We start from the raw sequence: 70,020 nt of genomic DNA on the forward strand, positions 1-70,020 counted from the left end.
ATATTTTTAAGAGAGAAAAGGGAATGGAACTTTGATCACCAAGGAATTCATTTGTTTATACCCGCTTATTTAAAATGAAGTGTTTTCGGTGAGTATAATTCTTTTTTGTTAAATAGGGATCGAAAATTGAGAGAGTAAAAAAAATACTTTATCGTTCATTCTAACACTTATTGATTTAAATTTTTTTTAATTTTAATTATTATTTTCTCTACTATTAATTATATATGGAAATAAATAAAATTAGTTTTATTAAACGCATTCACTCCATACATAATTAATATTTCATCTGTCTTATAAATTTTTTTTTTATATTTTATTTTTTTATATATATTTAAAAATATAATTTTTTTATTTTTTAATTATAATTATTTTAAATATATTAAATTTTATTAAATAATAAAAGATATTTTAAAATATTTATTAGAAATAAAATAAAATTAAATAGAATTATAATATTCAATTCATATGTTATTATAGTCTAAAAAATTATAAACAATAATTTTAAAATAATAAAAAAAATAGACAAAAATTATGAAATTAGAGGAAGTAATTAAAAAGTTATTATTTAAATATATTTTCTTTAACCTCACTATAAAATAAATTTATAATTCTTTTTTATTTGTGATATTATTTTTTAATAGAGTTTTAAATCATTCTATGTCTAATTTTTTCTATAAAAATATTAAATACTATTTCTATTCTATAATTTTTATCTATTTTTTTTATTATATTAAAATTATTATTCATGTTTTTTAAAATATAACATATAAATCCGCTATAATTTTATTTTATTTTATTTTTAAAAGATTTCTTAAAATATCTCTTAATATTTAATAAAATTTATTGTGTTTAAGATTGAATATAATTAGAAAGTTAATAAAAAAATTGTACTATTTCTTAATAGGTATGAAAAAGTAAAATGGAAAACAATTATGAGAGGGAGAGAGTAATATTAATTTTTTATTATTTATGAATAGATATAGGAAGATTTATTATTTAATCCCTGAATATTGACATTATTAATAAGTCAGTCCCTACATTTTTAGAAACCTATTAAAATATTTTTATCTTTTATTTTTGTTAATAAAATAGTTTTTTTGTCCTATTTTTCATTAAAAATATATGAAAAATAAGAGAGAAAATTTTTAAAATCTAATTTTACTCTCAAATAAACCCTTTATTTAGTTATTGGTATTGCCATTATTGACAAGTTCCTGCATTTTTAGAAATTGATTAAAAAAAACAGAAGAACTGCTTTCTCCTCTTCCTCTTCCTTAAAAAATCAAAAGAAAAAGAAGAATCGAAAAAAAAAATTCATCTTCCACCTTTTTAAAAAAAAACAAAGAAAAATCGAAGAAAAAAAAAAGAAAAAGAATTATCTTCTCCCCTTAAAGAATAAGAGAAGAAGAAAAAGAAATAAAGGAGGTAATTTGGTGTTATGCTATACGTTTAAAAGAATAAACGAAAATATTATTTTATTATAAAAAAATATTTTAATAAATTTTTCAGAGAGAATAATAATAAACGATAATATTTAATCTCTCATAATTGGCAATATTTAGCAATTAAAATATATTGTATAGATTTAGGATGTAGTTGCATAATATTTTTTCAATAAACTATCAATAATATAATTGATTTATATTTAATTATTATAATTTTATAAATTTAATTAAGTCTCTAATAGATTATATATTTTTTAATTTAGATGTTTAATAAATTAATTTTAATTCAGATAAAAATATAAGTATATATTTAACCCATGACTAAGTAAAATTTGAAAATTATTAAATACACTTAAATATTAAATATTATTATTTTTTATATGACTTATAGTACTGCTATAATTTTTGTTGATTTTATTTTTTTATATATTAAAAGACATAATTTTTTAATTATATTCATATTAAATATATCAAATTTTATTAAATATAATAGATAATTTAATTTTTTTTTTAAAATAAAATTATAATAATTAATTTTTATATTATTATAATTAAAAAATAATAATTTTAGGATAATTAAAAAAATAAATAAAAATTATAGAAAAAAAGGGAGTATGATTTTTCTAATTAACATTCCTCTTTTATACGTTATAAAGTGAATCAATCATATAATATTCCAAGTTTATTATATATTTTAGCAGCAAAAATTACTTAAATACTCTCAGACTACCTATCTCTATTTTCTAATTTTGTGTTATTACAACCTTAAAATTAAATGCAGAACAGTATTAAATTATTAAATTTAAATTCCCTAGAAATAGAAACAAAACCCTTCAATGCCTCCCAGTCATCACTTTCTTCTCCAAATTCCACGGCGGCTCCACCCATTTTTGTTGCTCGTTGATCTTACCAGTCCTCCTTCAGCGGCACCCTTTTCCCGATTTTTTTTTTAGTGAATTTCTCTTAATCATCTGTTTAAAATACTTGATTATCATTTTAACTTCTTAGGTTTTTGGGTTAGGCCTGGCGTTTGTTAACCCAGCTGTTCCTAAAACCTCATCCTCCTCTTCTTCTTCTTTTCAGATTTCATAGAATTTTATTTATGGCATTCTTACGATGCTTCTCTAAAATGCCAAAAAAAAATTCAATAGCTATATGTTCTGTCGTTGAAAGTATCAAGCCTTTTTTCCTTTGATTTTTCTTGGGTTTAGCCTATTGGATGGGTTAGTGTTTCACGGAAAAGAAAAGGAAAGGAAAGAAAAGAAAAGAAAAGAAAAAAAGAGTGATTGAGAAAGGTATAAGAAAATCAAGACGTATTCTCGAAAAATGAGTTGTTGTTCTTGCTTCTCTTCTCCTGAAAAAAGGGTCTCTAAAAGATCAAGTTTTAGCAAAGGATCGCCACAGCCAACTATGTCTCCTCGTAATAAAGAAACCTATAGTGCAGCACCGGCACGGTCTGCCGGTAAGCATCTTCTTTGACTCATCATAACTCGTAATCTCACGATTCCAATCGCCAAAAGTCGTCCTTATATTCATTTATTTTCTTAAGAAAATGGGGTTGGAGCATTGAATCCATAGGCCTGTTAGTAAGCCAGATTATGAAGTTGATAATTTGTTTGTGCAGAGAATCCGAAAGCAAAGACCAAAGGAGGCAACTCTAGTATTCCGGCACAGACTTTTACATTCCGAGAACTGGCGACGGCTACAAAGAATTTCCGACAAGAATGTCTCATTGGTGAAGGAGGTTTCGGAAGAGTTTACAAGGGAAAACTCGACAAGACCAACCAGGTAATCATTAAACTTTTTGTCCTGATGGTTTCCAACTAAACTTATATGCCTGTTATTGATTGGACATATATAACTCAGGTGGTGGCTGTGAAGCAACTTGACAGAAATGGGTTGCAAGGAAACCGAGAATTTCTTGTAGAAGTGTTGATGTTGAGTCTCTTACATCATCAGAATCTCGTAAATCTTATTGGATATTGTGCTGATGGAGACCAAAGACTTCTGGTTTACGAGTACATGGCTTCTGGATCTCTTGATGGTCATCTATTAGGTACATAATCTTGACCTATCTATTCATAACAACACCTTATTAACCCAAAATCAATATAAATCACGAACCGGTTCATTTGATTTTCAGAACACCCACCAGAGCAAAAGCCATTAAAATGGTTCTCAAGAATGAAAATAGCATTAGGTGCTGCTCAAGGACTAGAGTATTTGCATGACAAAGCTAGTCCTCCGGTGATATATCGAGACCTGAAATCATCAAACATTTTGCTGGACGAGGAGTTTAATGCAAAATTATCTGATTTCGGACTGGCCAAGCTAGGACCTGTCGGGGATAGATCACATGTTTCTTCCAGAATAATGGGAACCTATGGTTACTGTGCTCCAGAGTATCAAAGAACAGGGCGTTTGACAATTAAATCAGATGTGTACAGCTTTGGAGTTGTTTTGCTGGAGTTGATTACAGGAAGAAGAGTCATTGACAATACCAGACCAAACGAGGAACAAAATCTAGTCACTTGGGTAACTAAGCTAGCTCAGTTTTCGCCACCTTTCCTCTTTTTTTTTTTTTTTTTCCTTATATATTATAAACCATACATTGTTCTAAGTCTACCGATTTAACTAATACGAGGTTAGCCCTTCTAAAGGGCAAAGCGCTCCCTCCATAATTTTGTTGATGGTAGATGTGGACGTGGTGTTCGCCCTCTTAAGCTGTAGTCACCATGAGAAGTGTTATGTAATTTTATTTTCCTCAACAGGCACAACCAATGTTCAAGGAGTCAAAAAGATACCCAGAACTTGCTGATCCACTTCTACGTGGAGAATTCCCCATTAGAAGCCTAAATCAAGCAGTTGCAGTGGCTGCAATGTGTCTACAAGAGGATGCAGGAGTTCGACCATTGATGAGTGACGTTGTTAGTGCTTTGAGTTTCCTCGGAGCTTGTCCAGAAGTAGGCACTGTTACACCTTATTCTTTTTCTTCTTCGCCATCAGAATCAAAGGCTGCAGAAAGCACACGAGAACAAGAATTAGGAAACGCCATGGGATGGGGCTCATTTTCAAGGCTTGAAGCATCGCTATCACAACGTGGAAGTACTTCTTCATTGTAATTTGTCATCTTTTGCATGTATATGGATGGATTATATGAACCCACATGATGATGGTGAGTAGCTGAAAAGAAGATGATGAAGATGATGATGATGATGAGTTTCTGAGACAGAGCACAAGGGTTTTAAAAGAACTCATCAATGGCGTAAAAGGACAGAAGTTTTGGATAGTTTCAGTTGTTCTGCTGTAATTTGTCACTTGTGAGGCTTGATCTATCAAACAGATTATTGAGAACCACAAAATTTTTATTGAGAGCCAAACCAATCACAATTATTAATGAAATTATTGTATAAGATATATAGTAAATGTAAAATTATTCATTATAAAAGTTTTTAATATATTAAAAAATTAGAGAAATTTACCGTTTAGTTACGAGATAATTTATTAATCGGTAAAAAATATATTAAAATGTCTCTCATATCTTAAAATATTTATTAATTTTTTTATTAATTTTAACATAAATATTGTATAAAAAGTTTAAAATATTTCTATATGAAAGGGTTAATTATAATAAAATTTTTATAAACTTTAGAAATTAATTAATATATTTTTTAAAATTAAAAAAATTAAATAATAAAATATTTAACGATTAAATTAATAGAAAAATTAATTAATAAAATTTTAAAACAACATAAATATTTTAATATATTATTTAAAATTAAAAAAAACTAATTAATCAGTTTCCGCCGCTATAAAACTAACTAGTATAAAATTTCAATAATAAAAAAATATTATAGTGTAATTATCATATAATTTCATAATTTAAATTATATTATTTTTAAAAAATAAATATAAATCTCAAATAATTATATTATATGACATAATAATATAAGATTGAAAAGGCAATTATTGAAATTAAATAAATATAGAAAATAAAAATTAGTAAAACAATAAAGTAAATATATTATATCAAATATTTTTTTTAAGTTGAATACTCCAAAATTTAAATGAGAATTGAGATAATCAATTTTATATACTTGTATATGTATAAATAAAATATATATTTTTTAGTTTTTAATGAAATAATAGAGAGAAAGTAAAGTGAGAGAGAAAATAAAAGGAAAATTATATGTAGCTACAGAAAGAGGAGGTAAAAAAATAATTTTAATTTGTAAATATAAAGTTTTAAAATTATTTCTTTAATTAAGATTTGTACTTATTTAATAGTAAAAAGTAATTTTAAAATTTAAATTTAAATAATTAAATTATAAATTATTAGATACTAATAAAATTATTATATCTGTTTAATTTTTAGATATTAAATGAAATTTATGAAAGTATTTAAATATTAATTATAATAAAATTAGATTACGAATAATTTAGTAATGACTAATAATTAATAGTATTATATTGATATATTTTAGGTGTATAATAACTTATATTCAACAGTTACTTTTTTATTTTTTTGAAATGGAATTTAACAGTTACTTTTAATATATAAAATAACTAATAATAGTATATATTAATTTATTATATTAATGAAATAAATATAAAAATATTAATTTATTACACAATATATATAAAAATTAAAAATAAATTTTAAAATATAAATATTTTTTATGTACATATATAATTTTATTATATAATAATAAATATTATAACTAATTTAATTATTATTTGCAGTATTTTTAATTAATGTATTATGTATTATAATTTTAATAATTTATTGATGTCCATTTCAAAAAAAAATAATTTATTGATGTAAAAATTTTAATTTTAAAAAATTATAATTGATAAATTGTGAAAGGTAATAGAATTTAAATAAAAAATAAAATTAAAATAAATGAAACAACTTTAAAATTAAAATTAATCTAAAATATAGTTGATGGTATTATATCAATTATCTATAAACTATTTTTTATCTTTTTAAATTTTATTAAAGATTTAGCTGTTTAGATGTGTATCAATTATCAATTATATTTAATAGTTAAATTTATTTTTTAAAATGTAAGAATATTAGTTAGTTACATAATTACGAAATCCCTGTAATTTGAATAGATTAATTACTTAATCTTTCTTGAATTATACAGCAAAATTGATTTTGAATTTAATTCAAGTACCAAATCCTAGGTTAAAATTTTTGAAGGTTGTTATTGAAGAATAATTCAATGCGTTACCAATTCTAATTATTGGGCTGAAAAAGCGAGGCCCATGATGAAGAACAACCAGCCCTGCAGAGTGTAGACCAACAACGACAAAGATCCAAACATATTATGATCGGCCGACGTTGTCCTGTCGTAGAGAGAGCTCTGTTACTGTTTCTTCCTCTCTCTCTCTCCCTCCTCACAAACAACGACCTCTTAATTCTGAAGTTGATTTTTCGGGCAGGTAATTTATGCAAAGATCATTCTTTTTTTTTTTTTTTCAATTTCTTTGCGATGCATAATATCTTTATAGTTGCAAACATGATGCCATGATAATCTCATACGTTTATATTTGCGTGTTTGAATTTCCAACTCGATGAGGGTTCAATTTGATCGCTATTGTATCCGGTTATCTTTGTCTTTGTATTACTGGTTTTAAGAAATTCTGGATTTTCTTCTTTTGTTGCAGTCTTGCGCATCATTTTTTTTTACTTCTTTTGTTATTTTTAATTCAATTTTGTTCTTTTCTCCCATTTTTGGTAATGCTTGGCTGTAAACTATGAGATGGGTTATGCAGTATTTTCCTGTTGTGAGTTTTATTCATAGAAGTATATGCTATGCTTGCAGTTGTATGGATACCTGAAGCTTGCTTGGAAAATTTGAGGCGTGTTTGATTCAATATTGAGTTCTGAATAATGAAACCTAAGGTTTGGAGATGGATTTTAGGTTTGATATACATAGTTGCTGTTGCAACTATCTGGATAGCTGCTAGTTTTGTGGTTCAATCTGTTGTAGATTCTGGGGTTTCACCATTTCTCATTACATACATTTGCAATTCATTATTTGTGATTTACATTCCCTTAGTTGAAATTGGGCGCTATTTGGAGGATTCATATGAAAGCTTGTTTTTCTGGAGGAATAAAAAAGATAGCCCTATACAAGAATTGGCAGAATCAGAGCAGGTCATTCTTCTAGGAGACAGTGATATAGATGCAAAAGTTGGAGATTTGAATCCATCAGTTCCCTTGACAGAAGGAAAACATAATCCTCGTGGAGATGATGTTGATTTACCTGCAGAATTTACCCCATATTCGATTGGAAGGATCGTACCTTTTGAAGAGGATAATAAAGGAGTTGATGCCAAAGGACGATGGACACGCGCTAGAGTGGCAAAGGTCAGCTTGCTAATCTGCCCATTTTGGTTTTTGGCACAGCTGACTTTCAATCTGTCATTGAAGTATACTACTGTAACGGTAAGCATCTTTAAATTTAGTGTCATACCTGTGTTTTTTTCTATCGTATCGCTGTTATTTAGTTTCCCCATGGTTTTGTGCAGTCAAATACCATTTTGAGCACTGCTTCCAGCCTTTTTACTTTTTTGGTCTCTTTAGCATTCTTGGGTGAAAAGTTCACTTGGGTGAAGCTTGTTAGTGTTCTCCTCTGCATGGCTGGAACTATAATTGTCAGTTTGGGAGACTCGAAAAGTGGTTTAAGTGCAATTGCTTCAAACCCTCTTCTTGGAGACTTTCTAGCGCTCATCTCAGCCGGGTTATATGCCGTGTACATTACACTTATTCGCCTAAAATTGCCTGATGATGATGGAAAAAGTGGTCAGGCTAGTATGGCACAGTTCCTTGGATTCCTAGGGCTTTTCAACCTCTTCATTTTCCTACCTGTTGCCCTTATACTGGGTTTCACCATGTTGGAGCCGTTTGATATGCTTACCTGGAAGCAATTTGGTCTGATTATTGGCAAAGGTTTGTATTTTATTTGCTTCATGACATTTGAAAGTTTGCGTGCATTATTTCAGCTTTTTGCTATTGCCTATAAATTGCTAGATGATGCATCTTAGAGTCCAAAGACATGAATAAGCCCGTCAGCCGACTGGGAAAATTTATTGCACCCTCACTTTCTTTTTCCACTGAATGCCTATATGATCTTCCTTATGCAACCAATTGATAAGATTTCTCCAAATCATCGAAGAGTGATTACATGCCATACTTATGTGCTTGGAGAATGTAAAGCGGCTCACTCTCTCTCTCTCTCTCTCTCTCTCTCTCTCTCTCTCTCTTTTATATTAGAACAACAAATTAAGTAACAATAGTAGAATTGGTAGTAGTGATAATAATGATAATGACAGTTTGTTTTCAGACCAGAAACACAGTATACCATGACTAACCCCCAATCAATCCCTTTCTCTCCAATATAGCGTCTGGATTGTTAACTGTAAAGCAGGCAAGATTGGATTTTGGTGATCTGTTGCAATTTTTAAAATTTTTCTCCTCATAAAGAGAATTTATTAGGTAATTCTTGGGCTTTTATTTTTTAGAAATAGAGATGAAATTGAATGAAAATGAATATCTCTTACGTTCACCTTCGCAGTAATTAACAAGAAGAGGCAAGATCTGATTCCTGGCATCATTAAGGTTTTGTTTATCTTTATAGCTAGGGGCATCCCTGCTTGCATTAATTAAAACCATGTTATGTAATGTCTTCCACTATCTAACGCCAGCACATTTCTGAAATCACTTGATCTATGCCTTATCTCTTTTGTGTTCCTTACTAAGAAACCTCTTTTAAACTCAAATTTGCCAACCATTTTGGACAATTTATCTCTTTTATCTTTTCCCATATGCATAATCTGTTATGTGCATACCACAGGAATGATCAGATCTGGTGGATGTTGTTCTATACTCCGCACTTTTCTATTGATATTTATTGTTCTTTTATCATCAGGAGAAAGGAGTCTTTACTATTTGACATATCAGATTATCTTTCATTTCGGAGGTTTATTACATATAACACAATCAATAAACTATACGCTAGTTGTTTTTATACAACTAACAATAGTCTCCAGATATGTTCTTTAATGTTACTGATAGAAGAAGTGTGCGATCTCATTTTTTTTTCTCCTTTTTTCGGCCGATATATGATTTGAAGATATAGATAATATTGGATTAATGAACTCATGCATCTTCAGCAATAAGCATCTAACTTCCTTTTTTCAACTTAAACAGGTTTGTTAGATAATGTTTTGAGTGACTATCTATGGGCAAAGGCCGTTCTTTTGACAACCACCACTGTTGCAACAGCTGGTCTTACAATTCAGGTCCCATTAGCAGCCATTGTGGATTCGCTAACAGGCAACGCCCCTCGCCTCATGGACTACCTTGGAGCCATAGCAGTGATGATTGGGTTTGCTGGAATTAACATCCCTTCTGATGCTTGTAGCAAATCAATAGAAGCAAGTGTTGAATCAGAAAACCAAACTTCTAATTCAACTCATCAAGATCAGCTGTCACCCCTGCAAGAAGCAGTTGCGATTTCATAGCAAAACATCAGTATCTTTCGCAGTGATATACAAGTGCAGGTAGTGCAATTCTTTGTTACTGGAATTTTTGAAAAATACAACATGGAGCTGTCATTCTTTAGTTTAGCAATTGAACAGTGAGTCGAAAAGTATTAGAATTTAAGAATACTAACTGGGTATATATTAATACTTGTGTTTAAATTGAGCATGGTTAGAATTTGTATACACATTCAACAGGTTATAATGCATAATTTGCCTGGAGAAGCATTTGTCAAATTGTAGAGGACGTTTGCTCCGTTTTATTGGATTGCCGCATCTTGTTTGCCTTGTATTTGGACCACCGAGTTAACAACTTGGCAATGATTCTTTTTAAAGTAAATAAAAATATTGCATAAATTTATATAAAAAAAAAAATTATTTGAATTTTTTTTTTATGGATAATAAGTCGACAACATTTATTAGAAAACTGAAATTATATATATTTAAATTTAAGTCGATCAAAATGAGTGATATGTTTTTAGTTATTTTATTAAATTATAATAAATTAAAAAAGCAACTTTTACTTCAAAGTAATCATAAATCCCCAAAGGAGTTAATATTTAATAAAATAATTATTTTTCTTTCCCTTTAAATTTGAACAGAAAGGAAAGTAAATAAATAAAAAAAGGGGTTCGCTTTTCTGTGTTGTTCATAAGTGTAAGAACAACTCAAAATGTATGCTTTAGAAATAATTTTATTAATATAATTTTTTTTATCATTATCCCTTTTAGTCTCGAAATATCAACATGAAAAGTTAATATTTGTTTGAATATATAATTAAAAGGTATTATAATATAATTAAAATTTTTAATTTAGTTTAATTTAACCTAAACCGTAAAAAATAACTATTTAGTCTGATTTAGTAAAACATATTAATTAGTTCCTTTGTTTTCAAAATCACACTAAATTATCTTCCAAATTACAATTAATTAACTAAGAAAGTCCTTCCGTTAAATTAAGGCTCATTTGCTGTTAGTCGAGACGTTCAAAGCTAAGAGACAAATTTTTAATCCAAAAATACCCTTGATCCCTCAATCACTCCCTTCATTTTCACTGCAATGGAGTCCCTACTCCCTACATTATATCATTTAATTTAAAACTATATAGTCTCCCTGCAATTAAAACAAAAATCATTTAGTCCCTCCATTTACATTAACACACAACAATATACACCAATATATTTTGGTTTGAAATCAAATGAAAAACTCCAAGCACTAATTCTCTTTAAAATACCTTCTTCTATTTTGTTTTCTTTTTAAGACTTTTCACTTATTCTACCACCTCTCTCACTAATACAATAAATTTCTCTCTCTCTCTATACGCACTTTAAAGGGATACACACCCCAATACTAATAAGAGAAAAAAGGGAATGGACATATACAAAATTCCCACACCAAACTACTTTCACATTCACAACCTTCTGGATTTTTCCAATGAGGACCTTTTCTCCTCTCCCACTTCCACCTCTCCATCCGTTCAAGTTATTTATCTTTTCTTTTTTGAAATTTGATTATATAGAACGATGGAGAATTATTTTATAAAGAGGGAATCATTATCTAATGAAAAGGATTTTTATTCTGAGAGTTTACTTAAATTAGAAATTGTAAAAATAATCAAAAGCAATATCTTAATTTCACAACTCACTAATATTTAAAATTGATGGAGAAACTTCTTAATTAATTAGTTATAACTTGAGAGATGATTTAGTGTGATTTTAAAAATGTGGAGATTAACTAATAAATTTCACTATTAAGTAATTATTTTCCCTAAATTTAAAAATATTTGCAAGATGATCTATAAATCAATTGATCACAAATCCACAAATGCACTCATATCTTCTATCACTTCACTTGTACACCTCAGGCAATCTGCAAGAAGAACAGATTCGGAAGCTATCACAAGCCATGGAAAGAAGCTTATCGACCACAAGAATGCATTTTACTATTCCAATGCTTAGTACAAGGAAATATGCCACTATAGTTTAGTGTCTTATAACGGCCCCAATGTGAAGTGGATCCCACAATTTCCAGACTTGCAGAACATTGAAAGTTCACGAGTATCTTAATTTTTAACTCTGGTTTACTGCAACATTCAAATTCCCATATCTTTGCATCACTCTCCTAGTTGCAAGAGCTGCGGCTTCACTTGCACGCAGTGTGCCGGTAGCCATGATTGCAGCAAATTCTCGACCGATCTCATCCTGCACCTTGCTCCGAGCATTCCCAAGCGGGTCTGCCACCCCATTGACCGACTGCTCCTCTACTACGACTGAAGGTTTCACAACAGGAGGTACTGACTTCTCTGGCGCTGTTGGCTCCTCAGACTTGGTATCTTCAGATTTCACTTCTTCATTGACCGCTCTGACAGTGGCGTTTGTGGATTGAGTAGGACCGTTGACTGAGAATTGTTTAGCATTTGCTGCAGCTGGCGAAGGCTGAGGCCTGAACTGTGGAACTTGGGGGACGGCTCCTACTCTCAGTGTCGTCTCCAGATTTTGTATCATAGGCACTAAAATCATTAGAAGATCAACCAATAAAATGAATGGGTAGAGAAGCTTGTTTGTCAATCACTGCCATAGAAGTAACCAAACAAATGGACAATCCATCGAAACTCAAAATGACACATCCATAATGTAACATTTTGACTTCAAGAATGTATTGCAGTTCCCCAATTTACCTATTTTAAACAACAGAGGGAGCATATGAAGTCTGCCAAACAAAAATCATTTTCCCTTTGCGCTCTCAAAATAAGGTTTCCCTTGTCTTATTCCCAATAACTAAAAAAATGGATGTGGATAAAGCATTTGATTGCCTTTACTCGGCCATTGTTAGAAATTGCCGAATCAATGTTATTCAATTAAAATCATAGAAAAAATATAACAAATTAAAAGGCATTCAAAAAAGAAAAGAAATCTATATTCCCATGCTACAAATTTAAATAAAGCAACGTTGGCAAAGAATAAAGGTAGGTATCAACTCACTGATAAGAGCACCCATTGGACTGCTCAAAACTTCATTTGGGAGCTGAAGAATATATTCTGGAATGGTTGCACCCACCAAAAATTGGGCAACCTCATTGCTGAAGTTGTTGCAGTTGTGAGTAAGCAGACTGTATGTTTCAGCTGTATAGCGGGGGCTAATTTCCTGTAAATACAATTCAAATACATCTTGTGGTACATGTGTGATGCCCAAATCTACCACTTTAATTGGTGTTCCATATGGAGTTCTTCCAGCAGGCTCATGCTGTATGCCTCCCCCAAAGAAGTATTCATTACCATATACCACCACTCCTGTGTGCCTACAATGCACAAGAACAAATAAATCAGACAGCATATAAGCAAAACAAACAGAAAATAATTAAATGCTCTGGAACTTGTATGTTTTCATGGCATAAACAAAAAGGAAACATGTTAACAACCTAAGCAAGTAATGCCCTTCATGCCTTCACTAAATTAAGAGTTGGATTTAATCTGTATCCTTGAACTAAAATGTCGATCCTATCTACAAATCACCATGCTCGCCAACAATGAGAAGACCAAGTCCTTATTTTTGGCAACAGCTAAGGAGGTAACTCCTGCTAGGCAGTAGGAAGGCCTCAAGAGAAAGGTATTATGCCTGAAGCGGAGAAGCTAATTGATAGGGGTTATAGGGACATCCCTCAACATGGTTGCTGTAAACTTGGAACAAATGGTGCTTTTAAGGTTAATTTGGCAATGGCTACAGCTGGTGCCTCATCAGAGACTATATGTGACCTTGTGTTCATGAGTTCTCAATGAGAAGTGAGAATTGTAATCCAATCCAAGCTGAGTTGAGGGAGGTCTTGTAAGGCTCATGTCTTGTATTGCATGGGATGAAAAAAAAATGTAGGAAGAGTCATTTTGCAGATCAGATCATGTGTGGTGACTACGTTAAAGGCAGGCAACTACCACATGAATGATAATTATGGGTTTATATTAGAATTCGTCAGCCACTACTGTATAAAAATTGGAAGACTCATATTAACCATTGGTACAGAGAAGGTAATTGAGGAGCAAACAAGTTAGACATAAACAGTGCATTAAATACCAAGGCTTTGTGGACTTAAGCATGATATGTGCCTTGTAGCTTCTTTTAGTGGCAACAGCACCCATTGACATACATTAGCCTTTCCAATAGTCTATTTAGATAAAAGCTTGTCTAGCTAATAACAGAAAAGATTCGCCTCATTGACATCATAGCAGTGAGTGATGCATATGCTGATTTCTGCGTCAGGCATACACATGCAAGTCTACACATGCTAAAGTCAATTGCACATTGTGAACCTATACCACTAACCTCTCACTTAGACAAAACTTTTGATCTTGGATCCTTCAATCGAGTCTCAATTATTGTGTTTACTCATTTATTTGTTTAAGAAATCCTAAGATAGGGAAGGCATACATATATATAACAGTAATTACTAGTTGTGCATGTATTAAAGTGTTTACCTTACCTTAGAATTTTCTTTGCATTCTTATAACATTTAATCTAGGATACATTTTTAGTGATAAGAATAATGCAATTATTTCTTATATTTGAGTTTAAGCTTCTGGTTCTGAAACTTGTGACCATATAGTCAAGAGCTCCTTCTACTCCTATCTGCTTCGTCAAGTTTTCAACTCAAAATCACGATGTTTCAATGGGTGCAGAGTTATGAGCGCAATTGGCATAAGTTTGAATTTCCAGATCTCTAAATGCAGATACACCATATCCAGACACTATGCCTGTTTTCCGCCATATACTAAAAACTTACCAAATGCCTTCAATAGCTTTACCCAAAAAAGTTGTGGAAAGCTGACGTGCCAATCCTTGGCTGAGGTCATACACATTTAAGACAACTTTGTGACCCTCCTGCCACCATTCAAACCGATAAGCAATAATCAACGATAACTAAAATGCCACTTGGATAGAACTAGTAAAGCATGCAGACTTAAATTGTTAGGATATAACAGCATTTCATACCTCTGCCATCTCCTAATACAAAGTTCAGCAACCACAAGTCCTTAGCTCCTCGAAGATAATATTAACTGATAAAACTGACCTCACCAAGTCTAAATCAAACAGATCAAGCAACTTCAGCAGCACAATAAAGGAGATATTTAAGAGGCAAAAAAAACCTAAAAGTAAAATTAATATTTTCTTCTTGAGAATTTCTAAGGAATAAAAACCCCCCAAAATTGTGGAGTTAATTGAAATTTATAATGAAATTAGGTCGTCTCATTAAAGCAATATAAGCATACACAACCACATCAAACTGTGTAGATCTAATCAAATTTCCATTCCCATGAAAAAGAAACACAAAAACTAATCACCAGAAAATCTACACCATCAAAAATTGCAAAAATCAAACTTAACCTTGAGAATTGAATTGATTGAGAAAACTCAATATCACGTTTCTTCAGCATTCAATTGATTGAAAAACTCAAAATCGCAACAATGCAAATTATTAACGATCACTTCCTTTGAAAAAAAAAATTAAATTACGAAAAGAAAAAAGAATTTAAATTAATTCCCAAAGTATCATATTACTTCTAACAATATTCTTTTAATTAAAAATTTTTTAAATTTAATAACTAAATCATTTTAGTTATGTAATTTCAAGCATAATTAAAAAAAAAAAAAAAAAGAAGAATAAATCAATCTTATAGAATTCTAATTTTCTAAAGGCCTATAAGAGGCAGAACACGCACCTTAGACGATAAAAATATGGCCTTCGCCCGCCTTCAGAATTCTTTGCATAAACACAGACCACGGAATAGGCAACATTCGCCTTTTATAGTCGGGTCCCTGGAGATCGGGACCCAAAAAGTTCGATGACATTCCAGAACAATGTCTCCAATTGTGTTATGAAACGTGTCATCTCTGGTGGCCTTATTCTGTCTTCGCGGTCTTTTTTGAAAAAATAAACATGCTGTATTCAGTGAAAAGCAATTACGCCGTCTAATCAATGTGTTTTTAAATACCAAAAATTTATTTCCGGCTCAACTAAAATTTAATGCCGTTAATTAAATAAAACTATAAGTTAATTCACATATTTTAAAAGTTAATTATTTAATTTTTATAATTTAAAAAACATTAATAAATTATTGAATAATTTATTTATAATATAATCTCAAAGTCCACGCTGATCAGGACATTTGCCATCGAGAAGAAATAGGTGGTCGTTGCGTAAATGTGTGCTCTTTCATGCTTGACACGTGGTTGTCCGTAAATGGTGTTCGACATACAATTTGTACACCTGCTGCTTTTTTAGGTTGGATCGCACGCAAAATTAAATATAGACATTTAAAAAACAATAAATATAGACAGTTATTAAAATTTAAATATTATGTAACTATTATAAGTAACCATGGGCTTGACCCTATTTTAATAAATCTTTTTATATTCTGAAGAAAAAATTATATTTCTACCTCTCATAATTTTTTATTATTTTTTTAATTTTATTTTATTTTTAATTATTTCAAAATTATTATTTATTTTTTATTTATATTATAATAATATATAAACTAATTATTATAATCTTATTTAAATTTATATTATTTTTAAAAAATTCCTCGAATATGTTTTAATATTTAACTTTTTTAAAATTGATATAATTAAAATTTTAATAAAAAAATAGTTTTTTAATAAATATAAAAAATAAAATGAAGAATAACTATTAAAAATTATAAGTTACATTATATTAGATAGTTATATCTTTTATTAATTTTTAAATAATTAAAAAAATATAATATATTTCCAGTCAATAATCCCCCACTAAATATGACAAATAAATAAAAAGATGATATTTTTAGATGGTCAAATATATATTTATATTTATATATTATTTTATATCAATTTATTGATATTTAAATTAAAATTAAAAATTTTTAATTTAAATTAATAGTAATAATAATAAATAAATATAAATTAATTATATCATTAATAATTTATAAAAAAAATTAAAAATAATACAATTTATTATTAATTGTGTTTAAAATTTTACTGATTAGACGTTAAATTTTTATAAAATAATAAAATTACACTCATTTACTTTTATCAAATTATAAAAATTTATAATACAGTTAGCAAAATTTAGAATATATTAAAAAATATATATGATTAATTTTATTTAAAAAATAAATTTTTAATAATATAATTCATTTATATTTAATTTTTATAATTTTTATAAATTCAAATACTGTATAAATTATAATTTTAATTTAAACTTTTAATAAATTAATCTCAATTAATATTTAAATTGTCATATTCATTCTAACTTCATTATTTTATTAGATATTATTACTACTATTATTATAATAATAATATTTAACAGATTTTTTTTATTATTAATACAATTTATTATTAATTGTGTTTAAAATTTTACTGATTAGACGTTAAATTTTTATAAAATAATAAAATTACACTCATTTACTTTTATCAAATTATAAAAATTTATAATACAGTTAGCAAAATTTAGAATATATTAAAAAATATATATGATTAATTTTATTTAAAAAATAAATTTTTAATAATATAATTCATTTATATTTAATTTTTATAATTTTTATAAATTCAAATACTGTATAAATTATAATTTTAATTTAAACTTTTAATAAATTAATCTCAATTAATATTTAAATTGTCATATTCATTCTAACTTCATTATTTTATTAGATATTATTACTACTATTATTATAATAATAATATTTAACAGATTTTTTTTATAATAGTGGCTTATAATAATTAGTAATACTAACTTTTAATAATAGTAATATTTAATAAAACATTAAATTGAAAATTAATAATATTTGATATTTGTTTTATTTATTTTTATATTTAATTTATATAAAATAGATGGATATCAATAAGTAAAAATTGTTAAATTAATAACTTAAATTTTTAAGTCTACTTAAAGAACAAAAAGTATAATATATTTGATAGTAAAAAATAAAAATAATAAAAAGAAATTTATTTAAGAGATAGGGAAAGGGTGAAAAAAAAAATTTATTATTAATGTGAAACATCTTCTGCAGCTGTTATTAAGGATTTTTATGATATTCAAATTAAATTTAAGGAATGCAAATTATACTAGAACGATAAATTGAAAAGAAAATTCAAAATTAAGAAATTATAGATGAAAATTAACCTAAACGGCAAAGAGATAAGGGTCAAATACATTTTTACCTCTCTAATATTTGAGATCAACGCATTATATAACTGAATTAAAATTCTAATATGTTTTACACGTGAATTTACAAAAAGCAATTATGTTGGTGATATTTATAAATCCAGACTCATTTTATAATAAAATAATTTAAGTGAATTATTTATAAAATTGTGTACGAAGTTTATTATTTTTAAAATGAAAATTTTTTTAAATTAAAAAACAATTTAATTGAATTTTTTAAAATTTTTTATATTAAATTAAAAAATCATAAATAATAATATTTAGAAAGATTTACAATTTAATCCCTGATTGACATTATTAACAAGTCAGTTCCTGTATTTTTAGAAATTTATTAAAACGTCCTTATCTTTTATCTCTGTCAATAAAATAGTATTTCCGTCTATTTTTGCCTTTAAAAATATAGTAAAAGACCAAATTACCCTTATTTTCCTTCTCCTCCTTTTTCTTCATCAATTTTTCCTCCTTCTTTTGCTTTTGCTTCTTCTTCTTATGCTTCTTCTTTTGCTTCTGCTTCTTCTTCTTTTTCTCCTTCATCATCGTCATCTTCTTCTTCTTTTTTGAGGAGGAGGAGGATGATGGACTATTTCGTTGACGGAAAGAAACGATAAGAACGTTTTAATATACGTGAAAAAATATATGAACTATTTTATTGACAAAAAGAAACGATAAAGACGTTTTAATAGATATGAAAAAATATAAGGATATTTTAATAGATATGAGAAAAGATAAAAACGTTTTAATAGATTTCGTTCATGGAAAAAAACGATGAGGATGAACTATTTCGTTGACGAAAAAAAATGATAAAAACGTTTTAATAGGTATGAAAAAAGATAAGGAACTATTTAATTGACGAAAAAAATGATAAGAATGTTTTAATAGATATAAAAAAAGATAAAAATGTTTTAATAAATTTTTGAAAATACAGGGACTGATTTATTAATAATAGCAATATCCTATTGCTAAATAAGGAGTTTTATTTAAGGGTAAAATTGAATTTTAAAAAATTTCTCTATCCTCCTTTATTTAGTTTTAATGGAAAAGATGACGGAATGACTATTTTATTAATATAAATAAAAAATAAGGATGTTTTAATATATTTCTAAAAATATAGAAATTGACTTATTAATAATAGCAATACTCAATGACTAAATTATAAATTTTTTTAATATTTATTACTAATTGTATTATAAATTTCACTCATTACATTATTTTTATAAAATGGTAATATTATTTTTATTTACATTTATTAATTTATAAAAATTTAAAGTATAATCAATAATTTTAAATATTAATTAATTTTTACTTTTTTATATTCTCATAATTTTTATAACTTTAAATTATGATTTTAACTTAGATATTTAATAAATTAATTTCAATTACTGTGTAAATATATATCCAAATACGAATAAGTATTCAATTTAAAATTAAATTAAATAATTTAAAAATATAATTTTATAAATTTATAGAAATCAAACTAAACTGAATAGATAAAATAAATTAAATCGAATTATTTTAATTCGATTTGATTTGATTTTAATTTATTCAATCAGTTGAGTTTTTTTGATAAATTTTTAATTTTAAATATTATTTTTAATATTTTAATATTCAATTAAAAATATTTCAAGTGTCTATTTGCTAAACTGTAAAAATAAAAAACTTTAAATTCATATATTCATTTATAAGAAAAATTCATTCAAAATTAATTAACCAATTTGGTTTAGTTTTTATCACTTTTTAATTGAAATTGAACTAAAATGGAATAATCGAAATCTATTAGAATTAAAACTGAATTAAAAAAATAAAATTAAACTTAAATTCTAAATTTATTCCACCTTCTAGTTATTTTAGTTTGAATTGAGCACTGTTGGACCAAATGAGTAGTGAGCTAAAAGAAACAGGGTTCTATCCATAATTTTCCCATTGAAGTCGCAGCGGGCCTTGGCCTTGCTAATGCGTGAGCCAATTTATTATGTTCTTCTGACATGGCTTGCGTCCTACGTGAATTCACCTCATTGGTACACAAAAACTCCCGAAAGCGTCACGGACGTTACCTCACAACCTTTCTAATCCTTAAATGTCGAGCATCTACACTCCTCTTTCACTCCCACCCAATCATCAATCACCTATCTGCGATTCCCTAACTCGCGCGTGTACATGAGCTGTCTCCCTTAAGACTATAACTTGTTCGCTATTTAACCTCTCTACAGCGCTGTGACCGCTCGAACCCATTAAATATCCCATATTTTGTCTCCAAGCCTAACTCCGAACCACACGCGCATATATGTGTGTACACTGTTAAAGCAAAAAAAAAAAAGAGACTCCACGGCAGCACTATAATGATCTTTCCTCGAATGTCACTTCATGCTCCCGATTCTGTTCTGCTTTTTCTCTCCCACAGTTAAAGCTCGAGCTGTTCTACTTCAATTACACTCAAGCACAATCTTCAATCGCTATTTTTTTTTTCTTCAGCTCTTGCAATTCATGATTCTTGGCCCTCGAGAGTCCATACTGGTAAGAACTGTATGGAATTCTCAGTTTTTGAGCTAATTTATGTGTGGATATTTTTTTGCTAAGTTTTGTTTTTGTTTGCGCTGATACGCTTTGAATTTAGGGTTTTTCATGTGGAGATCTTGCGAGATTATGTTGTAGTTCGTCCATTGCAGTTGCAGAGCTTAAGTTTTATCTATTCAGACAATAGTAGAAGGCGTTAGCGACTAATTTGCTCTTTTAGGGAATTAATAAGATTTTATATGTTAAGCTTGGTTTATACTGTTTTTTTTTTTGTTTTTATGTTTTCCTCTTAATCTTGCACTTTTATTTTCTTTTGTTGGTTAAAATTCCTGTTACTACGTAGGGGATATCTAAAGTAGTGATGCTTCTTCTCGCAGTTAAGAGCAGTGATCAGTTGTAATCCTTTAATTCGTTGCAAAACAGAAATATGGGGCAGAATAATTGGGAAGCTGATAAGATGTACGTGTTGTGTGTATTTTAATTTTTTTTGTTAATATAAGTGTTAACCAGTTCGCGTCCAAGTTTTATCTGTGCCTTCTAGTGTCATTAGGTAAATCATTCTTGTGATATTTATTCTTTTCCTTGATCAGGCTTGATGTGTATATTCATGATTACCTGTTGAAGAGAAAATTGCATAATTCTGCAAAAGCTTTTATGACTGAAGGGAAGGTTGCCACAGATCCAGTAGGTAATGGTTTTATCTAGGTGGTCAACTTGTTTCTATTTTGTTCACATAATTGCTACCACTCTATGCAATGATGATTGATGAGAGTGTTAACACTTCTTTAATTAAAAAGTTTGTCTATAAAATAAAATGTGAACTTTATTAGGTGAGTGTGTAATTGACACCCTCTTCATTGTGATGCTTGGTTTGCATATTGAACTTTCAAGAAGTTTTAAGTTATAAACTGTTTGTACAGCCATTGATGCACCTGGAGGATTTCTATTTGAATGGTGGTCTGTATTTTGGGACATATTTATTGCAAGGACAAATGAGAAGCATTCTGAAGCTGCTGCAGCTTATATAGAGGTTTTTTTGATGTCTATTTTGATTCTATTGACGTGGTGTTTTCTGTGATTGAGAAATTAACAGATGTGCAATCACTTCAATTTGCATTGTCTAACTTTAATTTCCATGGAAAATAGGCACAGCAAATCAAGGCAAGGGAGCAGCAAATGCAAATGCAACAGTTACAATTAATGCAACATCGCAATGCTCAGATGCAACGCAGGGACCCTAATCATCCAGCTCTTGCTGGTTCTATAAGTGCTATTAACTCTGAAGGAATGATGGGGCAGCCATCAGCCAGTGTCTTGGCTATGAAAATGTATGAAGAGCGAATAAAACATCCACGTCCTATGGACTCAGAGTCGTCACCAGCTCTATTAGATGCTAATAGAGCAGCCCTCTTCAAATCAGCAACCAGTCATCAGACGTATATACCATTTACTTTTCAATTTTTTGTCATTAATAAATCCATATTTAGCCTTTAATTTGAAATTCATTCTACCTAGTTGGAATGGATAATGAATTTTTCTGGTTCTTGTAAATTCAGCCAGCTGGTACCTGGTAATTCTGGGAACATATCTGCAGCTTTGCAACAGATCCAGGCACAAACCCCATTGACAACTGTAACTACTTTTACCAGGCCCTCTGCTTTTACTTTGCTACTTCCTGTGATTGTTTTGTATTTCTATTCATCTAGAATGTCCATTCCACCAGTTGTGACCTGTTTCACACATGGAGTTTGTAGGACATCAAGAGTGAAGTTAACTTGGGCCCAACTCAAAAAAGTTTGCCTATGGAACCCTCATCAATCTATGGACAAGCAATTTTACAATCAAAGTCCGGACTCGGTGGTGCAGGTAATGATAGGAAGAGATTGTCTTGTGAACATTTTTTTCATCATTTTCACGAGTACACTTAAATTTTGCCCCCTCATATATAAAACATGGATTTGGAAATAAGTGTGAGCAATTATTGTTTCTGTCTAGACATAGTGGCTTAATTAATTGTTCAATACGGGAGAATTCTATAGAAACTTTTCCATTTAGGATTTTGGTTATGTGGATCTAAATTTAGGTATTTTTGACATGCACAATGTTATACTCCAAAATGTAAGTTTTAGTATTTGAAGAAACCTAGCTGGTCCTTTTTGATGTTATTATATTTACATAGATCTGTGTGGTTGCATTTAGATTCCATAAATATACTATGGTACAAACCCATTAAGGATGGATGCCATTCATTGAAAACCATCATAAACTTTAATTTTAATAATTAGGTTCAGATCCTGTCAAAGGCAAGCATGGAATATGGTGATTCTTTCAGATTGAGAAAGGTATAGAGCTGTCAAGTATTGGCACATTAGATCTAGCTGGACTGTCGTGGGTCTTTGCTGAATCTCACAATAATTTCATTACCCTTCTCAATCTCACAAGTTTAAGCCAGAGCTTTCAAAATGCCATGGGAATTTTTGAGACCTTTGCCAATTTGCTGCGCTTTGTTTTCTTGCTGGCCAAATAGGGCAAGCAGACCTTCCATATTTTTATAATCTCTTTCCCATCTCATTTGCCCATTGGACGGGTATTTCTGGTGTAGTAGTTTTGTCATTTTATGTGTGTTTGATATGCTAATTTCATGTTCTTTTTCAGATATGTGACTTTTCCCTTTGCCTGTACTTCACAAACGAATTCATGTATGCCATTTACTTCGTAACTGGTTAGGTTAAGTTGGGGGTGAGCATTCGGTTAACTGAACCGAAATTCGAAACAATTGAAATTTTATCACCTCTTAAAATATTAATCGAACTGAATTAAAATTGAGAGAAAACTGAATCTAGCTGAAACCAAAATATTAGGTTGGTTATCGATTATAGTTGAATTAATCGAAATAAAATAAAAAGTTATTTTTATTTTATTAATTAATTAAATATATAAAAAATATAATTATAACAATTACTATTTATAAAAATAATAAATATAACTTATTTTAGTAACGTAATCATTATAAAATTAATAATAGTAATAAAAGTATAGAAACAATCATTATAAACAATACTTTATTAGTAAAATTATAATTAAATATATTATTTAATAAAAATTTAGTTATTTCAATTGGTTTGCTTATCAAATTAAAGGTAACTGAACCGATAGATGAATTGAATATGCCTCTATTAAAATAATTGAATTTCATCGGTTTGGTTCGGTTATAACGAATAATGCACACCCCTAGGTTGAGTCACATTGTTTGGGAAGATTGCCATCTCTGAATTAGAGGGGAAAATGATTCTTTTACATTCTTCATTCAGGGTTGAACCAAGGTGTAACTGGTCTTCCACTGAAGGGTTGGCCATTAACTGTAAGTTTATTTGTGTTTCTTATGCTGGATGTTCTGTGCATCTTTTATTTGCATATTTCCATTCCCATGATCAAAGAGCAAACCTGATTCCTCAGGGAATTGACCAATTACGGCCAGCTTTGGGTGTACAAATGCAGAAACCTAATCTGCAGACCCAAAATCAGTTTCTTTTGGCTTCACAACAACAACAGGTCTTGGCACAGGCTCAAGCACCAAGCAGCCTTGGGAATTCAAGTAACTTTGGAGACATGGATCCACGAAGGCTAAATCAGTTGCCTAGGGGTAGCTTGAATACAAAAGATGGTCACTCCACAAGAAATGATGGATCAATATGCTCTCCTGTGCAATCAAGCTCGCCGAAGGTTTGAACTCTTAATTAATACTGTGCAATATAAGAACACACTTCTTTTGTCAAGCCGTAACCATTGGAATTTGTTTGACATTTAGAGTAAATTGTCCCTTTAAATTTGTATTAATTACGTATACTTTGATCACAAGAAGAAACTTTTTCTGAACTTCTGTGGCCAAATAATTTGACTAATCATGTCATTCAATTTTTACAGAAAGAAAAAGGAAATTATTGCAAAACGCAACAAGTATGGATAATCATCTGTGACTTTATTTGCTCCTCTCCCTCATCTAATCTACACAATTAAATAAGTGATATGATGTAATACAATATGTCTAGCAACCATACATAGTTGTATCCATTGACTTTTAGCCATCAACTATCAACTACTGCTAGTGAGCAGCCTCATTATGTTTGCTCTTCTTCTGATAGTTTTCTTCAGTCGACCAGTTCAAATATCTCTCAATTTTAGAAGATATGATTCTTTGGATGTATGTTACTGTTGTCTAGTAAATTACCTTTTGAGAAAATGAAAGCTTGGCTCTTGATGGTGTATGATCAGAAACATTGGTGAATTATTCAGTCTTATGTATAATGACTTGGTACATGTAGACTAATTGACATCATTTATTTTTGAAAGACTCTAGAAAAAGCGAAAGCAACTTCTTTGTAAGTGTGGAGTGGCATAAAGCATCATGTTTTTTGCTTCACTGACTTGTAAATATGAAAAGCTATCTCATTGGACTTTCTAATATATGTACATGATTGGATCTTTGTTTGCCAAGCAGGGTTTGCATTCTTGTGTTTGGACTTCTCCTGCCAATCTTTTAGGCATCTATTGATTTAGAACAACTTAATCATATGCTTTCATTCTAGGAGTGATAATAAAGTTATGATAATGTTAAGCTTTCTGCAAAATAGGAAGGTAAAGGGATTCAATCTTTTTCATTTTCCCTTTTCTAGTTTGGTTATGGTTTATGTAAACTATTGAAAGGAATAATTACACTAAACCATGCTTGTGATATGTATTAGTATCGGACTATGTAAGAGCGTGCATGCTACGCATGTCCATCCATGTTTCTTTTTCTTATGAGCACATGTATGTAGCGCATAAGTACGACTTTGTGTGCCTCATAGACTTTGTGTGCCTGCTACTTTTGTCTCTGAATTTGTGATCTATTATGAATGCATCTTTGAAACATTATATGAAATTTTATTTTGGATGTCCACCTGTCTAACAGTAGTGATTTAGGACTCAGGTGTCTTTAATCAGTTGTACGTGTCTTATTACTAAGTGTTTGGTGCATGTTAAACAGATGAAGATGGCCCAAATGCAGCATTCTTCATCTCAACAGCCAGGCCAATTGCAGCAGCAACAGGTTGTCCTTATGCATGATGAGTTTCAATAGCTAACTTTATGAGCTAATCAATGAACAATCAACTGTAGTACAATCTGCACAACAATTATGTCCCTTTCAACTAGAATAAATGCAAAAAATTTATTGTCCTAACAACACTCTAGTGGCTGGCTGCAGGGTAACAGGAAAAGGAAGCAGCACTCTTCATCTGGAGCTGCTAACAGCACTGGTACAGGGAATACTGTGGGTCCTTCACCCAATTCTCCTCCATCAACTCATACCCCTGGTGATGGAATAACAACAGCAAGCAGTTTGCAGCATGTTAACAGTGTGTCGAAAGGCTTGATGATGTATGGTCCAGAGGGGACGGGAGGTCTTGCATCATCTTCCAACATGCTGGTATACTTGTTTTACTTATCCCGATAGAGAAATAAGCAACTAAGTGAACATATCATATAGCAGGCACATCTGTAACATTATTGCATTTATGAATTATGAGATGCTTTCTCTAGTTCTCAAAACTTATCACGAATGACATGCCATGTTCTAAGATATTCTAATGTGTCCCTGCCAATATATTAAAAAAAAAACAGATTTGTTTCCAAACCAACTGCATTTTGGATGCCTTAGTGTAGAAGTTATATAAAAAATCAGATAGACTATTTTCAAGGAGATCATATTGTTATATGCAGGAAGACATGGACTGCTTTGGAGATATTGCTAGTCTGGATGATAATGTGGAACAGTTTCTTCCACATGATGGAGGAGATGGAAGCAATTTATATGGAACATTAAAGCAAAGTTCCACCGAGCACCAAAAAGAATCTACTAAAGGTATTCCCCTGTGGCATCATTCTATTCTGCCTGTACAGAGTTGGAACGGTTGTTACAGTTCTACTTGAGCCACAACTAAATTCTTGATCATAGGTTTTACTTTTGGTGAGGTTGGTTGCATACGGACAAGGAATAGCAAGGTCACTTGCTGTCATTTTTCTTCAGACGGAAAGTTGCTAGCCAGTGCCGGGCATGACAAGAAGGTATGCTGTATAATGCTATATGTGATGAAAACATATTTGAGAAAAATATCCAGCATGATAATAGGTTATTTCACTTATTATGCATAATAATTATATCTTTATGAAAAATGAAGTGTGGATCGAAAGTTGAAATCCCAAGATCAGAGGCAAATTAGCTGGCAGTCCCTCCTGCTATTAAATTAAAAGATCACAACTTATGGAATGCTGTGCTAAGGCACTGTGGGGTTCTTTGTGCTTATGTTTCTGACGGCAGAATCTCCTTTTCTAATCTTATATTATCAACTGTAATGTGTCCTCTAGCATGGTAATACATGTGTGAGCTATCAATTATGATCCTCAGTTACTTTGTTAGAAAATTAGCAGAAAAACATAGAAGTTGTTTAATACCTAGAAATCGGAATATGAGATTTAAAGATTACACAAATTACTTTTTTGCTACAATAAAAAAAAACTTTTTTGCTTGATGCATTAGGTTGTCCTGTGGAACATGGATACCCTACAAACGGAGAACACCCCTGAAGAGCACAAACTAGTTATTACAGATGTTCGTTTTAGGCCAAATTCATCTCAGTTGGCCACAGCATCAGTTGATAAATCTGTGTGGCTATGGGATGCAGCCAATGTGAGTATCTTTCCTTGTCATAAACCCAGTTTATTGCTGAATCCTTTAGGTGCGGGCATGGCATTGATGATAGTTTTAATTGCAACACCTTAAGTAGCATTTAGAATCTTAGATACTTTGTTTTGCTCACTATACACTCAGTTTCTGCCAATCATTTGTAATCCTTGCCATAAGTTGTCATGCATCTCTGTTCCTCGTACAATGGTTTACTCTTGTTTTTTTTTTTTGTTTTTTTGCAGCCAAGCTATTCCCTGCATGCACACACAGGGCCCACGCCTGTCATGTCCCTCGACTTCCACCCTAAGAAAACTGATCTTTTCTGTTTTAGTGACAATGACAATGAAATCCGCTACTTTAATATTAATCCATTTGCATGCACTCGTGTTTCTAAGGTTCGTTCGCTCATTTTACCTATCACATCTAGTGTTAGAAAGCTACAAGACATCATTGTTCTGTTTCAATCTTCTGCTCAGGGAGGCACAGCTCAAGTGAGATTTCAACCAAGAATTGGACATCTACTGGCAGCAGCATCAGATAAAGTAGTTTCCATCTTTGACGTTGAAACTGATAGACAAACATTTACATTCCAGGTATTGCATTTCAAATTGACTGTTTGTTGTCTGTGATTCTGGGCTGAGCTCAAGCAATATATACCCTGTTGCTGATTGAATAATGAAATGTTTGAAGGGTAGCTTTCAGAAATTCCCTCTTTATGTGCTAATGTTTATTATTCGTTTCCCATCTTACTAGCAGGGACATTCTGAAATGGTAAACTACATATGCTGGGATGCAAATGGAGATATTCTGGCATCTGTTAGTCAGAACTTGGTGAAGATTTGGTCTTTGGCGTCAGGGGAGTGCATTCAGGAGTTTGGTTCCAGTGGAAACCAGTATCATTCATGTGTTTTCCATCCAAGCTATTCAACTCTCCTGGTGATTGGAGGAATTTCGGTAGGTCCTCTCTTAGATAATAAACATGAATAGGCTATCTTCTATAATGACTTGCCAGACACACTATTACAATAGGAGGCAGCATGATGATTTTCTTTCATGGCTTACACATAGGCTTGTGATATTTGTCGAATCTAGTATAAGGTGTCGATATTTATTGATATTTCTATACATCAGCAAGGCTAATGATGGACTTCCTGAACGTCTCATGGAAATGGGTCGTTTGTACATGTCCTTCAGTCCATAACATTTATCAATATTTCTACACATGATATATCATGCAACTACCATAACGCGGTGGCTTTCATAAATAGTGAATATATTTCTAACTATTCTATTTTATGTCTTGAAAAAAAATGTGGTTGCAGTCATTGGAGCTATGGAACATGGCAGAGAATAAGAGTATGACAATTTCAGCCCATGACAACATTATCTCGGCCTTGGCACAGTCACCTGTGAATGGAATGGTAGCTTCCGCAAGTCATGACACATCTGTTAAGCTGTGGAAATAATTCCAGATGTTAGTTTTGCAGAAGTCAGTTGGGTTTCATGCAATGGCATGGTTGCTCGCTTGTTAGATCACTTATGCAATTTTTTTTTTTTTTACAATATTTATCCCACATGTGTAATTTGTATCACTTCTTTTTCTTCTTTTAAAAAAAATTGTGATTCTATTTGGGTCAAGATTATGAAAATCTAGAAGCAAAAGGAGCAGTTTGATTGGCGGAAGACCGAGTGGTAGATTGCTAATTGGCTCTACATCACATGTACCCAATTGTGATCTTGTTATTGTTCGAGTTTCTCATTTCTTTTTTTTTTTTTCTTTTTTTAATAATTATTATTTTTTAAGAGATTTGTACTGTTTGAGCCTGCATGGTACAGAGAAGAAAAATAAGGTAAGTAAAGCAAGGGAATAACAGAAAATATAAGGTATGACTAATTAATCTCACTTTTTTCGAGAATTACGAAAAATAAAATGAAAAGAAAATAAATACATGATATGATTGATTGGTCTCTTTTTCCTGCAGAAAATGATTTAAACATAATACTATCAAATCAATTGGATCCCTATTTTTAAGTTTTATTTATTTATTTACTTGAAATTTGACGGATTCCTCGTTGAAATGATGGGCCATGGGTGCAATTCGAGTGTTAATGTGATGACTGAAATTGGTTGAAAGCATGGGTAGACCAAACTGAATTGTTTTGTTTTACTTTCAGTTTAATTCGATTAATATCTCAAAATTGATTTGGTTCAATTGCTCATAATATAGAATGTAGTTTTTTTCACTTTACGTTTGGTTTAGAACCGAACAGGCACATTGCAAACCCATACTAAGAGCAGGCATTAAATACTGATTCCATTTTTCCAGCACTGCACCCACTCCTCTTCTAACAGGTCGGTTTCTTTGGGACATTATGCCGAATACCTCTTCCATCGTCCCTTTCTTCTCCTCACATCCTGTGAGTCCATGATTTATGCTGTACAGAACCACCCCTGTTCAACTAACCATACGCGAGCACTAGTCTTGACAGTATCACGTCTCCCCTCCCCACTTTTCTTTTTTCTTTATTTATCTTTATATTTTATGGACTGGAAACCGTGGGAGATCCAGAAATTTACGTTAGAACCAATTTTATTTTAAATAAATTATTATTTAATCATTATAGTATTAAAAAATTTATTATTTGATATTATTAAAACGTCTCAATTAATTAGTCCACCCTCTAATTTTAATCATTAAATATTATAAAAACTCAGAATGTGCTATATAAGAGGAAATAATATCATTAAATTCAGGTATTATGAAATGATTTAGTCCAAGTTAGACTAATGCATACACCCATGCTTCAATTTAAAGCTAAGAGGGAGCAATCTCATGGGGTTGAGGTTCCAAACTTGCTGCTTGCTTTGTTTCTGCCATTTCAACTTCAAATGCACCAGAATCTGAAGATATTTCCTTCTCCATTGCTATCCTTTTGATTTTTGCTACTCGTATGGCCTGCAACTCGTATCTGATAAACAACCCAAGAACAAAGATATCATATTTTGTACATGAAAGTGCAAATTAATATATGCATGCATCATCACACCCGTGTGAGGGAGAAATAGGCAAAATACCATAACTTATCCAACTGAAAGAACAGGCAACAACCATCAATCTCCCGTTAGTCGGAGATTAAGCTCACAGCATTTATGAGATTATGAGATTAAGCAATTGCTTAGTGTTAACTACCAATTGCCGTTATGATATAGGGATATATGAAGAGTAAAATAAAAAATACAAAAGCTTGACCATATTTAAGGTTAATCTGGAGCCCATGCACATACAAGGAAAATTTCAAAAAGAATAAAAAAGAAACAAAATAAGTAAAGAGTTGGCATATATGTCTAACCTCAAAACTAAACTTAGTACCAAGCATTTTCAGCTATGGCTTGCATTGGGAGTCATAGGAGATAGGACAAGGAAAAGAGGCAATAAGACATATTTTCTCCAGAGATGTTATCTCAGTTAAAGATTTTCTTAAGTATTTATCTGAAAACAGAAGATTTGATTCAGGGCCAGAGATAAAAAGATAAACTGTTTGCAAAATAGTGCAGGAACTATAGTATATCAATTGAACCTATCCTATTTGTTGTTATGACTTATAAGCAATGGTGTTAGACTTTCTAAACAGACATATTCATTCCTCCCTAATTGCTCATTACTTGAAAGATCATGGTGAAACAGCACTAACTATGAGATCCAATTAAAAGAGTCTTACTTGAGAGAAAAGAAGTTGCATATATGAAGAAAGCTCAGATTTATACTGAACTGATTCTGCTCTAGTGGAGTCAGTAGCACACTTTATATTGAATAATTAGCTTTCAAGTCATGCAACTGCACTATGAGGTCCAATTAAAAGAGTTCTACTTGAGGGAGAAGCAGTTGCATGTATAAACAAAGCTGAGATTTCTGCTGGACTGATTCTGCTCTAATGGATTCTAGAGCACACTTCGTACTGAATCATTCCCTTTCAAGTTCTGCAACGCGTTGATACCTAGACTGCCAATAAAATTGAGATGCTAAGAACCCATGACCGAAGAATAGACATTCTGGTCCTGCAACAAGGATTTGGACTACTGGAAAAAAGTTCTATCCTTTGAGAAAAGTTGCTTCAGAACTCTGCTGGAGAATGACTATTACCCTGGATGGATCATATACAGCCAGTCTCAAGTCCAGATAAAATAGAAGGGTGGTAATAGGTGACAACTTAACAGATGTAGCCCTAAATTTAGTAGAATTCTTTGCTATATAATAAGAGGTGCATGGAGTCCAAGTAAAGGATTTTTGTCTTCAATGGAGGAAAAAGCACATACAGTACAAAAGCTTAGGACAAAAACTTAGTTGAGTTGAGCCTCAAAGGTTTCTGCTAGCTCACCAATCTTTTCTTCCTATGCACAAAATGTCCATATATCCTAGTGTTGTGCTCATTTACATGGTATGCATTCCATTCAAGTTCCACTAATGAATGTCTAGAATTTAGAAAACCTATGCACTAAACGAGCATGGAAATCTAAATTTGAAAAGTTGAAACACTTTTCCTTTACAGCTTTCCATGTATAAATTTCTCCAGTATTGTAAAATAGATATGGTATATGTAACTATTATTTCTGTAAACCTGTATGTCAATCAGCAGTTCAGTTAAAAAGAGTTAAATGGCCCCAAAAACCATAGCCCCTTGTAACAAAGAATGCTGGCAATAGAGAACAAATGCGTATATTGTTTTCGAGCCACAACTTTTTTAATGAAGGGAAAGTGAGTCCAGATTATTTTAAGTTGTTGTTAAGACTTTAGACTGTGGTGAAAATGTATGCATCAGTAATAGAGAACCAACTTTGTTAAAACATAACGATACATGCATATTGTCTTCCCATCAGGTCAATCCATGTCCACTTGAACAACATGGTCCAAGTATAGTTTCCAACTCATAAGATAACCATGAAAATTCAAGATACAACTACGGCAATAAATTTCAAACAAGTATGATTACACCACTGAAAACTTGCACAACTTACTCAGCTACATAGCTCTTGACAAGTGCAAAATATATCCTCCAAAAGTCTCGTTCCTTCAAGTGGCGAGGGCAAAGCCTAAATCTAAGTTGTGAAAGTTCCTGGAGAGAAAAGTAGGGGTATAGTAGAAGAAAATCAGTTAAATGCAGAATCACTTCAGGCAGCAATTTTCACTTTATGGCAAATTAATAAAAACTGCCATGCCTACATGTAAAACTAAGGGATAAAGTAGCAATTTACCCCTGTCATCAACAGGCAAATCACCCCAAAATCAATTTTGTGTGCAATTAAGTCTAAAATTTTTGACAAATACCCAAAAAATTACACACACCGAGTTCAGTCATAATTATGACATAATTACCAACAACATGGCACTGGCTGCATCACCTTGATACAATCAAGAAATAAGCTTCTATAACTACCCTTTTAGTGGTTAAAAAAATTCTCCAATAGAATAAACTACAAGCTAATTCCTAAATACTACCCTTTGTTTGAATTTAGTTGTATAGGAGAAATCAACAGAAATTAAGGAGGAGAAATGAAGAGAAGAGAAAAGAATATAGATTTTTTTCTTATTATTTGGATAGATTTTTAGAAAAGAAGAGAAGTATAATTTCTCTCTTAAAAAAAAAAGATGAAAAATGACTATTGTACCTTTACAATTTTAAAAAGATAACCTTTAAAGAATTTTCAGACAAATAACCTGACCATCTTTCCATTTCCCATCATTTCCCACCAAATTGGTGGAAAATATTTTCGGTTCATTTCAAGGGATTGAAAAATATAATTTCTCTTATTTTCTCCTCTTTTCTCTCTTTTATTGGTAGTCCAAACAGGAGAATTTAAAGAATTAAATTTCTTTTCTTTTCTCCCTAATTCCCTCAATCCAAACAAAGCGTAAGGGATTCACAATTCCACACAAATTGCTAAAAAAAGAAGCAAGAAATAGCAGAAAAAAGAAATTAAAACCTTGACTTTGGAAAGAACAAGAGTAGCGTGTCGCTCCTGCCACTGAGAGAGATCCTTTCGAATATTGGCCGATGTAGTTTCAGTAGCAGCAAGAATTTCATCGCTAAAAGTGACAGTTCCATCAGTACCATCTTCTTCAGCTAAAAAGATTCATTCAAAAAACACAACAGAATTAGAAGAAAGAATTTAACATTTTGAAGCTCTTCGTAAGAAGAAGAAGATTGCAAAAGAGTGTCACCCTGAAGTGGGAAATTCTTGAAAGTGTCCAGTGTGAAGGATTTGACATGATTGATTAATTGAGAAGTGACTCCAAGCAGCTCTTCTTCATCTTCATGTGTGTTTTGCTGCTGCTGCTGATTTGGGCTTTTGGCGTTTTTAGCAGTGCGTCGAAACCATGAAGACCAGTCCATGGCATTGTTAGGAAATTGAAGTTGAAAATTGCCACATTTTCAATCTTCCCTCAATTAGGGCTTTTCTTAATTCTGTTAGATTTTAATAATAAGAAGATCACTATTACCTAGTATAGCCGGTTCACGGATGCAAGATAAAAGATACATTATTATTTAATTTTTATATTATAAAAATAGATATAAATTAATTTTATAATTTTAAAAAAATATATTGAAAAGTTTTTAAAATGTCTGTTAATTTATTTTTTTTATTAATTTTAATAATTAAGTGTTATAAAATAAAGTTTATTTTAGTAATTAAATGTTACAAAATAAAGTTTAGAATACTTTTGGTGTGAAAAGATTATTTATAAAATTGATAAATTAATTAAAATTAAATAATAAAAATAAATTATTTTATTAAAAAATATTTTTTATAAAATAATATTTTTAAATATAAATTATTTTTCGGAAGTCTTAGTCTATATCAATATTAACTTCTCTAACTATGATATTTGGGCTTAGTCTAAGTATTTTGGCCAACTGTTGCTGGGCTCTGTTTATTCCTTTAACATGTTGCAGAAAATATAAGGAGATTTTCAGCACTAGGCCCATGTTCGGCTTCGCCATAAACATTCTCGTTTATAAGTTGTCCATTTAAAAATATATATATATTAAAATTATTGTATTAATCAACTAAGTATAAAATTAGTTTTGGATTTACAGATTTAATCTGATGGTAAGTATATCTGAGTAAATTTGAGAAATTTCATATTCTACTCTCCCACATTTAAGAAAAATATATATATATATATATATATATAGATAAAATTAGATTTAAAAATAAATAAATAAATAAAATTTTCAATAACTAGATTAATTTTAATCCATCCGACAATAACATAATTCAAATTGAGTATAAAAAAAGAGAAATTTACTATTTAATCATTGAGTATTGCTATTATTAATAAATAAGTCTTTATATTTTTAAAAATCTATTAAAACGTCCTTATTTTTTATCTCAGTCAATGAAATAGACTTTCTATTTTCTTTTTTATTAAAAATAAATAAAAGATGAGAGAAAAAATTTTTAAAATTTAATTTTACCCTAAATAAAATCTCTTATTTAGTACTTAGATATTGTTATTATTAATAAGTCAGTCCTTATATTTTTAAAAATTTATTAAAACGTTCTTATTTTTTCTCATGTCTATTAAAATATTTTTTCCGTCAACGAAATAGTCTATCCTCCTCCTCTTTCTCCTCCTCCGAAAAAAAGACAAAAAAAAAGAAGATGATGAAAGAGAAGAAGAATAATAAAAAGAAAAATCGAAAAAAAATCAAAGAAGAAGAAGAAAAAAAAAGAACCAAATTAGAAGAAGAAAATGAGGAAGAATCGATGAAAAAAAATGAGGAAAAGATTGAGATAATTTAGTTTTTTGATATATTTTTAATGGTATAACTAGGTGAAAGAAATATTTTATTGATGAAAAGAAAAAATAAAAATATTTTAATAATTTTTTTAAAATATAAAGATTGACTTAATAATAATAATAATAATATTCAATAATTAAGGTATAAATTTTCTTATAAAAAATGATTAGACATATCTAAAACTAATTGAAATCAAATAGAAATATTTCTTTTGTTTAAATTAGACCGTATCAGAACTCAATCCAAATAGAAAATAATATCTTAAGGTTATGCAATTCAATTTTAATCCAATCAATGAGATGCTTATGGCTCTATTTATCATAAAAAAAATTAATTTAATTAATTTTTTAATATCAAGAATTCAATTTTTTTTAATTTTATAAAATAAAAAATATATAAATAACATGTAATTATATCATAATTCATTTAAATTATACTCGTGTTATTCATTATTTTTCTTTTTTTATCAATTTTAAAAATTAATAGGATATTAATTAATATACTAATTACTTAAATTTCAAATGAATAGCTGAGTTTCTTTTTTCACTCTTTATAAAGTAATGGATCATTCGATAATTACTAATTAATAATTTATAGGGTTTTATTTTTTTTTTTTTTGAAATAGGGGGTTGGGAGAGTAGAATCTCAGACCTCTCAGGTCTATCAGGATGCACTTTCCACCAGGTTAAGTCTCGGAATGCAATTTATAGGGTTTTATTGAAATTGAATAGTTATATTTTTAATTATTCTCATAAATTATATGGTCTAAATACGTTATAGAAATTAAGAGGTAATAATTTTGAGATTGCAGTAATTTAATAATCATGATTTTAAAATTTATTGAAATTAAATAATTATATTTTAAAATTATAAAAATCAATTAAAATCAAAGTATTTTTATCATTTCATATATTATTAATAATTTAAATAACTGCAAAATTAAATAATGTAAAAAAATAAGAAAAAAATTGCTACGTTAGCCTGTATGAAATTTTGCAAAAAAGAAAATTGTCGAAAGAAAAAAAAAATATTAATTCAAATAGAGAAATAAGTTTTTGCTATATCGTTACGTCATTAGTTAGCAATAATTTAAAAAAAAAGTGAGAAAAAATACAGAAAATACAAAATAATTTTTATTCTATTGTTTTCTTCTTTTCTTTAAAAAGTTTTTTTTTTTTTTTTTTTTTTTTGTTATTTTATCCTAGTTTGGGACAAGATGCCGTTATGAATGAATGCGTTGTCCGAAAATAATGAGAGCGCATGCAAATGGACATGATGGGTTGATGGGAGTTTGTTCATTCGCCCACCGCCACTGCTCCATCTCTCCATGTGAGGTCACTACTTGACACGTGTCTTCCTGCTGTTACCTTGTCTCTATTCAACATTTTCTGCCTTTTATTTTTTTAAATTATTATTTAATTTTTATAATATAAAAAAACATTATTAATTATTTAATTTAAAAATACATTAAAATATTTTAATATTTTAAAAATTTTATTAGTTAATTTTTTTATTAATTTTATAAAGTGATTAACTATCTTTCAAAACTTAAATACGTTATAATATATTTTTTAAAATTAAAAAATTAATTAGTAAATTATTTTATATTATAAAATTAAGTTCACTTTAATTTAAAAAAATTAATAAATTAATTTATGTATATTAAAAAGTAATTATTTAATTTATATTTTAAATAAATAAAAAAATTATTTTTTAGTTTATGACGTTTAACATAATTAACACTTCTATCCCTCTATTTTGGAGACCCAGCACTTAAGTCCCTCATTTTCTTTTTCGTCCAAATTCGTAGTCTTTCCGTCCATTTAAACCATTTGGTCAAAGAGTCAAAAGTGAGAGGTGATAATTTTTTTTTAAAATAACTTTCTCTCAATGTGAATCTTTTTTTTTAATATTTTCTCCAGTTGCAGAAAGGATAAAAAAAAGAAGAAGAAGAAGTTGCAGAAAGGGTAATAAGAAGAAGAAGAAAAGTTACAGAAAGGGTAGGAAGAATAAAAAAAAAAAGGGTTTGGGTTTTGTGATTTTGAAATAGTGAGAGTTAATTTTGTCAATTCATATGTCCCAAACGGCTATTTTGGACGGAAAGACTATGAATTTGGACAGAAAAGAAAGTGAGGGACTTAAGTGTTGAATCGCCAAAATAGATAGATAAAAGTATTAATTACGTTAAATCTCAGGGATTAAAAAATAATTTTTCTTAAATAAATTAATTAATCTATAAATTTAAAAACTGAATAAATTAACATTGTTATACTAATTTTAAAGATTTATTTTACCAGTAATAAATTACAAAGAACCAATCATTCAAATAAATACTAAATTATAAATGGAATAAAATAACAGACGAAAATGTAGTTTTTATTTTATTTTTTAACTGAAACCGTTACAGTTGATATTGGATGCTTACAAATATATTTTGAAATTATATAATTATTTTAAAATTTTATAATAAAAATGGTGTTAAATTTAATAAACTGCATATAATTAAAATATATTTTTATAAAAGACCTAAAAGAACCTTAAACTCCAGTATAGTAAACGCTGGTGTTAGCATTAAATTGGATAATAATAGTTTTATTTATTTATTTTCAAATGAAGCTTAAACTTCAAAATCGGCCATCTTAATATAATTTTAGTATGAAAAAGTATAAAAAAAAAAAAAAAACACTGTAATTTTATTTTATTTTTTGTAAAAATATTAATTTTTATATTTTTATTGAGTTTATAATTTATTATATTAAATTAATATCTCGTTGCGTTAACAGACAATAAAAATTTATAGATATTATTAGAAAATATTAATATGTTAAAGTAATTTAATAAAAAAATAGTCGGTTATCCGTTTGTAATTTAAATGTAACTAACCTTGATAAAAAAAACATAGTCATCAAATCTATTATTATAATTGTAATGAATATTTTTACAAGAAAGAAGGAAGGAATAATATCCCTTTTTGACTTTTTGTTGTGTGAATTCATGCAAAGAAAGCCAAACTGTAAAATATGAAAATAATATCAAATCTAAGACTAATCAAACTGGACCGACATTGTTGACTTATGAATATTTTTAACGTTTGAATTAGATAGATAAAGTGCATCTCATATAAATTCAATTTCATATAAAACTAGGTTTAATAATTTTTAAATTAAATATTTATTTTAAAATATTTTAATTTAGGGAAAATTACTTCTTAGTCCCTGAGGTTTAACGTAATTAACACTTCTGTCCCTCTATTTTGGCGACCCAACACTTAAGTCCCTCACTTTCTCTTCCGTCCAAATTCGCAGTCCTTCCGTCCATTTAAACCGTTTGGTCAAAGAGTCAAAAGTGAGAGGTGATAATTTTTTCCAGAAATACCCTTCTCTTAATGTGAAATTCCTTTTTTTTTTTTTCTCTTTCATGCTTTCTCTCTCCAGTTGCAGAAGAAGAAGAAAAAGAAGAAGAAGAAGAAGAAGAAGAAGAAGAAAGAAGAAGAAGAAGAAGCTGCTGCAGAAAGAGTAGGAAGAAGAAGAAGAAGAAGAAAGAAGAAAGAAGAAGAAGAAGAAGAAAGAAGAAGAAGAAGAAGCTGCTGCAGAAAGAGTAGGAAGAAGAAGAAGAATAAAGAAGAAGAAAGAAGAAAGAAGAAGAAGAAGAAGAAGAAGAAGTTGCAGAAAGAGGAAGAAGAAGAAGAAGAAGAAGAAGAAGAAGATGGTTAATTTTGTCAATTCACATGTTCCAAACGGTTATTTTGGACGGAAGGACTACGAAGTTGGACAGAAAAGAAAGTGAGGGACTTAAGTGTTGAATCGCCAAAATAGAGGGACAGAAGTGTTAATTACGTTAAACTTCAGGGACTACAAAGTAATTTTTCCTTTAATTTAAATGAATTCGATTGAGTTTAATTATTAAATTTTTGATAAATTTTTTTTATTTTATATTTTATTTTTAGTGTTTTAAAGTATAATTAAAATAAAAATATATAAATTAAATAAAATTAATTAATTGTTTTAATTTAAATTACATACCGTTCAACGGTAATTATGATGACATGAAATTAAGGCCGCATATGACAAAACAAGTTAAAAACTCTACAGGGATGAATGCATGGGCATGTGTAATGAGCAGAACTGAGCATGCATGCCAGACATGGGCTAAGCCGTTTGACTTAGAAGCAAATGGTGGTGGAGGTGGAAGATATCATATCAAATAATATCTGGTAATTATATACAATGTGGGACCCCACTGGACCCACCTTCATCAACCCACTTGTAGGGGTGGTGGGTAATCATATAAAATTGTAATCATATAAAGTTATTCACAATATGGAAGAGAACATGGTGTTTAAATTATGAAATAATTTAATCTATAAGATAAAAGTGTAATATTTAATGAATGAAATATTACAGAAATTAAATTATTATATAATTAAAAATTAAAAATAATTATCGTCAAATTTTATTTATTCTAAATAAGACTAGATTTAAATAAATAATGTTAATTTAAAGTTCATGAAGCTCCCTCAGCTAATACATTCAGCAATTCAAGTCTTGACTTAAACACGTGGAACAAGTCAAGTCGACTGCGAGTCTAAATTCAGTGAAAATTAATTCAGTCCGGTTGACTGCGAGTCTAAATTCAGTGAAAATTAATTCAGTCCGGTGATATGACGTGAAAAAAATAGCAGGTCCAGTTATTTTACAGTTTTATCCGCATGTGCGCCAAAAGAATTAAATGATCGTTTAGTTTAAAAAAAATCTGACGCACCCGTACATATGGATTTGAGTGTGATACTGTAATAAAAAAATCGTTATATCTCATTAATAGATAAAAAAAAAAGAAATAAAATAGGATTAACTTTTTTCAATCTACTTAAATTTACACTCATATTATAAACTCTATTATCTAAATTTCATAATATAAAAAATATTTATTATTTAAATTTCATAATACTAAAATATATAAGTAAGATGAAGGTAAAATTTTATAAGTAAATTTTTTTTTATTAATATAATTATGTAATACAAAAGAAAATATTTTTAAAAAATAGCGAATTTATTTAAAGAAAAAGAAAAAGAACACCAATTATAGCACCATGGAAAACTACATATAAAAAGTGCATAAAATTTATTAAGAGATATGGAAACATGAAATAAGAGAAAAATAAAATAATTATTTGTGGTTTTGTCCTAAAGTTGAAGTCATGAGTAGTGATGGAGTGCTTTAGCAATGAAATATGTTTGAACTTTGGATTTTCAAAGATGACTTTTATAAATTTTATTGGATGCTTTTTGTCTACTACCTTATTTTCAGGCTTTCTATTCTATTCACAATCTCCTTTTGCTGCCTGCTGCCTGCTGCCTGCTGCTGTCCATTTACCTGATTTTTATAATTTAATTCTAAAACGATATGCAATTTGTTTTAATTTATAAAAAAAGCATAATTTTATAATTTATTTAGGACAATATTAGATATGAATGGGGAGACATGTCTTCTCTCAGTGGGACCCAAATGGGTCCACTGAGATTTTCAACAGTCAGTTGTCCATAAGATAGGGCCTACGATACAGGTGAGCAATTTCACATGTTTTCGGTGCAGAATCGGTTTTTTATTTTATTTTATTTTATTAATATATTTATTTAGTTTTGAGGAATATTTTGAATAATAGGAAATGAATGGATGAGCTTTGAAGAAAAAGAGTTTTGAACCACTACAGGTACAGCTGTTCTATGGAGGATGTTACAGTTACAGTTACAGTTACATCTCCAACGGTAATCAGATTTTTCAACAGGTAAGCGTTGTAGCTAACCGGTAATAATTAATTTTAAAAAAATATATAAAAAATTTAATATTAAAAAAAATCTAATATCATATTAAATTTAAATTATATTTAAATTATTTCAAAAATTAATTTTAAAAAATATTTAAAATTTTAAATATATTAGTCATCTCCAAAATTAAAAAAAAATATATGCACATATATATATATTGAATTTAAAGGACAATTAAAGAAAATAGAGCCAATTATATAAAACAAATAAATAATTTTTGTTAGCATTTCTAAAATTATACTTTTTTTATGAGTTGTGTTTAATATATAATAATTTTTATTTTAATGGTTGAAAATAATTGATAACTATATATATATAATTTGATATTATTGCTGAAATTGAAATAAATTATTATTTTTATCTTACAATATGTATAAGAATAAAAAATATACTTTTTTATGCATATACATATTTTTTATCATATGAAAATCAATATTATTAAATGGTTTGTTTATTATTTTATAATATTTTTATATGTATTTATTGTCTTAAATCTTAAATAATTTATTTGAAAAAAAATTATAAATTTTAAAGGGAAAATTTAGTCTAATAAAAAATTATATTAATTATAAATTATTTACAAAAAATACTTACTCTATTGAATAAAGTAAATGATTTTTTACATTTTAAAATTTTTATTAAAATTTTTATATATAAATTTATCAATAAATTTTATTTTTTAAAATTAAAATTAAATACCAAAAAATAAATTATCTCATAAAAAATATTTATTAAAATATTTTTTATAAAAAATATTTTTCAAATATAATTATTTTTTATAAATAAACGGAATTTAGTTATTTTATTATTTTTATTTATTTATTTGATAATTTAAACTTTCTTTTTATTTATATATATATATTTTTTAAAAAAAAAAAAAAAAAAGAAGAGGACATTATTAAGCAATCGCAGTCAGCTGCATATTCTTTTTTACTTCCGGGATTAAACTGGTTGGACAGATTAGACTCATCAACAACTCTAAATAATTAATATGTCCCAACTTCAATTTCTGACTTGGACAACTTCGGAATCATAGGACAAGACTCGCACGCTTGTCATACAACCTCAATTTGTATTACACTACGTGTGAAGAATATGTTTAAAAAAAAACAAAAAAGAAAATTCCAAAAATAAAAGTAGGCTCTTTTTAATATTGGAAAATTTATATAGTAAAAACTATTATTTAATTTTTATATTATAATAAAATTTATTAATTAATTTTTATATTTTAAAAATATATTAAAAAATTGAAAATTTTTGTGCAATCAAGAAATGGAGAGTAAGAAAATCCATGAAGATTTTAATTGATTTAGAAAAGTGTTGGTGTACCTAAAATTAAATCCACTTAAAATCATATCTATTCACGGGTACGATTTGATATCAACTTTTGACCTACGCCCAACTTCTTTTTCATTATCTCTAAACACTTTTTAACAATATTTTATAAAAAAATTATATTAAAACACTCCCTTTTAAAAAATTATTAATTAATTTAGCTATTAATTTTATTATTAAATATTTTATTATTTAATTTATATAATTTTTAAAAATTTATTAATTATTATTTTATTTTTTTAAAAAATTATTAATTAATCTTCTCAATTTTAAATTTTTTATAATGATTAACGATCAAAATTAATAAGACTAATTAATAAAAATTTTAAAATATTAAAAATATTTTAATATATTTTTTAAAATCATGATACTGACCGATTAATGAATTTTTCTATATTATAGAGATTAAATAGTATTTTTATATAAAATAATTATATTATAAAATTTATAAAATTAATATGCTAATTATAGAAACTAAAATAAAATTATTTTCAAAATAACTTAATATTTATCAGAATATCCCTTCATATTATTTTACGGACAGAAAAATAAATCATTGTGTTTGCCCTAAAAATTCAACTTTTTATAGATCAAATATATGAGTGATCTTATTAAAAGGGAGAGAATATTATCACCGAAATTATATAAATAAATATAAATATATAATGTAAATAAAAAAATTATCCATCGATTTTTTCTAATTAACCGAATATTTTTTTCTATGGAGTGGCCATTCTATGGCATGAAATTAGCCGGTAATTATATAATATTTTCCAAAATGTGAATGAAAGTGCTAAAGTGAGCATTCGGTCGGTTCGGTTCAAAATCGAACCGAACCGAATAAACCAAAAATCAAAATTTTAATATTTATAAAAATCAAACCGAATCGATTTTGATCAGAAACCAAATCGAACCAAACCGGTCTGATTCGGTTCGGTTTGATCGGCTTTGATTTTTAATAATTTTTTAATTTTTTTACACTTTATTTTTAATATTTTAAAATATAATTAAAATATTTTAATTTTAATATGATTTAATTTCTATTAAAAAATATATTATTATTACTAATCGGTTCGGTTCGATTTTTTCAGTTTTTTTCTGATCAAAACCGAATCAAAATAATCTGAATTTCTGAAATTAAAAACCAAACCAAATCGAAATGTATAAAAAATCAAATTAAAATTTTAAATCGATTCGATTCGATCGATTTTTTCGATTTGAACCGAATACTGTGAACGTAAATGTTGAAAATGGATAATAAGGATAAAAATTATTATTTAATCTATATATTACAGTGAGTTTAATTAATTAATTTTTATATTTTAAAATTTATTAAATAATTTATACGATTTTAAAAATTTAACAGAATAGTCTTTTTATTACGTTTTAAAATTATTATTTTTAGAGTGAGTTTAGTTATAGTAAATAATTTTTTATTTCTTTTTTATTTTATTTTTTATGAAAAATTAGAAAAATGTGTTTATTTCATGTAATATTAAAAATTATTTTCAATTAAATTATTATTATTTTTTAAAAATATATTTTTTTCTTATAATAATCACGATCTTAATTTTTATATTAATTTAAAATAAAGAGAAAAATTACATTTTATGTTAATTTAAAATTAAAAAAAATTATACATGCTTAAATATATAAACATAATTATTAAATATCATATTTTTGTTTATGAAAAGTTTATCTATATATGGAATTCCGTATTTTTCACTTTAAAAAATTGTATTTTTTAATTTTTTAATATAAAATTTAAAAAATAAATATTCTAATAATATAAAATAAAAAAATATTTTTTATAATTAAATACACTTTTAGTTTCTCACTCACCTTTTACGGTATGGTGTAAATTAGTAATTTTTTCCATAAATAACTTATTCTTTTCCCGCCTTTTTTTTTTCCGGTTAATGATGAAAGGTAAGCAAAGCAAAGTTCCGCTTTTCCAGTGGCACTTTACTGCATCTTTACCTGCGCTGCATAGTTAGACTTCACAGTGACACTCGCTTCACTTCACCTCACCTCTTCACCTTTTATGGCGTAATACAAAGCAGATGTAAACATTTGATTTACGCATCCTTAAGCTTGGATAGCAAAAGCATAAGCATGACCCACATGGTAGCAAGGGAGGCCCATTGCTTTGGACAGTTGCAATCTTTTGTTTTGAACATCACTTGTTTGACAAAAATGGCCAATGAACTACTTCACCAACACCTTCTGATTCTCCTTCTCTGTCTTTCTCCCTTAACCCCACTTTCCTCTTCTTTTATTCTTTCTCATCATCTTCACTCTCTGCTTTTCGTTTTTTTCTCTTTGCCTTTCCTTCCATGGACAAGCTCCACCACCACCAACAACAGCAGCAGCAACTCTCCTTGCCTAAGTGTTCCAGGCAGCGATGCAATGAATGGTTTGTTTGTTTGTTTTTTTTTATTATATAAAAGTAATATTCTTTCCTGTTGTTTTTCTCTTTTTCTTTGTTGGGTTCTCCCTCTTTTGGCTTTAGTAGTGTGTTGAGTGGTCAGGTTGATCTAAAATTTTGTTCCAATCGTTGCTGCCCTGCATACTTGTTGTCCTTCCTTTTAAGAATTGAAAAATCACGTAATCCAAATATAAGTACCAAAATAAAAAAACCCATAGAGTTTTTGCTTCACCAATTTGGCTACGTAAAGAGCATTTTTACCGTGAGCTTTTAAACCGGAATATGAAAATATTATATATTTATATGTAAAAAAATATAAAGAATATAAAATAGTCCTAAAAAATTTGCCTCCATATGGTGTATAGTACCTAATATATTCTTAGGTTCCACATCTCAACACCCCCCACCCCTCCTTCGCTCCTCTCTTTCTTATCTTTGCTGTGTGATGCAATCACCGGTTTTACATCTTTCAGTGTCTACGTTATGGTATTTTAGAATAACTTAACCTTCAAACTTTCTTCATATCTGTTTATTGGCATGTACTTGTTTTCCTTCATCATTGTTGCTTCGAGATATTTCTACTATTTCAAATGTTTCCTCCTAAATGCATTCTCTGTTCTGCTTTTCTTTTCTTGTATCCATATTTCTGAATCTCTTTATTTTTGGATCTGTTGTTGTTCATGGCAGAATTTTTTTTTCTATTTAATTCCAGTTGTTTTTGAATCTTTTGGAGACTTTCAACTTCGTTTCATTATAAGGGTCCTATATTTTTGCCTGCTAAGATTTGGTATCTGCACGCAAAAGCTTTAATTTTGAACTTACATGTTTGGTTTTTAAATAGTTATTAAGCATTCTTTTGTGATGATTGATAATTATCTTGTTGTAGGATTTTTCGGGATGTCCCTAGTGATATCACAATAGAAGTGAATGGAGGGACATTCGCATTACATAAGGTAACTTTTTGCAATTTTGTCTGAATATCTAAATTCTTACTGATCAATCATATACTGCTGCTGACGTTAAAAAAATAAAAAGCATATACTGCTGCTAATATGGATGAAACTTCTTTTAGCATTGCTTTAATTTGTGGTGTCAGAGATAGTGAAGTGCTTAATACACACACTCAAATATTTACGGAGTTCAACTTTTACTGAGATTAACGTAATGATTTTATCTGAAAGATTTGGTGAATAAATAGAAGTACACACAGCAGAAGAAAGCAAGGAGCTTCTTTTTTTTTTTTTCTTTTGAATTTTGGAGTCCACAAACTGCATGAATCTTGCATGTTTCTGAGAAACTTCTGAATAACTGCTCTGTTAAGTTGTGAATCACTACTTGGTGAATAAATTTGTTTTTGTTATCTACTTGGTTACACAAATTAAAATAGACAACCTACACTCAATGAGAAAATTGATCATGAAGTTTGTTGTTTTGAGTAAAAAAGTCAAAAGTCACTTCCTCTCCTCCATCAGTTATGGAGGAAGAAAATGAAGCTTAAGTTAAAGTTGAATTTTAGAGTTCAGTATGACCATAAAATGTGACCAGTGCTTAAAGCAACCCACAATTGTGGGCTCTGAGAGGTTGATGTACTATCCCATATTATAAGCTTGATTTTTGTGTTTACCCATTTTATTAACGTTCGGGATAAGATTTACAATTTTGGTACGTCATAAAATTTCACATCCTTAGTTGTTAGCACCCCTGGCTTCTGGTTATAGATACACTAAGAAGGTAGGCAGCAATCAGCATTAGCCAAAAATGCTCTCAAAGTCTTCTCCTGTCTCTGTAAGGACTCAGGGGAGATGCCAACCGCCTCTTCTTTCTATTGACCAAAAATTCTATCCACATAAGGATGTGCTTGGTTTGTTAGTCTAAGACTTAAACAACTGACAAAAAGCATGCAGAGAAAAAAGTAGAAATGCTGCAGGAAAGTTTGTGTGCAAATTTGAGTCACTTGCTTATTTCTACAATTATTAGTATCCGACAGAACGGAGGTGGAAAATCATGAATCTTCTAAAAGATAATCTGAATTCATTTTCCATTTCTTCTCTTTCCTCTGTTTTGAGAGATACATATGGCCTTAAAAGTTTTTCTCTTTAATTTATAATTGTTATTCTGATCTGCCTTTGGTAAGTAATTAACTACTCAGTAACTATTTCACCTTAAGAGCGAGTGAATCCTAATTGAATGTTTCTTTTCTTTTTCACATATTAATGAGATGTAAATTTCATAGTTCTGATAGACTTCTGATAATTTCATTCAAAATGCAGTTCCCCCTTGTCTCTCGCAGTGGACGAATCAGAAAGTTGGTTGCAGAACATAGGGACGCTGATATCTCAAGGGTGGAGCTTCTTAATCTCCCAGGAGGAGCAGAGCCATTTGAGTTGGCTGCAAAATTCTGTTATGGAATTAACTTCGAGATTACATCTGCAAACGTTGCTCAGCTGTGTTGTGTTTCTGATTACCTTGAAATGAATGAAGAGTTTTCAAAAGACAATCTTGGTTCTCGTGCTGAAGAATATCTAGAGAGTATCGTTTGCAAGAACCTTGAAATGTGTGTTGAAGTTTTGCAACAATGTGAGAACCTACTTCCTCTTGCTGATGAGCTGAAAATAGTTAGTCGTTGCATAGATTCAATAGCTTCAAAGGCTTGTGCTGAGCAAATTGCCTCAAGCTTCTCACGCTTGGAGTATAGCAGTTCAGGGAGGCTTCACATGAACAAGCAAGCCAAGTGTGAGGGGGACTGGTGGATAGAAGATCTTTCTGTTCTTCGGATTGACCTCTATCAAAGAGTAATGACAGCTATGAAATGCCGTGGCGTCCGCCCTGAGAGTATTGGAGCATCACTTGTGAATTATGCTCAGAAGGAATTGACAAAGAAATCCAGTTTATGGAATCCTTCTAGCCAAACAAAAATTGATCTGATTTCAACGGGGCATGAAAGGCTTGTGGTTGAGACAATTGTCAACCTTTTGCCAGTTGAGAAACTTGCAGTTCCAATCAGTTTTCTTTTTGGTCTTTTGCGAAGTGCAGTCATGCTTGATTGTACAATTGCTTGTAGACTTGATCTAGAGAGGCGCATTGGTTCCCAGTTGGATATAGCAACTATTGATGATCTTCTGATTCCATCCTTCCGACATGCAGGTGATACTTTGTTTGATGTTGACACAGTTCATAGGATCTTGGTAAACTTCTCACAGCAAGATGACAGTGAAGATGATATGGAAGATGCTTCTGTCTTTGAATCAGACAGTCCTCGTTCACCGTCTCAAACTGCATTGTTCAAGGTCTCAAAATTAGCAGACAATTACTTAGCAGAAATTGCTCCAGACGCAAACCTCAAGCTTTCTAAGTTCATGGTCATTGCAGAGACTTTACCCGCACATGCACGTACCATACACGATGGACTATATCGAGCAATTGATATTTACCTCAAAGTACGTAATGTCTGATGTTTTCTTCCTATTTTTATCATCTGGAAGAAAACTTCAGTCTTATTTTCAGCCGACAAAAAGGAGTAAATATATTTGGTAATATTTTATTTCATATATTAAAAGGAGCTCTATTGCATATCAGAGAGACTTGTGCTTTTAACAACTTGGGTAAGCAGTGCTTTCCAGATTAGATCGTTAGAAGTAAAGAAATATGAGTTACTACTTGTTGTTTCCTGGATTTATGGGCTCAGCTTCGTGTCAAACTATATTTTGAGAGTCAAGTTTCAGTCGTGTGTGTGTATCATTAAGCTTTCTCAGCCCCGAGATTGACAAGAAGATGAAATTCATCTATAAACAAACAGCTGCTTTCAAAATTTCTAATTCTAATTCTTTTTCAACCATACATCCAGGCGCATCAGGGTTTATCAGATTCTGACCGGAAGAAGCTCTGCAAACTGATTGATTTTCAGAAGCTCTCGCAAGAAGCTGGTGCACATGCTGCACAAAATGAACGCCTGCCCCTACAAGCTATCGTTCAAGTGCTTTATTTTGAGCAAATAAGGCTCAGAAATTCATTGTGCTGCTCTTACGGTGATGAAGACCACAAACCAATGCACCAGTCATGGAGGATCAGCAGTGGTGCACTCAGTGCAGCAATGTCTCCACGAGACAACTATGCATCACTTAGGCGAGAAAACCGAGAGTTGAAACTTGAGTTAGCTCGGTTACGGATGAGATTAAATGATCTCGAGAAAGAACATGTTTGTATGAAGAGAGATATGCAAAAGTCTCATTCTCGAAAATTCATGAGTTCTTTCTCCAAGAAAATCGGTAAGCTGAGTTTCTTTGGGCATAGTTCTTCAAGGGGATCAAGTTCTCCCTCAAAGCATTCTCATAGAACTGATTCTAGAGTAATCGAGAGAACATGTGCAAGCACTGATTAGGTAATTCGAGTTGCCCATTCATTTTTTCTATATTTGTTGACTGTGAGCCATGCTCTTGTTAACCATTTTACTTTCTTAAATGTTCCTTTTGGCCACCTTGTATATGATCTATGATGCTTTGATTAGCAAGATAGAGGTTCATGTTTGCAAGTCATGGTTTTTGGAGAGTTTTATCATTTGAAAATGCTGTATATATGGAAGAATTTTTATCATAACTTTTGGTAATATGCTTACAAACTATATGTATCATTTCTGACTCATTATGTTGTGACTGACAAGAAATTTTGGGTTTGGCAATCTACTTTCCTCAGTGTGCACGTACTGGTTTGTCTTTTCTCTTCTCCAAGTATTCATGTCGATTTTCTAATAAAGTGAACCATGCAATTCTTACAGACTTTATTTTCTTTGGATAATCATAGATGTTTATATTCTTTGTTTTAGCTTAACATGGATTATCTTCCTCATTTGTCTTTTAATTTCCCACATCTATTATACTTCCCCTTATATTATTTGATCTTTGAGCTGTATAATTCATTACTATTCAAGTTCCTGCATTGCCAGAAATAGTTTTGCTTTGTACATGGCAACAGGTTTGAGATAAACCAAGGGTCCTCCCTTTTTCTCTTCTTTTAGGTGGGGAAATGGACATCTCAAGGACGCTTAAAAAATTTTCCTTCCAAAGAAAAAGTGCAAAACTGTTACTTTAGCTAGAAGCATAAAATATGGAGCCATGGAAGAATATAATGCGAAAATGATGCTCTGTTTCTGTCACTGATTTAGACGGTAAGGAATAGCATCTTGGTTTTAAATAAAGGCCGTTACGTGAAGTAATTTACAGTTTTTTAACTCTCCCATTAATATTATACCTATTATTTAAAGGACAAGTTTGTTCTTGTAATGGTCCATACAGCCGTTACATAATGATACCAGCCGTTATTTACTGTTAAATAATAGTTAAGTAATGGTAAACTCCTTTCTTTTTTAGATCGAAAAGTTTTATGCTATTATATCTCACATTTCTTAAATTTCTATTAAAAATTAATTATCTGTTTACAAATGCCTCACTTCTTTTCTCTTAAGTTAAAATTATTAACTATCTTTCTAATTTTACACTTTTATACTTTATAACATTTGAGTTATATATGTTTGGTTTGATAGTTTTTTACCTATTTGTTAAAAAAAATAATGTTGGATGCCAAGTTCTTTTTTATCAAATTTACGGTATGAAGTATTATTTTTATTGTCTATGTAATCTATATTGTTATTTTAGGTATAAATTAATCATTGTTAAAGATGTCTAACGATAATGGATTAAATGTCTTTCTTTGATATACTTTGAAATTTGATTTTTTCTTTTTTTCTTTTTTTTTGCCGTGTGTGTGTTTTTGGCCTCATTTTGACCCTGCTGACGTTCTTGTACAAGTTATAATAACATTTTGTGTCTTGAATTTCTTTTAGTAGTTTTTAAGAAAATTACTAGAATGGCAGACTTTTCATTTGTTTATTCCCAATTATGTATGCGTTAAAAGTTTCAGGAGAAGTTATATTGACCTGAAACAACTCCCACTTATGTCATCCGAATTCAATATGCAATCGCATGGCAAGTTCACACTTGTTTCCTAAAACCAAGTTCCTTACTTTTTCTTAGGAACCCAAAAATATGTGCAGTTGATTAGAAGTTGATCACTAAATCAAGACAACACATCTGCATAATATTTGCAACATAAGCTTCATATTACGTAATCACTGGACTCATAGAACCAACAGATGCAGTGAAAGATCTTTAGAATAACTATCACATTTGGAAATTTGGAAAATTAGGCTATGTTAGATCTTTAGCATACATCATTATTGCTTGCAAACTCTTCTTCCGATGCTCATCATCCTTGGCTGGCAAAAAAAAAGGGGGGGGAAACCTTAAGTTGAAGTGACTTGCGAACACTGTCTGATTTCCCTAAGCAAAATTTTAGCATGGTAACCTCTTTGCTGTATCCAAACTTTAAGTGACCATCTTTCCCTTTATGAAATTCTGCAGTGATGTTAGTTTCAATATTATAATCCTCTTCATGATTAAAAGATCTAGTCACAATTCTGCAATTCTCCACTGGTTTCTCTTCAAGTCTCAGGAGGTATATTTTGTGCTTGAGCATAATTTCAGGCCATGGACCAACCATTTTTCTTTTGGTTTCTGGTTCTCAAATCATGGTCTTGATGTAGGGAAGGTATCCAAATACAGGATGTAAGCTGTCTGTGACGATTTAGATCTTTTGGTGTTGAATCAGCATGTGACTTTATTGACTTGTTTGCTATCATGTTTCTTTGGAGACTGATTTTGGTCTGGAGAATGCTGGTTTCTCTCCCAGCGAGCTTTCAGCAATTTGTAGATAGTGTGATTAGGAGCAACAAAGAGAACTTTTCCCCAACCCAAGAATACTCGAATACATCTGGCCAGGTTATGCAGTGGCTGAGATACTTCTTTATGATTTCAGCTGCAATAACATGTTATTGTTACAAACGGATGTGTATCCGTTTGTAAATTCTGTTTATATTTCGTTAAATTCTTAAAGGGACAGGCAGTCAGTGAATTTCCACATACCTACCTGGATGCACCAGTTGCAGCACACCATCTTCACTAGCTATAATTTCTATGCTGGTGTTTCTCTTTCACTTTGGTGGATGTATACTGGGGAAGAGGGGATAAACTCCTATACTGCTACTTCTGTCATAAAAATCTTTTGCCTTTAAAAATATTACATAAGAATTTGTCCATCTTTGAAAATAATACATAAAATCAGTTGAGGAGGCTTTCCATGTTATAAGTGATTTTACAACAAAAATAAAGGATTAAAATATAACAACCTCTAAAGTTAAGAGAGAGACTACTAGTATAAATTTCTTAATTAATATAATAGGTTCAAAAGTAATTTAATTCATTTTCAACTTTTTATTTAAATTAATCCAAAATTTTCAATTTAAATATACTTTCACAATTTTTCAATTGCAAAAAAGTATTTAAATTATTTAAAAAATAACAGTTTGAGAATTTTATATTTTCTAAATTGATTTTCCAAAATCAGCAATAACATGATGTGATAAAGAGGCAATAAGGCTTTTATGAATGGTATATAAAGAGAAGAAGAAGAAGAAAGATGACAACATGAAATCTCACAAAGGAAAAGAGAATGGTAGAGAGAACAAGCACATATTCATCACAAACTCAAAGTCCTAAGATCCACAGTATTGACACAAGAAGAATTAACTAACATGAGCTTATTTGAATCATCCTTTTGGAATTTGAATTCAATTCCTTGTTATTGTTTGAGCACTTATGCTTCAGCCTTTTTGGTGTAGAATCGGATCCCGAAAGCCAAACCCAAGATCAGCAGAGGAACTATGAACTGAAGGAGCTTCATAATGAACTCTGGTGTCTTGTCTTGGTTGTAATGAGGCTGCTTAGGAGGAGTATATGCCTTCCTAGAAGGAATTGTTGATGTATCAATCTCACCAACATAGAATTCATCCATCATTGCTCTTGCACTGCTGCTGTGTCCAACATCATCAAAATCATCAGTTGCATCCTTTCCTGCAAATTACACCAGAATCAGTAGACGATTCTGCATTTCTTTAAAGAATTGGCACTCGCAACGACTGTATCTTCTTACCTGTGGCAGCCAGCAAAACCTCATCACCTCCAGGATGGTCCTCCAGGAATTTCGTCACATCATATACCTTGCTCATCAAATCAAAATATAGAATTTGAGGATATTGAAATGTGAAATATATCACAATGCTATATTAAAATTGAGTTTCGATATTGAAGAACACTGAATTCTGAGTTCATCTGCCTCCAATTCATTGCCAATTCCTCGCTACGCAGTTGAAAAGCATTTCCTCAAATTAGATTCTAACACCATGTTCAGGAGTGGTGTATGGAAGTTAGGCTATGAAATCCTTTCCAATCCAACAATTTGGTGGATTGAAAAAGTGGGAGTTCTGAAGGTTTTGAAACTACCAAAAACCTTAACCTCCTAAAATTTTTTGAGAATCATATCAAAGAATTAAGGGCCCAAAATTTGGGAGAAAATGAGTTCTTGATGCAAGTGATATACCAGTGATTTGAAAAAAAAAAAAAGAAACTCATCACAATGAAATCATTCATATGAGTAAATAAGCAATCAAAAGAGAAACATCTAAAGATCACAAATCAACTCAAATTCTCCATGTTGACCACAGCACCATCATGTGAAACATTTTAGATACCAGCTATCATACTACTACCCTTACAACTTAGATATTTTAATAACTTTCTAAGCACAATTCAGTGATTTACCAACAGATAGGCCTGGCTTTGATAAGTTATGTGCATTAAGAACCTCCTGCCATGCCCATCTGAAGTTATTAAGCAACAAGGAAAAACAAACAAACAAATAACACAGAAGATCTCAAATTAAAACAGTAAACAAATAATCAACTATTGAATACCAAAGTTCTACATGCAAAGTAGATGAACAAGTAGGAACGTGTTTCTAAAGAGATCTATAAACTCACACACGGAAATTGAATTTATTACAATGTCAAGATCAAGCCAACAAGAAGAAATGCACAAACAAGGAATCAGAATTGTTAATCCAGCAAACACAGATAACAGAATTGCATCCAATAAGACATCAAAGAAAATCACATAAACCCATCAACTGACGAAATGGGAATTAACGAAATTGGATTAGAAAATACAGTGTATACATACCTTCCCCTCAATAACAAGCCAACAATCTTTGTGGGTATTGTGCTCAGAGACCTCAGGCAAATTAAAGACCTTTCCTTGACTACTCATTTGTGTGAGGTTTGATATGAGGAGAAACAGAAAGAAAGAAGCTTTTAGGCTTTTTGAAGGAGCAAAAATCTAAGGGCTATCTCAAAAGAAGCTGTGACTGTGGCCGGATTTGAACACAAGACCAAGAAGAGAGACAGAAGGACAGACAGAGAGTGGTTTGGTAAGGGGATCCAATAGAGGAGCATAGATTGGGGTCTGGGGTTGGTGAGGGTTGAGATGTCAGAGGAGTTTTTCACCAACCAATTTCCTTTTTTTTCAGGATTTTTTTATTATTATTATTATTTAATAAAATTTTAAAAATAATAAGGTTAAATTATTACCGTGAGAACTGATTTTTTTAAAAAAAATAAATTATTGAGAAAAATAATAAATAGAGGAACGGCTACTGCTTTTTTTGGGCGTTGCATGGTTCACACATTTAAAATTAGTCCGGCTGAAGTTGGTCAGAAGGCGGGCGGCCCACCTTCTGACATTCACCTGATTTTCTGTTTTTAGTCCTCCATGACTCAAGTTTCTTTAAATATATATAAGGTCAATTGATGCTTATTTCTATTTTAATTTAATTAATTTAATTTTTATATTTTAATATAAATTTAATTTATTTATAAATTTTTAAATTTAATAGATAAGATGATAATTTAATAGTTTAAATAGCAATTTAATAATTTAGATGGAATGTAATATATATTATTATTATTAATAATTAATAATTAAATAATTGAAAAAGTCTCAATATTTATATTATTTTATATTTTAATTTAATTTAAATATTTAAATTCAAAATGAATTAGCTCAATATTTTTATTTAAATTTACTTTTAATTAATTTTTAAAAATTAAAATATAAGAATTTTGCATATAATATTTTATTTTTTTTAAATATAAATTAATTTTATATATAAAAATAATATTAATTTATATTTAATTATAATTAAATGATATATTTAATTTTAAAAGTAATAATAATCTAATTATTAAATATGCAATAAATAATTTTGATGGTAAATAAATTTTATTTTATATTAATAATTATAAAAATTTTATAATAAATATATTATTTTAAATTATTTTTTACACTACTATTTTAAATTAAATAATATATTTATTATAAAATATTTATAATTATTATTGTAAAATAAAATTTATCATCACTGTGAATTACATGTTAATTTTAATTTTAATTTTAAAAATCAACTAAAATTATACTTAAATATAAATATTTTATTAAATTATTTAAAATTTAAATATTTAAATTAAAATATAAAATAATATAAATATTAAACTTTTTTAAATCATTAATCAATTAAAAAATAATAATAATAATAATAATAATACACATGTCATATCATCTAAACTATTAAATTCTCATATAAACTATTAAATTTATAAATTTATAAATTAGTTAAAATTATATTATAATATAAAAATATGATGAATTAAATAAAAATTAAAAAAATTATATTAAAATATAAATATAAGTAAATATTGAGTTTTTTAAATAAATAGATTAATATATAATTTTTTTTAGAAAATAAATAGCTTAGTTTCGTCAAAATGATGTAAATGGGGACATCACAATTCCAATCCCAAATATTAAAATATTAAAATAATAATATCATACCAATTTTTTTCCTTCAAAAAAACTTAAATAATTTAAAATAATAAAACTGCGTAGTTAGTTGGGCCATCCTCCATCCAACTACCAACTACCATCTCCAATTCACATATACACACGCAACTACATCATTTTCCATACCAATAAGGTAAGCAGTGTTGAATTTAAATTAAAATAAAAGTAAACTGTAATTTAGTCCCTCTAATTTAGTGAAATATAACATTTCGTCCATCTGTTTTAAAAAATCTTCAATTTAATCTTTCACATTTAAAAAAATTACAAAATAATCCCTAACGTCAAATTTTCAGTTAACCTTTCATTTATTTTAATAAAAATTATTAAACTATCATTTTCTACTCATCCTTCTCCTTCTTTTCCAAATCCTCTTCTTCATGTTCTCCTCCTCCTCCTCCCGATCTTCTTCTTCTTCTTCTTCTTCTTCTTCTTCTTCTTCTTCGAGTTTTTTTATTTAAAGGGTAGTTTAGTCATTTTTGTTAAAATAAACGGAAGGTTAACTGAAAATTTGACAGTAGGGACTATTTTGCAATTTTTTTAAATGTGAAGGATTAAATTGAAGGTTTTTTTAAAACAGATGGACGAAATGTTGTATTTCACTAAATTAGAGGGATTAAATTACAGTTTACTCTTAAAATAATTATTCAACTAATTTAATTTGATTTTAAATTTTAAAAAATTTAATTACATAAAGATATTAATTCCAAAAAAAGAAAAAAAAACAGTAATTTTATATCAATAAATATTTTCCTATAAAATATATGAATAATATTTAGAATAAGGAAAAAGACAATTACGTAAAGATATTAATTCCAAAAAAAGAAAATGAATAAATGAAAATATTTTAATGATATATCTAAATTTTATTGAAAGCAGATAAGGGAAAAGAGTTAGAAAATAACTTTAATATAAAAAGTATTTTTCATATAAAATAATTTATATAGAAAATTCTTTTTAAGAAAAAAATTATAAGAAAATAATTTATTTTTATTTTTTATTATAATTAAAAAAATAAAAAAAAAGAAGATATTGATTAAATTATAACAGTGTTAATAATATTGTCAAAATCTATAAAATAATTTTTCCAACAAAAATATTTCCTTAAAAAATTAAAATTTTTATTTAATTAAAAAATATTTTCATTAATTAATTTTTCAAAATATTTTAAATAAAAAAACCTTCTAGAAGTTGTTTTCCGCAAAAGAATGGAGGGTGAGAATTTAAATTTTTATAATATGTGAAAGTGAAAAATTCTCACATTAATTTAATTCATCATGGATTTAAGAGAATAAAATAATTCTTATTTATTTTATCTGTCCTTTAAATTTTTATTTATATTTTTTAATTATTTAAAATTATTATTTATTTTTTTATTATAATAAATATTTATTTTATTGAATACTTTAGTCTTTCGTTAAATTTTAAATAACAATATATTTTAATTTCTAAAATTTTCCATTATTAGCACTTTCTTCTATTTATTTAAAAATATTGATTAAAATATCTTTCTTATATAGGAACTAGAAAATTTTTATTGGGGTGTCATTTTCTTTATTTAATTAATAAATTGAATTTGATGACCGCGATATTTTATTGTCCGAATCAAAAACGAGACCCACGATATCGGTCCATTACTCAGATATCTTCGAACCCTTAGTATGAATAAGGTCTGGTTCATTCAAATGGTAAGGCCGGGCTCCCTCCTGACGCGCCTCAACCGGGATGGCCCATTCCCCAGTTCCGTAGGGGAGCCCCTCTTCAGCCCAATCTTGTTCCCTTCACCCGGCCCAGCCTGACCGGTCCATCCAGGAACCCAGAGTAAGACCCATCCGTTCATCTTGCAGACCCGCCCATCCGTGGCCAGGGAGAATCAGAGGCCGTTACGCATAGGGCAGAGATTTGATTCCCACGTACGTCCGAATCAGCGTGGCAGGGACAGATGGTCTACTGGTACTCGTTCTTTTGGCACGTCACTAGCAGACAAAAAAAAACCTATAAAAGGAGGAATACTCTCTTCTAGGTTTAAGTTTGGAAGTTTTACAGAGCCCATTGTAAAAACCCTATTTCTCTGGATCTCAGATCATCAATTGGCGCCGTCTGTGGGAACAAAGTTGATCTTTTCATCACCGGAGTTTCCATTCTTGCAAAACCCACTGAGATCCACAATGGCTAACCCCACTGAAAACAATAGCACTCACAACGACCTGAACTCTGCCCAAGAAGGACAGCAGTTCTCTTTTTCTAGTCCTACGACTACCAATAACCAACCACCCATTTCTTTCAACCCCTCGCCAAGCTTGACAGGGAATGCCCCCGCAGTGGCCTTGTCCAACCAGGACCTCCAAACTATCGCATTCCAGCTACAAAGCACCACCCACTGGTTGGGGCAGATAATGTAGCAAAGGGGCCTTGGCACCCCAGTAAACTCACATCCGGTGGTAGAAGAACCCCGTTCAAATGAGCCCCGACCAACCCATAACCACCTTCAAACCGACAGCCGTGATATTGGAGAAAGAGAGAGGAGAATCGGGGGAGACGAAGAACCGGAGGCTCGAGTTCATGGGAGAAGGGTGAGGGAGATGATAGAAAATGACGAAGCCGACAGCTATTCTGCCGGAACCACCAGGGAAACAGAAGGTGAAGCGGAGGGGGAGGAATATCGCCTAGAAAAGAGACCCAGGCAGGAGGATGATAGCGTAGACCAAAAGCTGCAAAGGCTGAAAGAGCAGCTTTTGATCGAGCTGAGAACGAAGGAACAGAACCAAACTCTCCTGCCTGCCTCTTCTCCTTTCTCGAAATGGGTGCAACAGGAGACCGTACCTAAGAAGTTTATGATGCCACCTATGGTTGCCTACGACGGAACTGGAAACCCCCAAGAACATGTCCTTAACTACAAGACCTTCATGGAGCTACAGACTTTGTCAGATGCTTTAATGTGCAAGGTATTCCCAACGACGTTATCAGGCCCAGCAAGAGCATGGTTTAATAACCTGGAAGCTGGGAGCATCAACAGTTTCGGAGACTTGGCCACTCATTTCATCAGCCGCTTCATTGCTGGTGTTCCCGCCGATAGGAAAACGAGCTACTTGGAAACAATCAGGCAAAGGAGAGAGGAGTCGCTCAGGGAATATGTCGCCCGTTTCAATACAGAAGCCCTCCAGATCCCCGAACTCGACGAAGGAAGGGCAGTAGAGGCCATGCAGAAGGGGACAACCTCCGCCGAATTCTTTGGCTCGTTAAGCAAGAAGCCTTCGACCTCACTGGCTGAGTTGATGAAGCGGGCCGAAAAGTACATAAGGCAGGACGATGCCTTGGTAACGAGCAGGTTTGCTAGGGGACTGACAGATAAAGGAAAAGCACCGGAGGAAAAAAGGTTAGAGAAACACGAGAGAAAGCACGGTAGAAGGCCTAAGCCCTATAAACAGCCTTGGGAGCGCAGGGATCAAAGACCCCTCCCTTCTCAGGACCCAGTACAAAGATCACGGCCCTCCTGGGTCCCGGAGAAGCCGACCCCACTCAACGCCTCAAGAGCCGAGGTATTCATAGCCGTACAAGATAAGGAATTCTTACAGTGGCCCAGGCCCCTAAGAGCTGAAGCAGACCAACGAAATCCTGACAAGTACTGTCAGTACCATCGCACGCATGGCCACGATACCAATAACTTTTTTCAGTTGATTGTCGAGATCGAGAGGTTAATAAAGAGGGGTCACCTAAAAAACTTCGTGAAAAAGCCGGAAGGACAGAGGCCTCCACCGACTCCGACAGTTCAAACGCCACGAAGAACGGGAGCTAACCCCGCAAATGATGGGTCCAGCGGAACCATCCATATGATTGTAGGAGGCACGGGGGGTCGGATGAGCCGAAGGGGGAAAAAGAGGAGCAGAGAAGAAGGAAACAGTAGCGCCGAGGTCATGCAAGTCGTTGAACACTCTTCAACAACCATCTCTTTCTCCTCGGAAGACGCTCAGGGCATTCAGATGCCCCATGACGATGCCCTCGTCATCGAGGCCATCATCCACAACTATAAGGTAAAGAAGGTTCTAGTGGACGATAGGAGCAAAGTGAATTTGCTGCCTTACCGAGTCTACCAGCAGATGGGTATTCCTGAAGAGCAATTAATCCGAGACCAGGCCCCGATTAAAGGGATAGGAGGAACGCCAGTGACGGTGGAAGGAAAGGTAAAGCTAGCCCTTACTTTAGGAGAAGCCCCAAGGACTCGCACCCATTATGCAGTGTTTCTGGTAGCTAAACTCCCCCTGAGCTATAACGCGATCCTGGGAAGACCTGTGTTGTTTGACTTTGAGGCTGTCACCAGTGTCAGATACTTGGCAATGAAGTTCCCCACAAAAGTAGGGGTGGGAACAGTTCGGGGAAGTCAAGAGGAAGCAAGGGCAGTGTACCTGGCTACCGTAGCAGAGCTGAGCTCAATAGAGGAAAGGATGGATTCAGAAATCCTGGAGGTCCGAGATGAGAAAACAGAAGCCAGGACAGAGCCGGTGGGGGAGCTGGAGACCTTCTCCTTGTCAGAAACGGAAACAGACAAAGCCTTCAGTCTCAACGCCGGCCTCACTAAGGAGCAGAAAGCCGAGGTGATGTCCTTGATTCGAGGTCATGCATCAAGCTTCACTTGGAAGCCTTCGGACATGCCCGGAATTGACCCTGGGGTGATGACCCATAGATTGAATGTCCTCCCTGAAGCCAGACCAGTAAAGCAGAAAAAGAGGGTAGTAGGAAGGGAGAAGCAGTAGGCCACCAAGGAGGAAGTACAGAAGTTAGAGGAGGCAGGCTTTATTAGAGAAGTAATGTACCCACAATGGTTAGCCAATCCTGTATTAGTCAAAAAAGCCAATGGCAAATATAGGATGTGCATAGACTTTACTGATCTGAATAAGGCCTGCCCTAAAGATTGTTATCCCCTCCCTGATATTAATAAAATGGTCAATTCTACGGCCGGTTTTGATTACATGTCGTCTTTGAATGCAATGTCTGGTTATCATCAAATCCCAATGTACAGGTCGGATGAAGAGAAGACCTCATTCATAACCGAAGATGGGACTTACTGTTACAGAGCTATGCCTTTTGGGCTGAAAAATGCTGGGGCAACCTACCAAAGACTGATGAATAAAATCTTCAAGAATCAAATTGGCAGAAACGTCGAAGTGTATGTGGATGATATGGTGGTAAAAAGCCTAACTTTCCAACAGCATATGGCAGATTTGAAGGAGGTATTTGGGGTATTAGATCGGTACAGAATGAAGCTGAATCCCGCAAAGTGCGCTTTCTTCATCAGAGGAGGAAAATTCCTGGGATACATGGTGAGTGGGAAAGGCATCGAGCCCAACCCGGAAAAAGTGGAAGCCATACTGAATATGTCAGAACCAGCCTGTGTAAGGGACGTCCAGAAACTGACCGGGAGAGTAGTGGCACTCAATCGATTCATGTCACGGTCGGCAGAAAAATGTCTACCGTTCTTCAGAAAGTTAAGGAAAGTGCCAAACTTCGAATGGACAGAAGATTGTCGTGAAGCCTTCAAAGAACTCAAAAGTTATCTCAGCTCGCCTCATGTGCTCAGTAGTCCTATAGAAGGTGAAGAACTTCTGATATACTTGGCAGCCTCTGAACAGGCAATTAGCGCCGTACTAGTAAGGGTGGAAGAAGGAGAGCAGAAGCCTATTTTCTATGTCAGTAAGGTGCTTAAAGATGCTGAGATCAGATATCTGAATATTGAAAAGATAGCGTATGCTCTACTGCTGGTAGTCCGGAAGTTCAGGGTTTACCTGGAAAGCCACCAAGGAGTTGTCATGACAGATCAACCCCTGAAGAAGATCTTACATAGACCGGAGACTTCAGGTCGGATGTTAGCTTGGTCTGTGGAGATCGGTCCTTACTGCCTAGAGTATCGACCTCGGACAGCTATAAAGTCTCAGGCCCTCGCTGATTTCATAGCAGAGTGCACATTCGATGAGAAACAAGGAGAATCATCCTCAGGAGTGTCGAGGGAGGAAAGAAAGGAAGAACTCTCCCAGAACTTCAGTTGGAAGTTATATGTAGATGGGGCTTCAGGCGCTGGAGGCAGCGGCGCTGGAGTAATGCTTAAGGGGCCCGGGGAATTCAAGGTTTGCTACGCCCTACGTTTGGGATTCAAAGCCTCCAATAATGTAGCAGAGTATGAAGCCCTAATAAACGGAATGCTGGTCGCAATAGAAGTGGGGGCAATTGACCTCGAGGTGAATAGTGACTCACAACTAGTAATCAATCAAGTAACTGGGGCATATCAGGCTAGGGATCCAACCATGCAGAATTACTTAGCAAAGGTGAAAGTGATAGAGGCCGAGCTCATGGATCGAGGAGTTATTGTCAAATTTCAAAGAATACCCCGAGAGGAAAATGAAGAAGCAGACTTGCTTAGTCGGTTAACCAAAGAAGAATTAGAACAGCTCCCTAATGAGGTATACATACAACACGTCAATACGCCTGCTTTTAGCAAAACAAACATGGTATTGCAAGCGGAACAAACCCAGACTTGGATGACCCCATACCTGTAATATTTAGAGAAAGGAAAGCTCCCCGAAAGCAAGGATGAAGCAAGAAAGATAGTAGCCCGAGCGGCTAACTACCAGGCAGTAAGGGGGACCCTATACCGAAGAGGAAAATCTAGCCCGTGGCTCCGGTGCGTGAGCCCGGAAGAGGCAATAAAGGTGATGGAGGAAATACATAGAGGGACGTGCGGAGTTCATGAAGGAGCGGGAACATTGGCCAATAAGATATTCAGGCAAGGATATTACTGGCCCACTATAAAAAAAGAAGCAAAAGAGTTCGTCAGCAGGTGCGATGTATGTCAAAGGTTCACCAATGCCATCAATGTCCCGGCCATTCCTCAGTCCAGCATATCCAGTCCATGGCCGTTCTCACAATGGGGAATAGACATCGTGGGACCTTTTCCCAAAACCACGGGGCAGAAAAAGTTCGTGGTGGTGGCTGTGGAATACTTCTCAAAATGGCCGGAAGCAGCAGCAGTGTAATACCCGGCTAGATTCTGGCATCAGAATCCCTACCTTCCGACGGAATCTCCGTTGGAACCGAGAATTCTGTAGATGCCAGAGGCTTCTAGAGGGGTAAAGTGTGTTTTCTAAAATGTTTTTACTGATTTCATGGTTTTTAAATGGAAATGAATTGAGTTTTGAAAAGAAAAGACCAAGGAGGCATTTGCTAGGTTCGGCCGCCGAAAGTGAAGTTCGGCCGCCGAACATGGAAAGGTTTTGGGAGCGCTTTTGGCCTCCGAAAGCTTTGTTCGAGCGAGCCAAGGTTCGGCCGCCGAAAGTCAAGTTCGGCCGCCGAACATGCATGAGTTTAGGGGGCACGTTAGGCTGCCGAAGGTGGTTCAGCAGGCCACCTATAAAGGGCCCTCAGATCGGAAATGGGCGAGTTTTCTCCCCATTCTCGAGCTCAGGTGAGTTCTTGTCCTCCTTTGGTCATTTTCATGTTTTCCTTCATCTCCTTCATGTTTTCATGAGTTTTATGGCTGTTTTGAAGAGTTTTCAAGCTTAGATCAAGTTTTGGGAGCTTGGAGACCCAAGGAGTAGTTTTCTCCCATCTCCAAGTTAGAGCTCGCACAAACCCTCGATCTTCAAGAGGTAAGTGTGGATCTATGCTTTCTTTTACGTTTCATGAAGTTTTAAGTAAGTTTTAAGAGGTTTTAATGGTTAAGTATGGGTAGATATGCATGTTAGGCTTTATGTGGGTTTTTATGCAAACGTATGTTTATATATGTTTATGTGATGATATGTAGGAGGTTTAAGCTAGTCTATGCATGTGGGAGTGATTATTCATGATGGGGAGAGAGTATGTGAGGATTTGGGTTGTTTTGATGGTTTTGGCTTATGTGAGTCATAAGCTATCTATGTATGTTTTTGATGTTGTTGGAGTTTAATCAAGTTATTAAGCTCCTTTGTGCATGGTTAGAGGTTTATGCATGTTTTGGTAAAGTTGGGTGCTTGTTTTGGGGTATTTGGAAGGTTTGGGAGGCTTGAATGCATGAGAAGCTGAGTTTTGCCCTTCTGGGAAGAACTCAGGTTCGGCCGCCGAACCTGCCTTTGGATGCATGGATTGGCCGCCTAACCTTGCCCCCGAAAGTTGAGTTTTGTCTTGAAAGCAGACTTTCGGCCGCCGAAGGAAGGTTCGGCCGCCGAAAGTGCCTGACTTTCATCTCTGGAGAGAGGGTTCGGCCGCCGAAAGTGCCCTGTCCAGCCTTTTCAAGGGTGTTTTCTATGCATGTTTAAGTGATGTTTTAAGGGGTTTATGAGTTGTTTAGAGTGTGTTGGCACCTCATTCGAGTCCACCTGTGTAGGATCGGACCCGAGGGACCGGGGAGGCCATCAGTGTTAGCTGTTGCAGAGTCAGTCCAGCGTCTGCCAGAGGTGAGTGGAACTAAACTTAATCTTTTAATTTATGAAATCAAATGCTTTTAGCATGTTTCATGCATCATGATGAATAGTAGGATTGATTGCATTAGTGTACACGAATATGAGGCATTGCATTTAACCTTGTACTTGGCACTGCTCCTTGTACATTGTATGATGTGACAGATCGGACATAGTTGGATACATTAGCCCTCACAGTAAAGACCTGAGGAGCCCCATCGAGGGCCGGGCACAGTAAAGTCCTGAGGAGCCTCTGAGAGGGGCCGGGCACAGAGTACTTCGGTACTATTTGATTGTACAGTAAAGACCTGAGGAGCTCTTTTGCGGGCCGGGCACAAATTCGAGGGAGTTTTGATCCGTCCATCTGAGATGATGTGATTTACTTGTGATGTGATGCATTCCATGAGATCATGTTTTATCACATGTTTTATTTGTTTCTACTCACTGGGCTTTTTAGCTCACCCCTCTCCCCTAACCCCAGTTTTGCAGGTCAGAGGTAGTCCAGGAAGACGTCAAGGGTAAAAGTCTTGCTTATGTAATAGTTTTAGAATAGTACTTTTAGTGTGGACATGTATTGTAATGTAACTGATATAATGATTTGTAAGAGAATGTAATGTAAAGATAGGTGGAGTTATGTTTATGGATTAGAACTGTGCTTGGCCCTAAGACTTGGTTAGTCCCTTTTTAATACATGACGTATGTAATGTTTTAGATGTTGAGTTGTTTGAACTAAACTGGTGGCATGTGTTGTTTACCACGCTATGGCTTGATGAGGACCCTAGTAGAGGTTTTATGTTTGTGGTTTGATGCATGCACAGGTTAGGTTCTAGTTCTTGGATGTGACTCCGGCTTGATGTATGTTATGTTGTCCCAGCTATAGTTGTTTTGAGGGCTCTAGTAGGGGGTTCTTTATGTTTCCAGTTATGTCGCATACAGGTCAAGCTCGGTATTTACATCAGATGTTTAAGTTTTTATGTTAAAGTTTTGATCATGTATGGGATTTGACCAGGTGATAGGATGTATATTTGGCTTGCTACGAGTCCCGGCGGCGGTTCGGACCGTTACAGAGGGGTATCGGTTTCCGGGTCGTCATAAGCAGTACCCATGATCACAGCTCGACAGATGATAGATTTCGTATGGGGGCATATTATCTGCCGATTTGGCATACCAAGGGTACTTATCTCAGATAATGGTAGGCAGTTTGATTGCAGCACTTTCCGAGCGTTTACGACAAACATGGGAATATGGCATAAATTTTCCTTAGTGGCTCATCCTCAAACCAACGGCCAGACAGAGGTTACCAACCGAGCCATCCTCCAAGGATTGAAAAAATGACTGGATGGGGCAAAAGCAAATTGGGCAGAAGAGCTCAACAACATCATGTGGGCACTGCGAACTACCCCCAGAACATCCACTAAGGAAACGCCTTTTGCACTCGCATTCGGTACTGAGGCTGTAGTCCCAGTCGAGCTACAAGTTCCTACACATCGAGTTCAATTCAGCAGTGAAAGCACCAACGAAGACAAGTTAAGAAGCAACCTGGATGCTCTTGAGGAAGTCAGGGAGGAAGCTCAAGTTCGAACTGCCGCGTATCAGCAAAGAGCTGCCCATTACTATAATCAAAGGGTTAGAGAAAGAAGCCTGAAGGTAGGAGATTTGGCCCTAAGAAATCTAGAGGCTACGGGAAAAAGAGCGGCAATAGGAAAGCTAGCACCGACCTGAGAAGGCCCATTCAGAATAGCTAAAGTGGTCAAACCAGGAGTATATCGAATTGAGGATATGCAAGGAAATCCTGAACCTCACGCCTGGAATATTCAGCATCTTAAAAGGTATTTTTCTTGAAATGTTATTAAGTACAAAAGATAGATTGTATTTCAAAACAAAGCAATAAAATAGACGCTATTATGATCCAATCTCTTTCTTTCACTATAAATTCACATTGCTACTTTCAAACTTAAAAGAAAAATTAAAAGACCGGGATCCCTAAGATCTCCCGGGAAAACAAAGAAGACCGGGATCCCCAAGATCTCCCGGGAAAATAAAGAAGACCGGGATCCCCAAGATCTCCCGGGAAAACAAAAAAGACCGGGATCCCCAAGATCTCCCGGAAAAACAAAGAAGACCGGGATCCCTAAGATCTCCCGGGAAAAACAAAGAAGATCGGGATTCCCAAGATCTCCCGGAAAAACAAACAAGACAGGGATCCCCAAGCCCTCCTGGAAAAACAAAGAAAACTGGGATCCCCTAGAACTCCCAGAAAAATGAAAACGGTCGACGAAGGTTTTAATAACCTCCCGGAGTGAAAATTTCCAATATCATGCGCCGGAACAACTCATAACATACAGTTCCAATCACATGAGAAAGATGAGTCTTAAGCTACAAAAAAAAAAAAGAACCAGACTCCGACCTCCTAAAAAAGCGCGGAGCACAATCACCAAGGGCGCCACAGCATCACATCGATCAAAAAAAAAAAAAAAAGATGAGCTCGGAAGGGTGAAAAAGTTCAGCCGAGGAACATCATATGCGGCACCGACCTCGAGCAGTCCAAACAGCAAAGAGCCCGGAAAACATTCAGGGGCATAAGAAGCATCATGGGCTATCGGCATAAAAGCCTAAGCAAAGAACCAAGGACCGAGTCCCCAGCTCGGATAAAATTGCCATATGAAACACTCGGACAGAAGGAAGTTAAAATATGGAGGGAACAACAGAAAACAGAGCTCGAACCAGTGTGCCACAAACAGACATTTAGCAAAAATAACTTAAGACGAGAGAAAACGACAAAGGCCGAACTCCCCCTCCCAGTGGAGCATACAGACTAAGTTGCACCAACTGACAAAGAACCACCCCGAGGGGGACCGGACATCCGAGCTCACAAATCAAATAGCGAAGTCAAATCGCCTAAACCAAAACTGTGCAAGTATAAATGAAATATAGATATTTACTCCCTCAATCTTTATGTAATAAACATTGAGGCAGTAAAGGGGGCAACCCGAGGAACATTTAACGGCATGAACAGATAAAACCTCAGCTCCAATTCCTGTCAAAACAAGGCTAAAGGCAGAAAGATCAACCTTGTCCATCATTACGACAGAGCTCATGAGTACGACTAATCCAGCTCGGAAAAAAGTAAGTTAAAAGCTCAGTTGACTGAATGAACTCTAGCTCTGAACGATTAAAGGGGCAAGAAGGAGAAAGCAATACAGCAGATCCTTCGGGAAAAGTTACGGAGCAAGCAATCTAAGTACTACATTTATGATAAAGAAAGGACAGTTCGAGTATGAACGCAAAATAAAAATTTCATTAAAAGAAAAACACATTACAGTATGTCACAAATACCAACACCACGGGATAAAAGGCTATCCTTAAAGGATTTACATGCCCAGATACATCATCATCTATGTTTACATCACTATCGCCTACCCCACTATCTTAGCTTTCGATTCAGAGGAAATCTTATAGTTCGGAAAATCAACTTCGTAAGCCGGCTGAGCTTCGTCTTCAGGTGTGATTCACGATACATACGAACGAGCTCAGATATTATATGCCGATCTCATGAAAAACATAAGTCTTCGAGTTAAAGTCCCAGGGAGATCGGCATCATTACCCGTTCACCTGCCCGAAGCGCCAACAAAAAACCAGCAAAGTATTCTGAAGGGCAATGGAACAAGTGAAGGCAACACCAGAAAATTGGTGAAATATTCTGAAGAGCAATGGAACAAGTGAATGTTAGCACCACGAAAGTCTTCTCCTCCTTTCCGAAGGAAGCAAGGGAAGGGGGCCAGCCTGACGATCTGCATAATACAACTTCAACCTCTTGTGGAACACCGAAGGGACACCTTGAAGACATAAAAGCCTCGCTTAGGTAAACAGTACGAAAAGAAGACATGGGGAAGACGAAACCAGAGGTCCTCAATTGAAAAGCCAATTTGAATTACTAAAGAACTTCAGGAGGTAAGGGAAGGATACCAGCGTATATATCCCAAAAGCAAAGCTGTAATTCTGAGCAGGGTGATGCTAGGCGCTAGGCCAGCGGCAGTAGAATTCTTAAAAGCTATTCACGAAAAGAGAAAGACTGCATATCCCGCAGGAAAAAGAGGAGAAAATAGAGGTGACAATGTACACGAAGAACAAGAGAAAGCTGAAGATAGAAAGGAGTAAAGAAAATTCGAAAAGTGAGGCGACAATAAGATGAAAAGAATTTATGGGGAAAGCTGAACGTGAACAGACGCGGTCATAATGATTCTGGAAACCTGCACAGTCAGATAATAATTAACAGGAAGGTAGAAGGGCAACCGACGATGACTGCTGGGTTCCCTCGCCTCGAATAGGGCCCTGGCCCATGACGCCTGGCCATTACTTAGAAACCTTTAAGCATCCTGCATCACCAAGGCCCAGCCCATTCACATCGTCAAGGACGTGTCAGCATATTCTAAACTTGAAGTGTTGACCTGAGGAGTATAGAGACTTCAAGGGTTTACCCCCTCGCCCCTCCTGAAACAACTGCCGAAAAGGCAGTGGGACCTGAGAGACAGTAACAACTCCCAAGTAGCGACAAACTGTCCTCGCTTGTGGATTAAACTCATAAACGAGCTCGGAAGATCTGACAAACAAATAGAAGGATACAGAGCCTCATGAAGCCGAGGGAAAATCCCATGACTCGGCCAGACAAGGTCCCAACCTCGGTCCATAGTAGAACGGAGTTCAGAGCAGAAAGTCAGCTCTGCTTATTCTCCTAAGAGGTACATGATCAGATTTACTGTCATGAGGAAGTCACAAATAAAACCGTAAAGGCCTGTGGAAAATTCAACCCGCCATTGAAAATCGAGCTCACGGATAAGGCTAGTTCAGCCCGGAAAAGGCCTGCAGGGAGAATGTCCCAGGAGGAGAAGAAAATCATAAATAAAGGAATAACAAGTAAAATAACTCAAAGCATCCATACACTTGGAAAACTAAAATATCATTAAAGGGCAAAACAATTACAGTCTATTTCTACTCTTCGGAAGGAAAGATTGTCCTCAAAGGACTCACATGCTTAGGGGCATCACCCTCAGTTACATTAGTATCTATATTATCCCTCACTCTATTTACACTATCTGCGATTACACTGTCTACATTGCTACCCGAGGGAGGTCCGCCCTCCTCCCGCTCAGATTCCCCGGCATTTACAAAAGGAACGATCTCCAGCCCTGGAGGTCCAGCACCTCCCCCTCCTAGTCCTATACCTTCCATCTGAGGCTCGGCGACGCCTACCTCAGGGTTGAGGACTCCCACATCCTCTGTATTCAGCTCGGATCCTGCCTCAGAAGGCCCAACTTTAGTAAGAGAAGTCCCTTTGGGCAGAGGCATATCTTCCTCCCCGTAGGCCACGATCTCACCATCAGAATCCTCTTCCTTAGCTCGGAGTACGGTCAGGGGGACAGATGGATTATGCCTGGCCTCTCTTAAACCTCGGTTGAAGCCGAAGACGAACATGCGGAGACCCTTATACCATATGGCCTCTTTCATCTCATCCGAAGCTTTATACTCTGCAAGTCGCTTCTCACAGGCCTCAGCTATCTCGGTTCTTAACTCAGAAGAATCCTTGTAATTTTGGAGGTAAGCTTCACAGGCCTGTTGGGTCTCTTTCTTCAATTCAGGGGACTCCTTATACTCCTTCAAGTGCTTTTCAATCTCCAGCCGGAACTTATCCTCGGCTAATTTGGCCTCTTCAGACAGGGCTGAGCACCTCGTCTCTAGGTCCGTGACTTGTTGGCACAGTTGCTGATTTTGAAGTTTAAACTCTTCTGCCGCCGAAGTTAGACCCTTGATGCTATCAGCTTGCCCACTCAGCTCTTGCCTTAAAATTACAACGCGGGCTAAGGCCTCGTCCTTCAGAGCCAAGGTGGAGTCCAATTTTACCTTCAGCTGCTCTAGCTGACGCTGAATCTCCTCCTTCTTACTTATAGCCT

The 70,020-nt window shown here is 32.4% G+C and overlaps 7 protein-coding genes across 15 annotated transcripts; 4 read left to right on the forward strand and 3 right to left on the reverse strand.

The window, feature by feature from the left end:
* Window positions 1–2,708: 2,708 nt before the first annotated feature.
* LOC110630113 (probable serine/threonine-protein kinase PBL26) lies at window positions 2,709–4,782 on the forward strand. The gene is made up of 5 exons (XM_021777434.2): window positions 2,709–2,907; window positions 3,070–3,233; window positions 3,312–3,501; window positions 3,589–3,980; window positions 4,217–4,782. Exons 1-5 carry the CDS (start codon window positions 2,772–2,774, stop codon window positions 4,565–4,567), a joined length of 1,233 nt encoding a protein of 410 aa, XP_021633126.1. The 5' UTR covers window positions 2,709–2,771; the 3' UTR covers window positions 4,568–4,782.
* A 1,989-nt stretch (window positions 4,783–6,771) lies between these two features.
* LOC110630290 (thiamine-repressible mitochondrial transport protein THI74) lies at window positions 6,772–10,290 on the forward strand. Of its 2 annotated transcripts, XM_021777708.2 has the most exons (4): window positions 6,772–6,893; window positions 7,277–7,902; window positions 7,986–8,406; window positions 9,667–10,290. In XM_021777708.2, exons 2-4 carry the CDS (start codon window positions 7,345–7,347, stop codon window positions 9,978–9,980), a joined length of 1,293 nt encoding a protein of 430 aa, XP_021633400.1. In that variant the 5' UTR covers window positions 6,772–6,893; window positions 7,277–7,344; the 3' UTR covers window positions 9,981–10,290. The 2 variants fall into 2 exon arrangements, with proteins under 2 accessions (XP_021633400.1, XP_043805867.1); XM_043949932.1 differs by lacking the exon at window positions 6,772–6,893 and having other exon boundaries at window positions 7,190–7,902.
* A 1,503-nt stretch (window positions 10,291–11,793) lies between these two features.
* On the reverse strand, window positions 11,794–15,830 carry LOC110629123 (desumoylating isopeptidase 1). The gene is made up of 5 exons (XM_021776033.2): window positions 15,706–15,830; window positions 14,978–15,066; window positions 14,769–14,866; window positions 12,979–13,295; window positions 11,794–12,506 (listed from the first exon to the last, which is right to left on the reverse strand). The coding sequence occupies exons 2-5, from the start codon at window positions 14,984–14,986 to the stop codon at window positions 12,067–12,069; spliced, it is 864 nt and encodes a 287-aa protein (XP_021631725.1). The 5' UTR covers window positions 14,987–15,066; window positions 15,706–15,830; the 3' UTR covers window positions 11,794–12,066.
* A 4,644-nt stretch (window positions 15,831–20,474) lies between these two features.
* LOC110630056 (transcriptional corepressor LEUNIG_HOMOLOG) lies at window positions 20,475–29,163 on the forward strand. Of its 5 annotated transcripts, none has more exons than XM_021777365.2 (18): window positions 20,480–20,696; window positions 21,074–21,155; window positions 21,287–21,384; window positions 21,617–21,726; window positions 21,843–22,132; window positions 22,253–22,328; window positions 22,451–22,562; window positions 24,008–24,057; window positions 24,153–24,419; window positions 25,723–25,785; window positions 25,942–26,163; window positions 26,457–26,598; window positions 26,692–26,801; window positions 27,274–27,423; window positions 27,663–27,815; window positions 27,897–28,013; window positions 28,174–28,374; window positions 28,743–29,163. In XM_021777365.2, exons 2-18 carry the CDS (start codon window positions 21,124–21,126, stop codon window positions 28,884–28,886), a joined length of 2,337 nt encoding a protein of 778 aa, XP_021633057.1. In that variant the 5' UTR covers window positions 20,480–20,696; window positions 21,074–21,123; the 3' UTR covers window positions 28,887–29,163. The 5 variants fall into 5 exon arrangements, with proteins under 5 accessions (XP_043805490.1, XP_021633057.1, XP_021633058.1 ...); XM_021777366.2 differs by having other exon boundaries at window positions 28,177–28,374; XM_043949555.1 differs by lacking the exon at window positions 27,274–27,423 and having other exon boundaries at window positions 20,475–20,696.
* A 977-nt stretch (window positions 29,164–30,140) lies between these two features.
* Window positions 30,141–33,892, reverse strand: LOC110629366. 2 transcript variants are annotated; one of them, XM_021776301.2, is made up of 4 exons: window positions 33,639–33,892; window positions 33,401–33,531; window positions 32,435–32,532; window positions 30,141–30,390 (listed from the first exon to the last, which is right to left on the reverse strand). In XM_021776301.2, exons 1-4 carry the CDS (start codon window positions 33,808–33,810, stop codon window positions 30,237–30,239), a joined length of 555 nt encoding a protein of 184 aa, XP_021631993.1. In that variant the 5' UTR covers window positions 33,811–33,892; the 3' UTR covers window positions 30,141–30,236. The 2 variants fall into 2 exon arrangements, with proteins under 2 accessions (XP_021631993.1, XP_021631992.1); XM_021776300.2 differs by having other exon boundaries at window positions 33,401–33,540; window positions 33,639–33,888.
* Window positions 33,893–44,341: 10,449 nt separating this feature from the next.
* LOC110629529 (BTB/POZ domain-containing protein At5g48800) lies at window positions 44,342–50,177 on the forward strand. Of its 3 annotated transcripts, XM_021776546.2 has the most exons (5): window positions 44,342–44,799; window positions 45,698–45,764; window positions 47,082–48,248; window positions 48,656–49,189; window positions 49,823–50,177. In XM_021776546.2, the coding sequence occupies exons 1-4, from the start codon at window positions 44,720–44,722 to the stop codon at window positions 49,187–49,189; spliced, it is 1,848 nt and encodes a 615-aa protein (XP_021632238.1). In that variant the 5' UTR covers window positions 44,342–44,719; the 3' UTR covers window positions 49,823–50,177. The 3 variants fall into 3 exon arrangements, with proteins under 3 accessions (XP_021632238.1, XP_021632237.1, XP_021632239.1); XM_021776545.2 differs by lacking the exon at window positions 49,823–50,177 and having other exon boundaries at window positions 44,343–44,799; window positions 48,656–49,510; XM_021776547.2 differs by lacking the exons at window positions 44,342–44,799; window positions 49,823–50,177 and adding an exon at window positions 44,838–45,297 and having other exon boundaries at window positions 48,656–49,510.
* Window positions 50,178–52,282: 2,105 nt separating this feature from the next.
* On the reverse strand, window positions 52,283–54,276 carry LOC110629021 (cytochrome b5). Its single transcript, XM_021775856.2, has 3 exons — window positions 53,937–54,276; window positions 52,852–52,918; window positions 52,283–52,772 (listed from the first exon to the last, which is right to left on the reverse strand). Exons 1-3 carry the CDS (start codon window positions 54,021–54,023, stop codon window positions 52,516–52,518), a joined length of 411 nt encoding a protein of 136 aa, XP_021631548.1. The 5' UTR covers window positions 54,024–54,276; the 3' UTR covers window positions 52,283–52,515.
* Window positions 54,277–70,020: the final 15,744 nt, after the last annotated feature.

This window comes from Manihot esculenta, chromosome 13 (assembly GCF_001659605.2).
Source record: "Manihot esculenta cultivar AM560-2 chromosome 13, M.esculenta_v8, whole genome shotgun sequence".
Taxonomy (NCBI): Eukaryota; Viridiplantae; Streptophyta; class Magnoliopsida; order Malpighiales; family Euphorbiaceae; genus Manihot; species Manihot esculenta.

Coding starts and splice junctions, on each gene's coding strand:
- LOC110630113 (XM_021777434.2), top strand. CDS start 2,772: ATGAGTTGTTGTTCTTGCTTCTCTTCTCCTGAAAAAAGGGTCTCTAAA. Junction 3,234..3,311: donor AACTCGACAAGACCAACCAG/GTAATCATTAAA, acceptor TATATAACTCAG/GTGGTGGCTGTGAAGCAACT. Junction 3,981..4,216: donor AACAAAATCTAGTCACTTGG/GTAACTAAGCTA, acceptor TTTCCTCAACAG/GCACAACCAATGTTCAAGGA.
- LOC110630290 (XM_021777708.2), top strand. CDS start 7,345: ATGAAACCTAAGGTTTGGAGATGGATTTTAGGTTTGATATACATAGTT. Junction 7,903..7,985: donor TGAAGTATACTACTGTAACG/GTAAGCATCTTT, acceptor GGTTTTGTGCAG/TCAAATACCATTTTGAGCAC. Junction 8,407..9,666: donor TGGTCTGATTATTGGCAAAG/GTTTGTATTTTA, acceptor CAACTTAAACAG/GTTTGTTAGATAATGTTTTG.
- LOC110629123 (XM_021776033.2), bottom strand. Junction 13,296..14,768: donor AAAGCTATTGAAGGCATTTG/GTAAGTTTTTAG, acceptor TGTGCATTGTAG/GCACACAGGAGTGGTGGTAT. Junction 12,507..12,978: donor TCCAATGGGTGCTCTTATCA/GTGAGTTGATAC, acceptor TAATGATTTTAG/TGCCTATGATACAAAATCTG.
- LOC110630056 (XM_021777365.2), top strand. CDS start 21,124: ATGGGGCAGAATAATTGGGAAGCTGATAAGAT. Junction 22,329..22,450: donor CACAAACCCCATTGACAACT/GTAACTACTTTT, acceptor TGGAGTTTGTAG/GACATCAAGAGTGAAGTTAA. Junction 26,802..27,273: donor GTGCCGGGCATGACAAGAAG/GTATGCTGTATA, acceptor TTGATGCATTAG/GTTGTCCTGTGGAACATGGA.
- LOC110629366 (XM_021776300.2), bottom strand. CDS start 33,810: ATGGACTGGTCTTCATGGTTTCGACGCACTGCTAAAAACGCCAAAAGC. Junction 33,541..33,638: donor CAAGAATTTCCCACTTCAGG/GTGACACTCTTT, acceptor GAATCTTTTTAG/CTGAAGAAGATGGTACTGAT. Junction 32,533..33,400: donor TTGTTCTTTCCAAAGTCAAG/GTTTTAATTTCT, acceptor TTTTCTCTCCAG/GAACTTTCACAACTTAGATT.
- LOC110629529 (XM_021776546.2), top strand. CDS start 44,720: ATGGACAAGCTCCACCACCACCAACAACAGCAGCAGCAACTCTCCTTG. Junction 44,800..45,697: donor AGGCAGCGATGCAATGAATG/GTTTGTTTGTTT, acceptor ATCTTGTTGTAG/GATTTTTCGGGATGTCCCTA. Junction 45,765..47,081: donor GGACATTCGCATTACATAAG/GTAACTTTTTGC, acceptor TTCAAAATGCAG/TTCCCCCTTGTCTCTCGCAG.
- LOC110629021 (XM_021775856.2), bottom strand. CDS start 54,023: ATGAGTAGTCAAGGAAAGGTCTTTAATTTGCCTGAGGTCTCTGAGCAC. Junction 52,919..53,936: donor GGCTTGTTATTGAGGGGAAG/GTATGTATACAC, acceptor TTGATGAGCAAG/GTATATGATGTGACGAAATT. Junction 52,773..52,851: donor GGTTTTGCTGGCTGCCACAG/GTAAGAAGATAC, acceptor TGTAATTTGCAG/GAAAGGATGCAACTGATGAT.